A 72,089-nucleotide genomic window follows, 5' to 3' on the forward strand; every position below is an offset into this window, starting at 1 on the left:
TCCAATTTTAATGAAAAGTCGCCAAACACCTGTGGGGTTTAAAGTCTCACTGTACCCCTTGTTATGTGCCTTGAGGGGTGTAATTTCCATAGGGGCTTCCTAAATGGACATAAAGTAGAATATGTCACACAAAAAAAAACATTCCCGGAATCAGAATGAAAAGTAAAAGCATCCCAGAGTTATTAATGCTTAAAATGCTCGGGTCCTTAAGGTGAAAATGGGCTGGGTCCATAAGGGGTTAATAACTCTGGGATGCTTTTACCTTTTATTCTGATTCCGAGATCGTTTTTTCGTGACATATTCTGCTTTAACAGAATGGTCAATTTTTGTTGTTACTTGCATCCTTCCTTGGTGAAAAATACAAATAAATTATATATTGATTCACAAATACAATGTGTGTACTTTATGTTAGCATCATAAAGTTGACATGTTTTTATTTAATGAAGACATTAGAGGGCATTAAAATATAGCAGCAATTTTCAAAAAATAAGTTACCAGTTTAGTTTGAAGTGGATTTGAGGGGCCTTTCTGTGAGAAATCCCCCATAAATGACCCATTATAGAAACTGCACCACTCAAAGTATTCAAAATGACATTCAGAAAGTTTGAAAAATCAAAATCTCAATTTTTTTAAACTAACATGTTCAAGTAGCCCTATTTTTTTTTTCATTTTTACAAGGGGGTATAGAGAGAAAAAGCCCCCCAAAACTTGTAACCCAATTTCTCTCGAGAACGGAAATACCTCATATGTTGACATAAAGTGCTCTGCGGGCTCACAACATGGCTCAAGAGGGAAAGAGCAACTGTGGGATTTTGGAGGGCAAATTTTGCTGTCATGGTTTTTGTGGGGCATGTTGCATGGTGCCAGAACAACAAAAAACCTCCACATGGCATACTACTTGGGAAACTACACCCCTCAAGGAACGTAACAAGGGGTATAGTGAGCCTTAACACCTCACAGGTGTTTGACAGGTTTGCGTTGAAATTGGATGTGAAAATGAAAAATGAGATTTTTAACACTAAAAATGATGGTGTTATTCCAAATTTTTCATTTTCACATGGGGTAATAGGAGAGAATGGACCCCAAAATTTGAATCCCACATTCTCCCGAATAGGGAAATACCCCATATGTGGATGTAAAGTGCTCTGCTGATGCATTACAGGTCTCAGAGCAGAAGGAGCGCCACTGGGCTTTTGGAGAGAGAATTTTGCTGAAATGGTTTTTGGGGGGCATGTTGCATTTATGAAGTCGCCATGGTGCCAGAACAGCAATAAAAACCCCACGTCATACTATTTGGGAAACTATACACCTCAAGGAACGTAACAAGGGGGTCCAGTGAGCCTTTAACCCCTTAACGACCAAGGACATATATTTATGTCCTTGGCCGGCTCCCGCGATATAACGCGGGGTCACGCGGTGACCCCGTGTCATATCGGTCGGTCCCGGCATGTATCTGAAGCCAGGACCCGGGGCTAATAGCGCACGGCAGCGATCGAGGTGCCGATGCGCTATTAATCCTTTAGACACGACATTCAAAGTTGAACGCCGCGTCTAAAACAAAAGTGAAAGCTGCCCGGCTGCTCTGTGGGGCTGATCGGGACCACCGCAGTGAAAATGCGGTGTCCCGATCAGCTGGGACACGAGCGGAGGTCCTCTTACCTTCCTCCGGCGTGTCCCTTCGGCGATTGATTGTTCCAAGCCTGAGATGCAGGCTTGAGCAATCGACCGCCGATAACGCTGATCACTGCAAAGCTATGGCTTTGCAGTGAACAGTGCTGGCAATCAGTGTGTGCAGTGTTATAGCCCCCTATGGGAGCTATAACACTGCTAAAAAAAAGTTAATAAATGTGATTTAACCCTTTCCTTAATAAAAGTTCAAATCACCCCCCCCCTTTTGCCATTAAAAAAACACCATGTAAAAAAAAAAAAAAATATATATATATATATATATATATATATATATATAAAACATATGTGGTATCTCCGTGTGCGTAAATGTCCGAACTATAAAAAATATATCATAAATTAAACCGCATGGTCAACGGCGTACGCGCAAAAAAATTCCAAAGTCCAAAATAACGTATTTTTGGTCGCTTTTTATATCATGAAAAAAAGAATAAAAAGCGATCAAAAAGTCTGATCAATAAAAAAAATGGTACCGCTAAAAACGTCAGGTCACAGCGCAAAAAATGAGCCCTCATACCGGAAAAATAAAAAAGTTATAGGGGGTAAGAAGATGACAATTTTAAACATATAAATTTCCGTGCATGTAGTTATGATTTTTTCCAGAAGTACGACAAAATTAAACCGATATAAGTAGGGGATCATTTTATTCGTATGGACCTACAGAATAAAGCCAAGGTGTCATTTTTACTGAAAAATGTACTGTTACAAAATTGCCAAGACAGCAGTTTGCTATTCGTGCATGCTGGGAGTTGTAGTTATGCAACATCTGGAGGGTCACAGTTTAGGATCCTAAACTGTGGTGCCCCAGATCTCCAGGCCACTTACCCAAATCACCTCCGCTGCCATGACCACGCCATGTTTGCAGCCGGATGATATCATCGCCACCGCCGCCTGGATCGAGTGAGCTCCACCATTACCCCGCTCTGCCCGGACACCAATGGGTGGGCAGAGCGGGAGAACTGAACTTTAACCCCCCCCCCCTTCTGCGATTGGTCGGTCGACTCTGACCGATCAATCACAGGGATAGGAGGGGCGGCACCCCTGCCACCTCACTCCTATCCCTTCAGGGGGATCGCGGCTGTGTCGGACAGCCCTGATCTCCCTTATATTCTGGGTCACTGGATACCCGTATGACCCGAAATTGCTGGTCTGAATTGACCAGCGATTTGGTCACGCCCCCTTGGCGTTCTCACGGGATGCCTGCTGAATGATTTCAGCAGGCATCCCGGTCCGGTCCCCGCCCGGCGAGCGGCGGGGACCAAAACTCCCACAGGCGTTCAGGTACGTCCTGCGTCCTTAACCCCTTAAGCGTTTTTTGCAAATCTGACAACTGTCACTAACTCTGAGATGCTTTTACTTATGAATTTGATTCCGAGATTGTTTTTTTCGTGACATATTCTACTTTAACACAGTGGTAAATATTTGCCGATACTTGCATCATTTCTTGGTGAAAAATTCCCAAATTTGATGAAAAAATTGAAAATTTAGAATTTTTTTTACTTTTTATTCTGCTAATAAGGAAAAAGGACATTTCAAATAAATTATATATTGATTCACATATACAATATGTCTACTTTATATTTTCATCATAAAGTTGACATGTTTTTACTTTTGGAAGACACCAGAGGGCTTCAAAGTTCAGCAGCAATTTTCCAATTTTTCACAAAATTTTCAAAATCTAAATTTTTCAGAGACCAGTTCAGTTTTGAAGTGGATTTGAAGGGCCTTCATATTATAAATTCCCCATAAATTACCCCTTTAGGCTAAGTTTCCACTTATTTTTTTTCTGGCAGTTTTTGGAATATTGCCACTGCAGTTTTTGAGCCAAAGTCAGAAGTGGCTCCATAAGGGAGGAGAAGTGTAAGCCCTTCCTTTATATGTCCTATTCCTTTTGAATACACTTCTGGCTTTGGCTCAAAAACTGCAGTGGCTGATCTCCAAAAACTGCCAGAAAAAAAAAACAAGTGGAAACTTAGCCTTATAGAAACGGCACACCTCAAAGTATTCTAAATGACATTCAGAAAGTCTGTTAACCCTTTAGGTGTTTCACAGGAATAGCAGCAACGTGAAGGAGAAAATTAAAAATCTTCATTTTTTACACTCGCATGTTCTTGTAGACCCAGTTTTTGAATTTTTACAAGGGGAAAAAATAGAGAAATCTTCCTAAAATGTGTAAACCCATTTCTCTTGAGTAAGGAAATACCTCATATGTGGATGTAAAGTGTTCTGTGGATGCACTACAAGGCTCAGAAGGGAAGAAGCGACAATGAGATTTTGGAGAGTGAGTTTTTCTTAAATGGTTTATGGGGGGGAATGTCACATTTAGGAAGCCCCTATGGTGCCAGAACAGAAAAAAACAAACAAAAAAAAAACACATGGCATACTAATTTAGAAACTACACCCCTTAAGGAACGTAACAAGGGGTCCAGTGAGCCTTAACACCCCACAGGTGTTTGACGATTTTTCATTAAAGTTGGATGTGTAAATTAATATTCTTCACTAAAATGCTGGTTTTCCCCCAAATTTTACATTTTTACAAGGAGATAGGAGAAAATGCCCCCCAAAATTTGTAACCCGATCTCTTCTGAGTATGGAAATACCCCATGTGTGGACAACAAGTGCACTGTGGGCGCACTACAATGCTCAGAAGAGAAGGAGTCACATTTGGCTTTTGAAAAGCAAATTTTGCTGAAATGGTTTTTGGGGGGGCTTGTCCCATTTAGCCCCTATGGTGCCAGGACAGCAAAAAAAAAAAAACCCACATGGCATACTATTTTGGAAACTACACCCCTTAAGGAACGTAACAAGGGGTACAGTGAGCCTTAACACCTCACAGGTGTTTGACGACTTTTCGTTAAAGTTGGATGTGTAAAGGAATTATTTTTTCACAAAAATGCTGGTTTTCCCCCAAATTTTACGTTTTTATAAGGGGTAATAGGAGAAAATGCAGTGAGTCTTAACACCTCACAGGTGTTTGACGACTTTGGATATGTAAATGATTTTATTACATTTTTTTACAAAAATGCTTGTTCTTCCCCAAATTTTACATTTTTACAAGGGGTAATAGGAGAAACTGCCCCCCAAAATGTGTGACCCCATATCTTCTGAGTATGGAAATACCCCATGTGTGGACATCAAGTGACCTGCGGTCGCACTACAATTTTTCATTTTCACAAGTGGTTAAAGGAGAACATGTCACCGTAAATTTGTAATTACATTACGTACCGTAAACAGCGTGCACATCAGTCTCGGAAGAGCGCAGTCAGGGGTCTTGAACCTCTACATAGCTGCCTATGGAGCCAGAACAGCGGGACCCCCCCCTCAAGGAGCGTTACATGGGGTAAATTACTAAAATGGGGTACAGTGGGATGTAAAATGATAAAACTGTTTATGTTCCCAGAATGATGACCCAGAGCATAGCCAAAACTAAAAAATATGCCCACCCCAAACCCTATGCTCTGAATCATTATTCTGGGAATGTGATGTGTGTGGCCGTCCCTAACCTGTTGCCCCAAATGCGCAACCCGCTCAGGTGGAAAGAGAGTGCTGCGTATTTGAGGCAACATAAAAAGTCCCCGATGATAGTGACTCAGTGACCCAGAGAACAAAATACCCCCAGAGTTCTCAGATTTTTTTTTTATAAGAGATTTTTGGGCAATTTAGTGGTTTATGGGATTAAAACTTGGAATGTACTCTGGACTTGGTACTTTGGGGTCAAATTACGGAAAATTAAAGGGGTACTCCGGCGCTAAAACATCTTATCCCCTATGCAAAGGATAGGGGATAAGATGCCTGATCGCGGGGGTCCCGCCGCTGGGGACCCCCGTGATCTTTCATACAGCACCCCGTTACCATCAGCCCCTGGAGCATGTTCGCTCCGGGTCTGATGACTGCCGATCACGGGGCCGGGGAGTATTGTGATGTCACGGCTCCGCACCCGTGTGACGTCACGCTCCGCCCCCTCAATGAAAGCCTATAGGAGGTGGCGTGACAGAACCTATATTTCCAGTTCCTTGGGAACTCTGGCCTGCTCTTTCCCGGTCGCCAAAGATCAGGGGCTTTGGGACTTGTGTTGCCAGCATACTGGGACAGTACAAAAGAGTTGTGCATGGCAACCTGTACCAAGAAGACCGCAACTTTTTGGTACCATACACGTGTTTTCCGCATGGCCATGTATGGCTTGAGGACTTGATCAGAAAGATCAACTCCCCCCATATACCGATAGTAGTCCAGAATACAATCGGCTTGAGGACCGTTGTTGTGGTACCTCGCACAGGGACAGGTGAGCTGCCGTTATCATGAATAGTGGACAGCATAAGGACATCCCTCTTATCCTTAAACCTGACCAGCAACAGGTTTTCATGGGTAAGGGCACGGGACTCACCCTTGGGCATAGGTGTCTGCAGAATATTTAGGGATAAGATGCCTGATCGCGGGAGTCCCGCAGCTGGGGACACCAGTGATCATGCACGCAGCACCCCGTTTGTAATCAGTCCCCGGAGCGTGTTCGCTCCGGGTCTGATTACGGTCGACCGCAGGGCCGGCGGCGTGTGACGTCACGCCTCTGCCTCCGTGTGATGTCACGCTCCGCCCCTCAATGCAAGCCTACGGGAGGGGGCGTGACAGCTGTCACGCCCCCTCCCGTAGGCTTGCATTGAGGGGCGGAGCGGATAGGGGATAAAATGTGTAAGCACCGGAGTACCCCTTTAAGGGGTTATCCCACCTCATGTTTTCTACTTCCTGCATCGCTCCGTCCTGCTCCACTTCCTAATTTGGGCAGAGGAACATTCAAACTAGTTTCAACCCCCCAATGAGTGAAGTCAGCAGCGGAGTGGTGGTTAGTAATTCAGGCAGTGAGCTGTGAACAATAGGCACAACATAAAAAGTATGCGATTATGCTAATTATATGTATGAGCAAAATTGCTTACTTTTTCATTATATAAATAAATATATATAAAATAAACGGTGGTCCATGAGATGGGAAAACCCCCTTTAACCCCTTAACGACGCAGGACGTATATTTACGTCCTGCGCCGGCTCCCGCGATATGAAGCGGGATCGCACCGCGATCCCGCGTCATATCGCGTCGGTCCCGGCGCTCATCAACGGCCGGGACCCGCGGCTAATACCACACATCGCCGATCGCGGCGATGTGCGGTATTAACCCTTTAGAAGCGGCGGTCAAAGCTGACCGCCGCTTCTAAAGCGAAAGTGACCCGGCTGCTCAGTCGGGCTGTTCGGGACCGCCGGGGTGAAATCGCGGCGTCCCGAACAGCTGGCAGGACACCGGGAGGGCCCTTACCTGCCTCCTCGGTGTCCGATCGGCGAATGACTGCTCCGTGCCTGAGATCCAGGCAGGAGCAGTCAAGCGCCGATAACACTGATCACAGGCGTGTTAATACACGCCAGTGATCAGCATGAGAGATCAGTGTGTGCAGTGTTATAGGTCTCTATGGGACCTATAACACTGCAAAAAAAATGTAAAAAAAAAAAGTGTTAATAAAAGGTCATTTAACCCCTTCCCTAATAAAAGTTTGAATCACCCCCCTTTTCCCATAAAAAAAATAAAAGTGTAAAAAAAGAAAATAAATAAACATGTGGTATCGCCGCGTGCGTAAATGTCCAAACTATAAAAATATATCATTAATTAAACCGCACGGTCAATGGCGTACGCGCAAAAAAATTCCAAAGTCCAAAAAAGCGTATTTTGGTCACATTTTATACCATTAAAAAAAATGAATAAAAAGTGATCAAAAAGTCCGATCAAAACAAAAATCATACCGATAAAAACTTCAGATCACGGCGCAAAAAATGAGTCCTCATACCGCCCTGTACGTGGAAAAATAAAAAAGTTATAGGGGTCAGAAGATGACATTTTTAAACGTATAAATTTTCCTCCATGTAGTTATGATTTTTTCCAGAAGTGCGACAAAATCAAACCTATATAAGTAGGGTATCATTTTAACCATATGGACCTACAGAATAATGATAAGGTGTAATTTTTACCGAAATATGCACTGCGTAGAAACGGAAGCCCCCAAAAGTTACAAAATGGCATGTTTTTCTTCAATTTTGTCGCACAATTTTTTTTCCGTTTCGCTGTGCATTTTTGGGTAAAATGAATGTCACTGCAAAGTAGACTTGGCGACGCAAAAAATAAGCCATAATATGGATTTTTAGGTGGAAAATTGAAAGGGTTATGATTTTTAAAAGGTAAGGAGGAAAAAACGAATGTGCAAAAACGGAAAAACCCTGAGTCCTTAAGGGGTTAACGTGACAGCCTATGGGTGACACAAGCAACTGTAAGGTATTTAGCTGTATAAACTGGGGTTTTAGGTTTGGCGCACACATCAGATTTTACTAGTGTATGTACTGATATGAAAAACTTTATTTTTGTGTATTTGTGCCAACATTTTAGGTTTGGCTTATGTAGTTATAAGGAATGATAATGTCTATATTATATGATAATGTTAGTGTGATTTATTGTTGCTGAAATAATAATAAAAAAAAAAGGATTGAAAGAGAAAAAGAAATGAAAAACTGAGTGTGAATGGAGCCTTCAGAGGAAACCAACCTATAGTTGGTGTCCAGACATGAATGGGCTCTCGCTCCTGTCAGCTCCAGAATAAAATAGACTTTGGCGCCATTTTCATCGGAAACGTGAGGAGGAATTGTCAGGGCAGGCAGAAGGCATTACAGGGAAACCTCTCCAAAAGAGCACCCCATATCCAAACCGGATTCATTTGAGAAGACCACCCCCTAGAATTTTGGCAGGTTGTCCCAAGAAGGCTTCACTGTATTTCTTCTTCCTTTCCTAAACAATTGGCGGGACACGACACTTCAGGGAATGTTTGCTGACCTACATGAGCCTGATGCTGCTGAACATGTCCATAGTCAGCACCTCACTCCCCGCCCGCTCAGACTCTCCGCCGGAAGTTATCGTCTCCTAGCGACCGGCATTAAACAATATGGTGGCGCAGAGGGGTGACAATGAGCAGCCCGCTAGTTACGTTAGGGAGGTCCCGGAGGAGTAAGATCCTAGGCGACCACCACGATCACCTGGGGAAGCCCATGGATGTCCAGATGTCCCGGGAGACCCCAGCTGCCAGAGACCAGTAGGTGCCGCGCTGTATATCCACAGCGATCATGTCCTGTCCTGCAGACAACTCCATGCTGTTTTCTTTTCTTCTAGGAGAAGAGCTGCCCCCTTTAAAGACAATGCGGCTTATCTAGGTAAGTGACAGCAGAAGACCAGTACATGGGCAGCCATTACTACCGCAACCTGTCCAGTGTGATTACCAGCACAACTCATTGTATGGAGACATGACAGCAAGAGAGAACTGATACCTTCTGCATCTAAAGGGAGTGATAGGAAAAAGACTCCCTTACAGTGTCCATTTTAGGACATCGTCAGTCGTCAGCAGTACCTCAGTCTTCTGTCAGGCAAAACAGCGTCCCGCCTCCTACCCCGGACCAATCGACATCAGCCGCAACTCTGTCCTCCGTCAGGCAAAACGGCGTCCCGCCTCCTCCCTCACACCAATCGCTGTCATCCTTCGGCCACAACTCCCTCATCCGAAACTCCCTCATCCAAAACGCCGTCATGCCTCAGACGATTCTCCCTCAGACGCAACTTCCTGCCGCATAGCAGAGCCGACATTAAATAGCATGTACAGCAGAACCCGTATAGCAGAAAGCCGACACTGACTCGGCTCTGCTACACGGCAGGAAGGTTTTTCGTTTGAGGGATGACGGAGTTTTGGATGAGAGACTTTAGGATGACAAAGGAGGAAGGAGAGAGTTGCAACTGACGCCTGACGGAGGGTGGTACGAGGGAGGAGGCGGGATGCTGTTTTGCCTGACGGAGGTACGGCTGACGACTGAAAATGTCCTAAAATGGACACCGTACTCCCTAGATCAGTGTTTCCCAACCAGGCTGCCTTCCGCTGCTGCTAAACTACAACTCCCAGCATGCCAAAGGCTGGAGATGTAATTTTGTAACTGCTGAAGGCACACTGGTTGGGAAACAATGTCCTAGAGCAGTGGTCTTCAACCTGTGGACCTCCAGATGTTGCAAAACTACAACTCCCAGCATGCCCGGACAGCCGTTGGCTGTCCGGGCATGCTGGGAGTTGTAGTTTTACAACATCTGGAGGTCCGCAGGTTGGAGACTACTGTCCTAGAGCATTGATGAGAAAGTCTACTTTAAATAATATCATAGGATGAGGCACATCTTATCTGGCCTATTGTACCTTAAGTTGTTGTTTCTGGTTGAATTATAAAAGCCGCAGCCATTTTATGTGTCACAGACTTGTGTCCTGTGTTCCTTTCTCCCCATTTAGTCTCTATGTAGCGCTCCAGCTGTTGTAAAACTACATCTCCCATCGTCTCCTGACAAGTGAAGGCTGTCATGGCATGATGGGCGTTGTAGCTGAAAAACATCAGGGTGGGGAACACTGCTGTATGAGATCTAAGCCCATTTCTGGCAAGTATTCGCTCACTCTATCTGCTGCCACACAGTTTGCCAACTGCAGAAAAACTTCTTTGAGAAGACCACATCTTTATCCAGACCAGATTTTTTGGAGAGATTTTGTCCCCCATACACTTAGCATGCTACCCCTCAAGAAGACCGCCTTTCAGTGCCATTTTGGGTAGTCTTTTCAATGAGGTTTCACTGTATTTGTGGCTTCTGCATAGTGAGAAGAGCCGCTGCACAATACTGGAGACTTCTCAAAAGATACATTACACAGGAGTTAAATGGCTTCCCAGTGTGGAGCTAGTTCTCTTTAACCCCTTAGGCCATGTGTACACCCCAGAATTTCCGTGCCAAATTCCAAAGTGGAGTCCAGTTGAATTCAACGGGATTCTACTGCTCTGAGCACACGGCGGAATTTTTTCGTGCCAGATATTTTCGGCACAGAAATTTCATTTTCCGCCTCAGCGCAAAGAACAAACATGTTCATTCTTTGTGCAGAGTCCATACAGAATGCATAGCTGTCTATCAGGCGGCGCATTCAGGGATGTGGAATTCCTATCGCCCCAGGCCCAGGACATGCAGTTCTGGGTGCCGGGCAGGTGAATTTTTCCGTCCCTTAGCCCGGAAACCTGACCTGACAAGCACTGTGGCGCTCAGCAGTCTGTATGGAGCAGATTCCCGACTCGTGCCCGCTCTATACTCTGCAGCCCCCGGCTGATTTCAGTAGCCGGGGGCTGACGCTAATAGCCAGCATGCGGCGATCGCCGCGACTGGCTATTAACCCTTTAGATCGCCACTGTCAAAGTTGACAGCGGCGTCTAAAGGGACATGTGAATGCTCCCTGGTGGGCTGGTTGGGTGGATGCCCCCCCCACCCCTATGGATAGGGGATAAGTTGTTTTCAGCCGCAGATGGCCTTTAAGCAGGGGTGGGCTACCGCTATTAGCTAGTATGGAGCAATCTCCAATGTTGGCTATTAACCATATAGATTCCACTTTCAAAGCTGACAGCAGCATTAAAACGGCTGTGTCATTACTGGTGCGGATCAGTCCCCATAACACAAACACAGGGTACTGATCCATTTTTAACTGCAGCAAAGTTAAAAAGAAAGGGTCTTACTATATGCAGAATTGTCTGTACTAATAAAATATAATGTTTATTATCCTGCACAGTAAATGGTGTAACCAAAAGAAAATACCAAATGCCAGAAATGTTTTATTTTTTCCCCCCATCCAATACCAGGAAAAATTGAATGAAAAGTGATCAAAAAGCCCCATCTACCTAGGGGTACCTAGGGGTATTCCAGGCAAAAACATCTTATACCCTATCCAAAGGATAGGGGGTAAGATGTCTGATTGCGGGAGGCCCTCCGCTGGGACCCCTCGCGATCTCCCTGCAGCACCCCAGTATCTCCAGTTTTGGAAACCTCCGGGTTTCCGGGACTGGAGATGTGACGCCAAGCCACACCCCCTCCATTCATGTTTATGGGAGGGGGCGCAACAGCCATCACACCTCCTGAATGGAGGGGGTATAATGTGGTCTTACGTCATATCTCCAGTCCCAGTAACCCGGAAGTTTCTGAAACTGTAGACGCAGCCCCGAATAGAATGCAGGTGCTGCAGGGAGATCGCGGGGGTCCCTTTGGATAGGGGATAAGATGTTTTTGCCCGAAATACCCCTTTAAAGATGAAAACAACAGATTTCAGCACAAAACATGAGCCCTAAAACAGCTCCATAGACAGAAAACTAAAAAAGTTATACGGTTCAAAATATGGCGATTTAAAGCATTACTGTCATTTAATACAACTGTTGACTTGTGAAAAGTTGAGATTGTATCGGATCTCACTGTTGAAAGATGCTGCGAGTGCATATAAGCACGCTCCCCTTCCCAGATGCCAGAGTCGACCTTTTTACTGCATAGAATTATACAGATAAGGTCGGATTTGATTGACTGACTACTGGGGCATGAGGCGCTCGATTTAATTCCTGATCGCATTGTGTTTCAGCAGTCAGACCCGGTACAATCTCAACTTTTAACATGTCTGGGCAACATGTGGTGCATGTGCCTGGAAACAGAGAGCAAGAGATGGAGGATGCAGCAACAGGATACATATTATCTGTGCAGAGCTTTGTTTTTATATGCATTGCCTCGGCTCTGCTTCTCACAGCAGTCAGGTCACTGAGCAGAGGTAGGGGGAAGGGTGCACCTCATGGGGAGGGGACAGCACAAGGAGTGGAAACTGAGCTGTACCCCACTGCCCCCCATGATTTCTTGTCTGTGCTGACCATCTTCATCCCCCATTGCTCCATTGCTTCCAGTTATGGGATTAGGGGGTAGAGTGTGATGGACTACAGCACCTGCCTGAAAGATCAAGTCTAGAAGGGGACTTTGCACATACTGTGTGTGCACATAGAGTGTGAGCATCTGCGTAAAGTATGTGTATGAGTCTGCATATACTTCATATGTGAATGTGCATATACTCTGTACATATAGTGTAGGTCTGCATCTAGTGTATGTGACCATGTCACCCACAAAGTGTGCTGTAATGACAACATGTACATTGTTCAGATGACACTGCAGTCAGTCACTGGCCTCAGTGGTCTGTTTTTTTACATATATGGCACATGGCCAGAGATTGGCTCAGTGGGGAACACCAGAGGAGCATCCAGTTTACTGGGAGTTGTAGTTTTGCAACAGCTAGAGGCTGCTACAGGTTGGATACCACTGGACCAAATATGAATAGTATTCAGAATATTGGGCAGCCTAGATGGGCCAAATGGTACTTATCTGCCAAAACCTTCTATGTGATGCTGCCACAGAAACATGACATCTTGCCACTACTTCATGCTGCCCTGTCTGCGTTTGGGTAATGGTGTCACACAGTCCATTAGCCATGTACCAGTGTTTCATTGTAACCCTAATTTTTAATGTCATTAAAGGGGTAGTCCAGTGGTGAAAAACGTATCCCCTATCCTAAGGATAGGGGATAAGTTTGAGATCGCGGGGGGTCCGACCGCTGGGGCCCCCTGCGATCTCTCTGTACGGGGGCCAGGCTCTCCGTCCAGATAGCGGGTGTCGACCTCCGCACGAAGCGGCGGTCGACACGCCCCCTCAATACATCTCTATGGCAGAGCTGGAGATTGCCAAAGGCAGCGCTTCGGCTGTGCCATAGAGTTGTATTGAGGGGGCGTGTCAGCCGCCGCTTCGTGCGGAGGTCGACACGCCCCCTTCCCACGGGCTGTCGGGGCTCCGTACAGGAGATCGCGGGGGGCCCCAGCGGTCGGACCCCCCACGATCTGCAACTTATCCCCAATCCTTAGAATAGGGGATAAGTTGTTCACCACTGGACTACTCCTTTAATTCTATTTCTGGTTGTTTTCATAAGTAACAATTTTATTTCAGGAATAGTAAACAACTGTGTTAACTGTAAGTATCATTATATAGTTATTTAATTTCATAGCTCTCTTTACTTCCTGTCAGTTGCAAGTCTTCCATCCAGCAACAGTTTCCCTCAAGAGAAGGTACAGTTCACACTTGGGAAGGAACACGGTGAGAATGTCAAGGAAGAAATACTAATCTTACTCTGTATGATTCGTATGGGTTGGTTATGGCGTTTTTTAATATATTTTGTTGTAGGATTGAGTGACTTTGATCTGTTAAGCAGTACTGTAAAAAGAGTCAGTGAGTTGGAGACACGAGTAAAACTACAAGCACGAGAAATCCAGCTGAAGGTATGCACAGTGTTTTATGTACAGTTGTGCTTAAAAGTTTGCATATCTTTTGGAGAATTGGTAATTTATGAACCATTTTTAAAGAAAACATGAGTGAGGAGGCAAAACCCATTTAATTTTTATTTTTTACAGGATGTGTCTGTAACAAAACCCACATCACACACCATGTAGGGTAGGGTCACATGTAGCCCATCAGCAGCATATTTGATGCTGGGGATTCGCTACTCACCATCCCTAGTGTGTGCCTCCTGCTGTGCCCGTGCCAACTGCCTTGTCTGCTGGTAGCCACAATCCACTGATACGAGCAGACATTGCAGTCGCTCCCTGAGCTAGACAGAGAGCAGCTGCGATGTCTGAGTACACTGCACATGCGTGCAGCAACTCTTAGACAGTAGCGCATCCGCAGCGTCAAATACGCTGCGGATGCACTACGTGTTACCCTACACTTTAAGGGGACCTGTCACATTGGGTAGCATAATATAGTGATGAACATGGTATTTTCAGCAGTCTGTCTCTTTATTTCATAATGTATAGTAGGTTAGTAGAACTTGAAACAAAAAGCATGCAGCACCACTAGAGAAAATCACCACTAGAGAAAATTTACGGCTGCCACTATTATTCCCCCGCCACCCCCCCCCCCCCCCCCCAAATAATTCAAAGATTTTGCCCTAAGGACAGTGATAGGGGGAAGTCTGTCAAGCTGTGCTTCTTCCCTAGAAGCATCAGCTGCGTGGTACTGGAAGTAGGTTCTCTTGACCTACTGTATACTGTGGCATAAGGGACAGACATGCTGTTTTTTAGAGGTCTGTCCCTTATGCCACAAGAAGGGCGGCATAATGAAAACTACAGGTACATTTTTACATGGACACTGTCGATTTAAAAAAATTCTTTAAGTTTTATAGAAGGCAAGGATGGTCAGTTCTCAGGATTCCAAACATGGCTGTGCACTCCAATGTTTAAGTTTTATATCCTATGTGATTTCTGCCATATTTGTTTATCCCCCTATTTACCAAAAATAACTCCTTATGTCAGAAAAACAACCCTAAAGTCTTGGTTTAGATGGCTTACTTCTCTGCAATCTGCTGTTCACTGCTCGCTGTCAGTGGAAATTTCTACTAGCAGCTAGATCAGGACAAATTAGGCTGGGTTCACATACACAATCACTGTAACACTAAAACCTAACATTTATTAAGTTACCAATACAAAAAAATTATATAGTGAATACCATCAAATCGCCAATACTAGTAAACCAAACATTTTTACCAAAGTCCTCCTGATAATAAGAGACCATGACCCACGTTGGTGAGACCACCAATAATGGGTGTGTTAGTGAGTGATAAAGGGACAGACAAGAGTACAAATAAAATATAATTATTACTTACAGAATTATAGCACATGGGAACTGATCCTAGAGGAAAGAGGTTCACGTATATCAGGCGTCCGGCATAGTTTCTCTCCGGCATGCACCGGAGGGAAACTGATGCTAGAACTGATCCCATTTATTTGAATGGGACAGTTCACAATCATCCAGCAACTTAATTTTGACGCCGATGGTTGGACACGCTGGAAGGCACTGGACAGGGGAATGCAGTTTGCTGCATTTCCCTGTCTGGCGTCCAGAAACAATGGATACTGGATGCCATACAACTGATGACAACTGATTCATGTTGGCATCAGTTGCATCGACATCTAGGCTTAGTTCACCTATGCCAGATGCCGTACATATGTGAACCCAGCCTAACAGGAAGTGAGAGTGGGGTTTAGCATGTGCTGTGTGGAGGAGAGCGAGCCGAAGAGCCTGGGCTGTGTATCTGCAAGCTGACAGTCTTCCAGCTTAAGATGCTCCAAACTGGTCCTCAAATGTCAATCAAGGCCTCCTTCTAATCTCGTACCAACGACAAAGCTCAGGGCAGCTGTCACCTGTGTAAATACCAGTGTTCCCACTGCTACAGTATCTCACATAAGGAAGCACACCCATCACATTTTTGTAAATATTTTATTATAACTTTTCATGTGACAACACTGAAGAAATGACACTCTGATACAATGTAAAGTAGTGAGTGCACAACCTGTATTCTAGTGTTTAATGTTGTTTTCCCATCAAAATAACTCAATACACAGTCATTAAAGGGGTATTCCAGGATTTTTTTTCTTTGACTATGCTACAGGGGCTGTAAAGTTAGTGTAGTTAATAATATAGTGTCTGTCCCTGTGTGTGACAGTTTTCTCACAATTCTTCTGTGATTTTCACCCCAATATTTATTTTTAACAGCATACAAAATGACTGTTGTCTCAGATTTTTCCCAGCTTGCAATGCGGCCGAGACCTGACTCACTAGTCAGCTGATGACAGGGAACCTGTCTGCTTCAATGGGTGGAGCGATCGCTTGATGGGAGAGAGATCAACTGCAACTAATGCAACAGCTGTAGGCACCCTGATTGAAAACCACAGGTCTTTTGTTTCAATGGGTGGAGTGGCTGATGTGTGGGAGGGAGGAAAATGGAATTGTGGGATTTGTAGTAAAAAAAAAAAAGTCAAACAGGAAATACAAGTTCACAAAAAGATAGCCACAGTGTTATGGTAATCTCATGACACAGCCATTTAGCCCCAAGACAAGCGCAGATCGTTCCTAAGCATGTCCATTACTGTCTGCCAGGTACGTACTAAAATCACCTTATGATGGATAACCCCTTTAATTTCTAATCCTTGGCAACAAATGTGAGTACACCTCTAAGTGAAAATTTCCAAATTGGGCCCAAAGTGTCAATATTTTGTGTGACCACCATTATTTTCCAGCGCTGCTTTAAGCCTCTTGGTCATGGAGTTTACCAGAGCTTTACAGGTTGCAACTGAAGTCCTATTTCAATCCTCCATGATGACATCACAGAGCTGGTGGATGTTAAAGACCTCGTGCTCCCCCACAATAAATGCTCAATAAGGTTTAGGTCTGGAGACATGCTTGGCCAGTTCATTACCTTTTCCCTCAGCTTCTTTAGCAAGGCAGTGGTCATTTTGGAAGTGTGTTTGGAGTCACTATCATGTTGGAATATAACCCTGCGGCCTAGTCTCTTAAGGGAGGGATCATGCTCTGCTTTAGTCTGTCACAGTGCATGTTTAACTAAATAAATCTATCTTGGTGTCATGTCCTTCGTCTGCTTGTCTTCAGTAAACTGTTTCTAGATTTTCTTTTGCGTCATCTTTATTAGAGGCTACCTTCTGGGACGACAGCCATGCAGACCAATTTGATGCACTGTGTGGCATGTAGTCTGAGCACTGACAGGCTGACCCCCCCCACCACCACCACCTCTTCAACCTCTGCAGCAATGCTGGCAGCACTCACATGTCTATTTTTCAAACACAATCTCAGGATATGACGCTGATCACATGTATTAAACTTCATTGGTCACCCATGGAGGCCTGTCCTAAGTGGATTAAGCTAGCTCCCCATTAACACTTGAGACCTTTTAACAGTAATTAGTCACATGACACAAGGGAGGGAAAATGGCTAACTGGGCCCAATTTGGACAGTTCTGTTACTTGAAGGCACACAACAATACACGATTATACACCCGGTTGTGCACTCACTACTTTACATTAATGCCTGAAGAAGCGGTAACCCCGTGAAATGCGTTGCATGATGGGAAAATAAAGTTTTTTGGACCTGGTAGACTCCCAGTGCCTGATTTGATCCAGCCTACTATTGGAGGTCCGTCTATTGTTTGCTGTCTTTGCGATGCATTCACACACCAATTCCATAGTTGTACTTGGTTTTGTACAACTAACTTTGGTAGGCGCTATCTTTTTGGGATCTTTTGTCATTTGCTTACGATATCACACCATGGAGTGCTGTTTGTTCCACTTTAAGCTACTTTACATTGTAACGGAGTGTAATTTCTTTAGTGTTGTCACATGAAAGGATACAATAATGTGAAGGGTGTACTCACTTATGTGAGATACTGTATATGCCCACAGTATAGCAGTGTAATATCCCCCCTCCTTTTTAACTTCACAGCAGCAGTACCAGCTCATTGCTTCCTGGAACCCTTCCTTGCTATGATCCTGCTGCTGCTGGTTTTATCTTGTCTGATCATATAGTACCTTTTTAAATGCAGAATATCACTAATCCCCTTCTCTCCCCACATGTCATCTATAGTACTGTACAGTGTGAATCATTCTCCAGCACATTGCCAGCCTGTTCATGAGATAGTGGTGCATAGAGGAGTATGCTGTGCTGTGGTTGGCAGGGCAACTTAGGCAGGAAGTGCCTGTCTGGGAACTACTTGCAAACAGCCCTGCTCTGGTCCCATCTCTGAAATAAAGAGAATGAATAATAGCTGTGCACCATTCAGGGGACTTGTAAATTTCCAATAACAGCAGTGAAATCACTAAAATCACATTGTCAGCACTTCAAAGGGTTAGTCTACTAAACCATTTAGGTTTATAAACCTTTTTAAAATGACATGTACATTGTAACTGTAAAGAAGAGATAATGTTATTAAATATGAAACTCATTGCTTAAATGGGCACTGTAAGATACAAAAACTTTTTATATGTTGTACGTCTTGGCAAAACAGGACAGACAGGAGAGGGCACAGAGTACTAGCCCACCCTCTTTAACTGGACTTTGTCCATGCCTGCGCTTCAGCTTAGACAAAGCCATTATTTCTATGAAAAGGAAATAACATTTTCTTAATGTTATATATAACAGTTTTGTCAAGATGTACAACATCTAAAAAAAATTTTGAATCTGACTGTGCCAATTTAAGATTGTCCAAGGATATATATTTTAATGTGTTTATAGATATCTGTGAGCTGCTTAAAAACTTTTCCTACTACCATTTATGGCATATTTATTGTTTATGACACTAATGTTGTCAGTGTGAGGAATCCCTTACCTATACAGAGTTTCCTGCATGTGTGTAGTCATTTTTCACTGTACTTGAAAGATGAAAGAGAAGCAGCTTGTAGACTTCGAAGATATAGAATCACCCAGGCAGAGCACAGTTGTTTGAGGAAATGTGTTGTAATAACTACTGTTGCTATCTGAAGATATCAGCTTTTAGGTTTAGTCACCAGGCACTATAGGTAAACTGTTTTGTATAGTCACTAGATACTGTAAATCAGAGGTATTCTACTTACCATATTAATGTCACGTGTCTTATATTTTAGGATCAAGAGATTGCTGCCTTGGAACAGAAGATCAAGAAATTGCAAACACGAAGGACAGGTAAGAATTTATTTTAGTCTTGTCCATGAGGACTGACTGATAAGGACATTGACTAGTCTTTTGATTATAGACAATCCACCAGTGGACAAGCAAGTATACGAGCTTGAGAAAAAATGTCAGGAACTGCAGAAGAAAGTAAATGACATGGAGGTATGTCTTTCAGTGCTCCTGAGGTCTTCTCTTGTTTATCTAATCACCAATGTTTTTTGTACAAAATGTATGAATCCAATGGACATAAGCCAGAAAAAGCCAACTTGTCATACATAACAAACTTAATCTCTAATATTATCTCTAATATGTGAATGAGTTCCCATAATTTACATAGTGCTATCATATTCCACATCACTGTTGACATTTGTCTGAGACCCAGTGGGGCACCCAGTCACATTTCCCTTCATCCCAAGAGCTCACACATAAGACTGTGGGAGGAAACGGGAGTGCACAAGGAAAGAGAACATTTACAAACTCCCTGCCGGTATTTCTTCGAGGATGTTGAAATTAGGTCAGATTCAAAGCTAAGTAATCTAGGGCTGTTACCAACCATTATTGGTAAAATTGATTAATTAGTCGATTTAAAAATTAAAATAATATATATATTTATATATATATATATATATATATATATATATATATATATATATCAGGCATAATAAAAAATGAATAAGTCACATGATTATAAAAAAAAACTTTACAGTGTTAAAAATATAGCATATCCACATGCTCGGGTCTGAAGCTAGCTCTCCTCTTATTAGCTATGTTGCTGCAGAGAAGAGGCTTTCTGATGGTGGGGACGTACCTGATATACACAAGTAGGATCTTGCTAGTTTGCCCATAGTAGGATATTTTTCCACCACCTCAAAGTGTTGCTAACCTTTTGAGAGAGGTTTCTCAGCAAAATATGACTGGACTTCATTCCTTATTAGTGTGTTAAATTGAAACTGACAGATACTGGGGTATATAGTGTGGGTGAACCGCTTTAAAATTATGGGTCACTCACTTTAATGCGCTTCAGCGTGCATTGGAGGGGGGAAACCAGCTGATCGGTCTCCCATGCCTCAACTATATATGTATATAATTTTTTATTTTTCCTTCTTCTCAAACCTTACAAACATTTGCAGAGTATCACACCAACAGAATATACGCAAAAGGAGGAGAATAAAAAAACAGAGAAGACATAAACAATAAAGCTTTTACAGAAACATAAATATTTTCCTACCGACCTATATTGTGGCAGGCTTTCCAATAAATAAGGCCCATACATGAAAGCAAAACAACACAAAACAAAACAAAGAAAAAAAGAAAAAAAAAGGGGGGGGGGAGAAGGGGGTAGAGGGGAAAGCCAACTTTCTCTCCAATTCCCTAAATGAATATCAAAATTAACTCCTATCAATCCACTTATTCCAAATTAAATTACATTTTTCTACTTGGCCCCAGCTCACCAGTTGCATGCAATCACATGGAGAAAGGCTTCATCGCAGGGAGCACAAGAAGAAACGCTAAGCCATATTCTTATTTGGTCACAAGGCAATCCAACTGGTGGGGAAAGGGTACTCCAGCTCCACAATGGAATTAAAAATAATACTTTATTCCGCTACATATTTAAAATACTAAAAATGACAAGGGTTTTAACTCACTTGAGCACCTATGTTTTTGTTTTGTAATTTTTGGATTTGAAATATGTAGCAGAATAAAGTATTATTTTTAATTCCATTGTGGAGCTGGAGTACCCTTTCCCCACCTGTTGGATTGCCTTGTGACCAAATAAGAATATGGCTTAGCGTTTCCTCTTGTGCTCCCTGCGATGAAGCCTTTCTCCATGTGATTGCATGCAACTGGTGAGCTGGAGTCTTTTGTTTTTCCCTTTTATTTCATATTAAAAAAAAAAAAAAAAACAGTAGCATGTGGGGGGCACATCCGTCTGATCCCCTGTCTGGTATCCTGCACTGTTTGCTATTATGTTACAGTGGGGCAAAAAAGTATTTAGCTAGCCACCAATTGTGCAAGTTCTCCCACTTAAAAAAAAGAAGAGAGGCCTGTAATTTTCATTACAACTATGAGAGACATAATGCGAAAAAAAAAAAAAAACATAAAATCACTGTCTGATTTTTTAAAGATTTTATTTGCAAATGGCAAATACCGTTTGTTGGCAATGGCAAAGTCTGCTGGTATTTTGGCCCATTTCTCCATGCAGATCTCCTCTAGAGCAGTGATATTTTGGGGCTGTCGCTGGGCAACACAGACTTTCAACTCCCCTCAAAGGTTTTCTATGGGGTTGAGATCTGGAGACTGGCTACGCCACTTCAGGACCTTGAAATGCTTCTTATGAAGCCACTCCTTCTTTGACCGGGCGGTGTGTTTGGGATCATTGTCATGCTGAAAGACCCAGCCACATTTTATCTTCAATGCCCTTGCTGATGGAAGGAGGTTTTCACTCAAAATCTCACAATAAATGGCCCCATTCATTCTTTCCTTTACACAGATCAGTCGTCCTGGTCCCTTTGCAGAAAAACAGCCCCAAAGCATGATGTTTCCACCCCCATGCTTCAGTAGGTATGGTGTTCTTAGAATGCTGAGTTGCCTCCATTCTCCTCCAAACACAACCAGTTGAGTTTTTACCAAAAAGTTCTACTTCGATTTCATCTGACCATATGACATTCTCCCAATCCTCTTCTGGTTCATCCAAATGCTCTCTAGCAAACTTCAGACGGGCCCGGACATGTACTGGCTTAAGCAGGGGGACACGTCTGGCACTGCATGATTTGAGTCCCTGGCGGCATAGTGTGTTACTGATGGTAGCCTTTGTTACTTTGGTCCCAGCTCTCTGCAGGTCATTCATTAGGTCCCCCTGTGTGGTTCTAGGATTTTTGCTCACCGTTCTTGTGATCATTTTGACACCACGGGGTGAGATCTTGCGTGGAGCCCCAGATCGAGGGAGATTATCAGTGGTCTTGTATGTTTTCCATTTTCTAATAATTGCTCCCTCAGTTGATTTCTTCACACCAAGCTGCTTGACTATTGCAGATTCAGTCTTCCCAGCCTGGTGCAGGTCTACAATTTTGTTTCTGGTGTCCTTCAACAGCTCTTTGGTCTTGGCCATAGTGGAGTTTGGAGTGTGACTGTTTGAGGTTGTGGACAGGTGTCTTTTATACAGATAACAAGTTCAAACAGGTGACATTAATACAGGTAACGAGTGGAGGACAGAGGAGACTCTTAAAGAAGAAGTTACAGGTCTGTGAGAGCCAGAAATCTTGCTTGTTTGTAGGTGACCAAATACTTATTTTCCACCATAATTTGCAAATAAATTCTTTAAAAATCAGACAATGTGATTTTATGGATTTTTTTCTCATGTCATAGTTGAGGTATACCTATGATGAAAATTACAGGCCTCTCTCATCTTTTTAAGTGGGAGAACCTGCACAATTGATGGCTGACTAAATACTTTTTTGCCCCACTGTATGTGATGTTTACTATAACATTCATTGCCATATTTTTGCTCTGTAGGATAGCCAGTCCATTCTGTGTATAAAATATAAGGTAGCATTACTTTGCTTTGATGTTATACCGTGTAATTAGATTTTATACACTAGGTATTGTTTTTTCTGCCATATATATGGTTTACACATGATGTTGGGGTTTTGGACGGACTGAGCTGTATTATCTGCCTATCATTTATATACATGTGCCCCCTTGAGGGTGGTTATATCCTTCCCTCATGTTTTTGTTGGAGGTTGCTCTGGTTAGAGCAATTCTAATTGTTTTTAATCACATTGTCTTTTTATATCCGTGTATTTTTGTATATTTTTTACTAATAGAGATTAATATTTTTTATAGGTGTGCACTGCATTTTAGTATATCCGCTAACTTTCTCCCTTTGTTTTGTATATGGCTATTGGGATATACTGTTTTGCACCCTGATATGTACTCTGATATAGAGGTTGAGCCCCTGTGTTTTTCTGTATGTCTCTACAACATGTCAAAAGTTTTTTTCAAATTTTTTTTTATTGACCATGCCCTTTTAATTTTTGTTGTTACTTTACCCTCAGCATTTTCTTAGTGATTATGGACTTATTTGGGTCGGAGATGAAGGTCCATCTGAATCTACAGAGCAAATGATTCCACAAAGCAATGCAGGTGACTGACCATGTTAACTTGCAACCTACAAATTGCTAAACATAACTTATAATAAAACAGGCAATAAAAACATTTCAATATATTTTCTTCGCAACTATACAGGTCAATCTTCCTACAGTTTCCAACCAGATTTTGATCTTATCCTTGAGAATATTCAGGATTTGAATGTGCTTGGAGGAGAAGGTGTATCACATGTAGAGTATAAAGAGGGGGCAGCACGTCTGAGGTCACCTGAGTCTGTACCACTCACTTTATATAAAAATGGAATCCTTATGTTCCAGGGGCCATTTCGTTCCTACCAAGAGCCATCAACACAGGTAGGAGATTGTGCAGCAAGATGGGTAAAGCCTGAGTTGCCTCCATCCTTAAAGGGGTACTCCAGTAGAAAAAATGTTTTTTAATTAACTTTTAATCCTTCCAGTACTCATCAGCTGCTGTATTCTCCAGAGGAAGTTGTATTTCTGTCTGGAGTTCTTTTCTGTCTGACCACAGTGCTCTCTGCTGTCACCTCTGTCTGTATCAGCAACTTTCCAGAGCAGGAACAAATCCTCATAGCAAAACTCTCCTGCTCTGGAGAGTTCCTGATATGGACAGAGGTGTCAGCAGAGAGCACTGTGGTCAGACAGAAAAGAACTCCAGAAAGAAATAAAACTTCCTCTGGAGCATACAGTAGCTGATAAGTACTGGAAGGATTAAGATGTTTAAATAGAAGTAATTTACAAAATTGTAAACATTTCTGCCACCAGTTGATTTGAAAAAAATAAAAAAAAATTTCCACCAAAGTACCCCTTTAAGTGCTGATGATTTCTGTATTGCAGCAATGCCTGAGGGACATCATGGATGGATATTTTCCTTCAGAACTGCAGACACGCTTTCCTGATGGAGTACCTTTTCAGGTAATTGAATACAGTTGGGGGAATTATCACTGTCTTTTGTAATTTAAGTTCTTTTTACCCCTGGGCATATGTCATTCCCACTTCAAAATTAAACACTGAAATTGTTCAACAACGTAACTTTCCAAAAAGTGAACTTTACAATATGTGAAAAGACGCAACACTTTTGTGCAAGAAATGCTATTGGAAAAAAATTTGCACCTAATATAGACAACAAAACTGATCTACCAATAATGATATGTGTTTCGGGTATGGATAGATGCCATGCTTAGTTCTATTCAGTTAGGCCATGGATGCATTACAAGGAGTTGTGGGGTATACCATTCTGCTGTGCAAAAAGGGGCCACTGCAGTATTAAAAATGTGTTCAGAAACATAAAGGCATGTGTATTAGAAATCTTTCATAGTAGAATGTCTTGCATGTTTAAGGAGCTTTCTAAACCTGTCAGAGAGACAGTACAGACAGGGAAAAGGGAACGTGATGTTGGAAGGTAGGAATGATGCCACTTTCCCTAAGATATACACTGCTCAAAAAAATAAAGGGAACACTTAAACAACACAATGTAACCCCAAGTCCATTTCACATGCTGTTGTGCAAATGGAACAGACAACAGGTGGAAATTATAGGCAATTAGCAAGACACCCCCAATAAAGGAGTGGTTCTGCAGGTGGTGACCACAGACCACTTCTCAGATCCTATGCTTCCTGGCTGAGGTTTTGGTCACTTTTGAATGCTGGCGGTGATTTAACTCTAGTGGTAACATGAGACAAAGTCTACAACCCACACAAGTGACTCAGGTAGTGCCGCTCATCCAGGATGGCACGTCAATGCGAGCTGTGGCAAGAAGGTTTGCTGTGTCTGTCAGTGTAGTGCCCAGAGCATGGAGGCGTTACCAGGAGACAGGCCAGTACATCAGGAGATGTGGAGGAGACCATAGGAGGGCAAAAACCCAGCAGCAGGATCGCTACCTCCGCCTTTGTGCAAGGAGGAGCACTGCCAGAGCCCTGCAAAATGATCTCCAGCAGGCCACAAATGTGCATGTGTCCACTCAAACGGTCAGAAACGGACTCCATGTGGCTGGTATGATGGCCCGACGTCCACAGGTGGGGGTTGTGCTTACAGCCCAACACTGTGCAGGACGTTTGGCATATGCCAGAGGACACAAAGATTGGCAAATTTGCCACTGGCACAGATGAAAGCAGGTTCACACTGAGCACATTTGACAGTCTGGAGACGCCGTGCAGAACGTTCTGCTACCTGCAACATCCTCCAGCATGACCGGTTTGGCAGTGGGTCAGTAATGGCGTGGGGTGGAATTACTTTGGGGGGCCGCACAGCCCTCCATGTGCTTGCCAGAGGTAGCCTGACTGCCATTAGGTACCGAGACGAGATCCTCAGACCCCTTGTGAGACCAAATGCTGGTGCGGTTGGCCCTGGGTTCCTCCTAATGCAAGACAATGCTAGACCTCATGTGGCTGAAGTGTGTCAGCAGTTCCTGCAAGAGGAAGGCATTGATGCTATGGACTGGCCCGCCCATTCCCCAGACCTAAATCCGATTGAGCACATCTGGGACATCATGTCTCGCTCCATCCACCAATGCCACGTTGCACCATACTGTCTAGGAGTTGGCGGATGCTTTAGTCCAGGTCTGGGAGGACATCCCTCAGGAGACCATCCTCCACCTCATCAGGAGTATGCCCAAGCATTGTAGGGGGGGTCATTCGGGCACGTGGAGGCCACACACTCTACTAAGCCTCATTTTGACTTGTTTTCAGGACATTACATCAAAGATGGATCAGCCTGTAGTGTGGTTTTCCACTTTGATTTTTAATGTGACTCCATATCCAGATGAGATGGAGTCGGCACTCGTGTAACAGAGTGGTGCTCGCAGACCAAGAATAAATGCGGTATATAGGAAGAAGTCTCGGCACTCACCCATATCCAGACCTCCATGCGTTGATAAGTTTGATTTCCATTGATATATTTTGTGTGATTTTGTTGTCAGCACATTCAACTATGTTAAGACAAAAGTATTTCATACAATTAGTTCATTTATTCAGATCTAGGATGTGTTATCTTATTTTTTTGAGCTGTATATTACAAATTTTAAGGATTCACATGTACTACTGATGTATGCAAAATATAATAATGGGTGTGATTTAACATTTACAAATATACACAGCATATAAAAGTATCAGACACATATCAGATCATCACATAACTTATTTGTTCACTCCCATTCAATAATTGCCTAATACTGCCGACTCTCCCTACACTGAAGTGACTGTAGAATAGGTCGCTGTCAGCTATGCTGATAATATCTGCTGCTCTGTTCAGGCACGTTTTGGGTTTAGTTGAACTCTAAAATGCTTTTAGTTCAGCTACTTATTTCATTTTGTTTTATTGGATTTCATATTCAGATTTCAGAGCAATATTAGTATCGGGAATTAACTACATGTGCCCAAATTTATTTTCTAAGACTTTGGAATGGTAAATTGAGTCCCATTTATTCATCTTAGCCGAATAAAATCCTTCTATTACAACCAGGACCAGGTTGTGTTATAGAAAATCCAGGATCCTTTGGCGCTCGTGAGTTTCCAGTATGTACTTTTCGGTTTCCACTTCCCATGAATGCCACACTAGTTAGATTAGACTAATTCAGCTCTTTTATTGCAAATAAAATTCAGGCAATGCTTTTGGCCTGCTATACTGGGACCTTATCAGGCATTAACAAAATAACTGTCAATCTCCCTCGGTCGGGGCTCAATGGAAGATCTCACCTCTTGGAGTTTTAAAGGAAATCAGTCACCAGTGACACCTACACTAACCTGTCGGTACCGACAGGTAGTGCAGGTGACACTGATGACAATGGTACTCGCCTTGTCCCGGTCCATGGCAGGAGTCTCCTGTTTAATCTTCACTCCGGGCATTGGCTTGGGGCACGGGCGGAGCTTAATGACGTAACTGTTGCTGCCCGAGACACTGCAGAAAGCAGCAGCGGCTTGGGGCATGAGCAGAGCTTAGTGACATCACCACTGCTGCTCTCTGCTGGGTCCCAGGTCCTGGGAACAGCAGCAGTTACGTCATTAAGCTCCGCCCATGCCGGTGCCCGGAGCGAAGATACCGGAGAAGATTACAGGAGATCCCCGCCATGGATCGGGACAAGGCGAGTACCGTTGTCATCAGTGTCGCCTGCACTACCTGTCGGTACAGACAGTTTAGTGCAGGTGACCCTGGTGACAGATTTCCTTTAATGATCACGAGAATGGTGAGGGATCAGTCCAGAGCTACACAGAAGTATCTTGTCAATGATCTTAAGGCAGTGCAGTTGGGCAATAGTCACCAAGAAAAAAATTGGTAACACACTAATAACAGTTTAATTTTAACAGGTGCCATTGTCCTGAAATACCGTAGTTATGTTATTTACATCTACTGTCAGTTGGGCCGATAATTTTAATAGCTGTATAAAGAATTATATTGAACAAGTAGCTTACTATATATGTTCTTTACAGGTTACAGATATGCGGAATGTTGTATTCAATGAACGTCGGTCATGGGATCAATTTCCGGGTCCTGGTCAAAGTGTTGGGTGTGCAGAGAAAAATCTCGTTAAGACTAGTGAGAAACCAGGTAAAATGAATGTTGATAAAACAGTACATCTTATTGGTTGAAAGTGCTCTGAAGCTATCTTGTCAGGGCCCATTCACACTATGTCAACTCTGCCTTGAGATATTTCGGATAAGGAGATTATGTAGGCAGCAGGCGCCGGCAGGACAGGCCTGCGCAAGGACCACTCGGAAATGTGCCGTCTCCATTGACGGCAATGCATTTACGGTAGAGTATGGGATCCGGAATTTCTGCAAATTCTGTACTGTGAATGATGCTGCAAATCCCATTAAAATAATGGGAGGCTGCTGCATCACAATTTCCAAGTGGAATTCCTCTCAGAAAATACTTAATGTGAATGAGCTCTTACAATAGGAGCCAAGTAATGTCTGTTTGCTCATTGCCCATCTTAAATTTATGTAATTCAATATTTGTTTTGGAATTTTTAGGCCCTCGGCTTTCTGTACAACAATTCTTAAACAGACTCCCTAAATCTGTTATCCAAGGTGGTCGTGTCATTGATGTTCAGGGTCCCATTAGGGACAATCTGCTGGTATGTAGGTTTTCTTAAATTGCAATCTCACCATGAAAGATTGATCTCATGAGACGTGATTTCATTTTAGACATCTAGCAGTTTTCTAGTGTTAACCAGTCCATTTATTTAGTAGACTATTGTAATGCTTATATGTGTTACTCACTAGTTCATGCAGATTCTTAACATGCCTTTTTTTGTGTGTGTGTGTGTCTAGCTTCTATATTTTGATCACAAACCCCTCTGTTCTGCTGCTCACTCATCTGACATCCACTGCTCAGGAAGGGGCGTGTCCAAGGAAAGCATTGAGCCAACTTACTATGCATTCTAGGGATGTCCCAATACCTATGCTGGTATTGGGACCGATACTGGACACTTGCACAAGTACTTGTACTCGTGCAAATGTCCCTGATACCTAATCCGATACTCGCTGGCGGGACTCCCACCAGCAGGTACCATGGAGGTGCCGAACTATGCAGCATGCCCAGCGCATCATAGCCGGGACCTGTGGCTAATGCCGAACATCACCAACCGCGGTGCTGTCCGGCATTAACCTTTTAGACGCCAAGATCAAAGTTGATTGCTGCGTCTAAAAGTCCTGAAGTTAACTGCCGGTTAGCTCAGAGATGCTGATCGAGATCACCGTAGTGAAATCGCGGTGTCCGATCAGCTGTGAGGACGGCCGGAGGTCCCTTACCGTGCTCTGTCGTCCAATCGTCGATCCTTTACTGCTAGCCATGGCAGACAGTAGTAAAGGAGCGCCGATAACACTGAACAATGCTATGCAATGGCATATTATTGATCAGTGTATGCAATCTACAGATTGCATGTAATAGTCCCCTATGGGAACTAAAAAAAAGTGTAGATTTTTTTAATGAATTAACCCCTTGAATTAGTGAATTAACCCCTTCCCTAATAAAAATTTTATTCAACCCCCCCCCCCCTACTTAAATAAAATAAAATATTTTCTTAAAATATAAAAAAGCCCTTCCTAAAAAAAAAAAAACTCCCCTTTTCTCCCCATTATAAACCCCCGTCACATGGCATAGAAAAAAGTATCAGTAATTGGTATCGGCGAGTACTTTAAAAAATAAAAAAAAGTATCGGTACTCATACTTGGTCTTAAAAAAATGGTATCGGGACATCCCTAATGCATTCACTTCTGCCCTGAATCTGCTGTGCTGTGTCTCTTTATCCAGCCACTGCAGGTTGTGCTGTAACCCCCTCTTTTCAGACAGGAGTCTGATAGACAGGACAGGAGTGAGCACAGAGGAGTGCTAGTCCTGCTCCCATTTCCTGGACTTTGTTCCAGGAGGTGCTTTAGCTTGGACAAAGATGATGCTGCAGCTAGACAGGATTATTTTCTAGATGGTATGGGGACCTCTAGTGGTCCCCATACCATGATTTTTGATTAAAAAAAAAAATTTAAGAAGCATATTAGTTTCTCTTTCTTCCAACCTAAAGTATTACTAAAATACTTTAGAAAGCGTCACCGTCGCTTCCTAAACTGTGTATACAGTGCTCAATGAGACAGGAAGGCAAGGACGGAAATTGATCATCTCTGCCTTCTCTATGGGGGTTCCCCATTCCTGAAGCTTCAAACTGTGCAAAGATGACCAGAGGCATCCTTGCAGAGCCATATGCCGACTAGCTGAATGTTTTAAGTCATTTAACAGTCCAAAAGTGGTTAAAGGGGTAGTCTGGTGAAAAACTTTTGTTGTAATGTCCCCAGACTACCTATTAAAATAATTACGCTCCCTCGTAGCTCTGGAATCAGGATGCCCCGTATCTTGCCTGTCTCCGCTGACAGTCCACCTTATAGAGCCGACTGGAACGGTAGACGTAATGTCACAGCTGCTCAGCCAATCATTGCAATGTCCTGCCTTGGCCAGTGATTGGTGAGCGGCACTGTCATTTTCCTCGGCTGCAGATGCTGCACTCTGCAGCTTCAGGAGAAAACAGTGACATCGGCCACAGACAGAGCGTCTTGATACCAGAGCTACAAGGGTAAGTTAAAGCTTTTACTATTTTATTAGGCAGGCTAGGGATGTCACTGGGAACGTGTTTTCCACTGCACAACCCCTTTGAACACTTTCTTTGGATGCCCATTCTTTAGTTTATGCAACATGTGTTTATAATACATAAATCACTGGGTACCCTTTACGGTCGTTCTTCTTGTAAAAGGCTGATCTTTCCAGCTTCATGAAACCTCCTCAGACAAATGAAATCATTGTAATAATGGCAGTTGTGTCTCCAGATGAAGTGGAGGAAAAGAAAAAACTATCAATGTTTAACGCTATGGATCCCTTGTTAAAATTATTTTATACAGCGGTGAACTAGCAAAACAGTTAACAGATCTTCGTCCCAGAAGATTGGAAATTAGCAAATGTCGTGCCCATTCACAAGAAAGGTAATAGGGAGGATTCAAGCAACTATAGGCCAGTAAGTCTGACATCAATAGTGGGGAAATTAATGGAAACCCTACTAAAGGATAGGATTGGGGAACATCTAAAATCCCATGGATTGCAAGATGAAAAACAATATGGGTTTACTTCAGGGAGATCATGTCAAACAAATCTTATTGATTTTTTTGATTAGGTGACTAAAATAATAGATGGCGGAGGGGCAGTAGACATTAGTAGACAGTAGCATATCTAGATTTTAGTAAGGCTTTTGACACTGTCCCACATAGAAGATTTATCAATAAACTACAGTCTTTGAGCTTGGACTCCCATATTGTTGAGTGGATTAGGCAGTGGCTAAATGACAGACAACGGAGGGTTGTAGTCAATGGAGTATATTTAGAGCGAGGTTTTGTTACCAGTGGGGTGCCTAAGGGATCTGTACTGGGACCAATTTTGTTTAATAGCTTCATAAGTGATATTGCAAAAGGTCTCGATTGTAAGGTTTGTCTTTTTGCTGATGACACAAAGATATGTAACAGGGTTGATGTTCCTGGAGGGATACGCCAAATGGAAAAGGATTTAGGCAAACTAGAAGAATGGTCAGAACTCTGGCAACTGAAATTTAATGTGGGTAAGTGCAAAATAATGCACCTGGGGTGTAAAAACCCTCGGGCAGAGTATAAGAATATTTGACACAGTGCTGACCTAAGTATCTGAGGAAAGGGATTTAGGAGTAATTATTTCAGAAGACTTAAAGGTAAGCAGACAATGTAATAGAGCAGCAAGAAACGCTAGCAGAATGTGTTTGGATTTATAGGGAGAGGTATAAGCAGTAGAGAGAGAGAGAAGTGCTCATGCCGCTGTACAGAACACTGGTGAGACCTCACTTGGAGTATTGTATGCAGTACTGGAGACCGTATCTCCAGAAGGATCTAGATACTCTAGAGAGTTCAGAGAAGAGCTACTAAACTAGTACATGGGTTGCAGGATAAAACTTACCAGGAAAGGTTAAAGGACCTTAAAGGAAAACTGTCAGCTTGCTCCCCCCGCACTAACTAGCGGTACTGGCTGGTAGTGCGGGGGGGCGCTGATCAGTTTGATGCATACCATGCCTGGATCCGCCACGCGGTTCGCCCTTTATCTTCTTTCTTCTTCATATGTAAATTAGCTGCTACTGGCACGGGCGGGGTTACTGCCTTCATTTGGCACTGTGATGTAACCGCCGCCCGGCTTATGATTATTCATGTTCTCCCTGATCATCTCCCTCTCCTCCCCGCTAATTTCACGACTCCACTGTGCTGAAGCAGCTTCCAGGTGTAGACAGGAAGCCAGCACATGCACAGTGGAGTCCTGAAATCTGCGGGGAGGAGAGGGAAATGATCAGGGAGAACATGAATATTAATAAGCTGGGTGGTGGTTACGTCACAATGCCAGATGAAGGCAGTAACCCCACCGGTGGCAGTTAGCAGCTAATTTGCATATCAAGAAGAAAGAAGATAACAGGCGAACGGCCCGGCAGATTCGGGCATGGTATGCATCAAACTGGTCAGCGTCCCCCGCCCTACCAGCTAGTACCGCTGGTTAATGCGGGGGGGGAGCAAGCTGACAGTTTTCCTTTAACATGAATAGCTTGGAAGAAAGACGAGACAGAGGGGATATGAGAGAAACTTTTAAATACATAAAAGGGAATCAACACTGTAAAGTTGGAGAGCATATTTAAAAGAAAAACTACCACAAGAGGACATAGTTTTAAATTAGAGGGACAAAGGTTTAAAAGTACTATAAGGAAGTATCACTTTACTGAGAGAGTAGTGGATGCATGGAATAGCCTTCCTGCAGAAGTGGTAGCTGCAAATACAGTGAAGGAGTTTAACCTCTTGGGGATGCAGGGCGTATGCATACGTCCTGCATCACCGATCCTTAAGGACTCGGGGCGTACCTGTACGTGCTGGTCCGGTATAACGGGTTTAAAACGTTTTCACCGGTGATGAACGGGTTAAACCCGGTGGGTCCCGGCTGCTACGGGCTGCCATAACCCACGCTAATGCCTGGCACGGCCGATCGGGCCGATGCCCGGCATTAACCCTTTAGATGCCGCAATCAAAGTTGATCGCTGCGTCTAAAATGAAAGTAAAAGAATCCCGGCAGCTCAGCGGTGCTGATCGGAACTATCGCGACAAAATCGCGATGTCCCGATCGGCTTACCGGATGACAGGAGGGTCCTCACCTGCCTCCCCGTTGTCCGATCGGTGATCTGCTGCTCCATGCCAGCGCAACAGGCTAGAGCAGCAGATCGCCGGTTACACTGATCAGTGTTTTGCAATGGCAGAGCACTGATCAGTGTATGCAATCAGAAGATTGCATGTTTAAGCCCCTATGGGGGCTTAAAAATTTTTTTTTGTAAAAGAACAATTTTTTAAAAGTTCATTAACCCCTTTCCTATTAAAAGTTAAAATCACCCCCTTTTTCCCATGTTTTTAATAAAATAATGTAATAAAGAATAAAAATAATATGTGGTACCGTCACGTGCGTAAATGTCAGAACTTTTAAAATATTAGGTTAGCTAAACCGCACGGTCGATGGTGTAAACGTAAAAAAAAAGTCTAAAATTGTGCATTTTTGGTCACTTCATATACCATAAAAATATTAATAAAGAGATCAAAAAGTGCCATTAAAACAAAATGGTACAAAAAAAACTACAGATGATGGCGCAAAAAATGAGCCCTCATACCGACCCGTACACAGAAAATAAAAAAGTTATAGGGGTCAAAAGATTTTAAACAAATTTTGGTGCATGTAGACCTACAGAATAAAGATAAGGTGTCATTTTTAACCAAATATTGCACTCCGTAGAAACGGGAGCCCCAAAAATGTACAAAATGGCGTGTTTTTTTTAAAATTTCATCCCACAAATAATTATTTTTTGGTTTCGCCGCAGGTTATATTATAAAATAAGTGATTTCATTACAAAGTACAATTGGTGATGCAAAAAAACAAGCTTTTATATGGGTCTGTAGGTGCAAAATTGAAAGAGTTATGATTTTTAGAAGGGAAGGAGGAAAAAGCAAAAATGCTAAAAAAAAAAATTGCTGAGTCCCTAAGGGGTTAAGCATGCATGGGGTTGACATAAGGCTATCCTTCATATAAGATAGGACCAGGGACTATTGATAGGATTCAGATTATTGGGCAGGCTAAATGGGCCAAATGGTTCTTACGACACATTAGGGCTGGGCGGTATACCGGTTCATACCGAATACCGAATTTTTTGGGCTGCACGATATGAATTTTCCCCCATACCGCAATACCGGTTGGGCCCCTCCCCCTCAGGAATGAATTATCAGCCCAGCGCAGCGCTGTCCCCACATCGGGGAACTAATCATATCTTACCCGCCAGCACTGTTCTGCCCCCCCAATTAATGATCAGCCCAGCGGGGTACTACTCACATGTGTCACCTTCAAGCACTGCTCTCCTCCTCTTTGTTGGGGGCCGCCGGGCGCTGGAACTCTATACTGTACGCCAGTGGTCTCCAACCTGCAGACCTCCAGATGTTGCAAAACTACAAGCTGTCCGGGCATGCTGGGAGATGTAGTTTTGCAACAGCTGGAGGTCCGCAGGTTTGAGACCACTGCTGTACTCTGATCCCTATGCCTGGGCTGCAGAAGAAAAAGACAAACTGTAACTTACCTACGTCGGCCACACGCTGTTCCTTGGGACTGGAACGTCGGACAGCCGTCAGCATATCACCGGCCGGAGCGATGTCCCGCCCAGGCCAGTGATAGGCTGAGCCAACTGTCATGTAAGGAGCTCTGGCCAGCTTCTTACATGACAGTGTGCTCAGCCTATCACTGGCCGGGGCGGGACGTCGCTCCGGCCGGTGATAGGCTGACGGCTGTCCGACGTTCCAGTCCCAAGGAACAGCGTGTGGCCGACGTAGGTAAGTTAAAGTTTATTTTCTGTATCTTTTGCAGCCCGGGCATAGGGATACAGTGTACAGCAGTGGTCTCAAACCTGCAGACCTCCAGCTGTTGCAAAACTACAACTCCCAGCATGCCCGGACAGCCATTGGCTGTCCGGGCATGCTGGGAGTTGTAGTTTTGCAACAACTGGAGGTCCGCAGGTTGGAGACCACTGGCGTACAATGAGTTCCAGCGCCAGCGGCCCCAACAAAGAGGAGGAGGGCAGTGCTTGAAGGTGACATATGTGAGTTGTACCCCGCTGGGCTGATCATTAATTGGGGGGAGCAGAACAGTGCTGGCGGGTCACATGATTGGGGCGGGGGGGGGGGGGGGCAGAACAGCGCTGGCGGGTCACATGATTTGGGGGGGTGAAAATACCGTTATATACCATGGAACCGCCGTAAGTTAAAAAAAATACCGTGATACACATATTTGGTCATACCACCCAGCTCTACGCCAGATTCTATGTTTCAATATGTTGGTGGTTGTCTGCAGTTAAATCTACATTCCTTCATTATTCTTTAGACCATTTTATATTCAGTTTGCAGACATCTTTAAGGCTTAGGTTCTGTATGTATTGTGAAGCCAGAAGGTACAACTGCTAAACTGCTGGGGAAGCATCCGCTTAGTATGGTGACTCCATAATTTTTGACAGGGGTTGTAGTTTGTCACTTTTCATGCCTTTTTATATGTATATATTTCAGGGGTCCAACGCAGATGAGAAGACACAAGAGAGCCTTGTGGAATCTCCACTTGTGTTGTCAATGGATAATGGGTATTTAATATTACACTATATTTTTTGTATTTTAATGAAACATTACATTATTGTTTGCATGAAAAGTAGCAACCCACACTGATGTAATGCCAATTGCTACTCCTCGAAGTATAGTGAGATGTTGTACATCTTGGCAAAACAATAGTTTGTCGAATATACTTTTCACATTTTACCAAAGCAAACAGTCTTTGAGAATCCCACCACTAGGGGTCCCCATACCTCCTAGGACACTGAGTCCTATAGCAGCATGAGGGTGTCCAAGGGTCATGGACACGAGATGGCTGATAGACAAGGCTGCAGGAGTAACACAGCCTGCAACAACACTGCTGTAACAGAGTTTTACCAAACATGTGCCTCCAGCTGTTGCAAAACCACAACTCCAAACATTCTGGGATAGTGAAAGGATGTCTGGGTATGATGGGAGTTGCAAATGCTGTAAACTCACAGCTGAAGGCAATACTGCTGCGAAAAAAAAAAAAAAGTTAAAAAGTTATCCAAACACTGTACCTCCAACTATTCCAAAACTACAAGTCCCAGCATTACAGGACTGGCAAAGGAGGATACACATGAATGACACAGGAAGTTATAGAAAAATGTATACTTAAAAAAGCCAGTGTACTTTTAGCACTAAACCTTTGCACTAATTTAGGAAGATGTAAGTTATACACTCACCATATTGTCTTTGGTGGTAGAGTACAGGCAGTCTCCGATAATCATTCCTTGTGTGCGCAGCATAAAACAAGAGAGGAAAGGGTTACAGGGCAGGGCTGCCAGGCTCACTCCCTAGAGGAGTGAGTCAGCAGAGTGAGGGAGAGGGAGGAGTCATCACAGTGCATGCAAGAGAGGGACATACCCCTTCCCTCTGGGAAGATGAAAAAGACATTGAGCAGCTGTAAAATGATATTTTTTTAGTGAAATATCAGTGATAGATACATAAAAATTACATGTACATGATCAGGATGAGGTATTGAGTAAGATATAATAGTTTTGTTTTTTGTGAGATCTGACAGGTACGCTTTACCATTTTCAATGTCAACAGTGAACTGAGACTGTTCATCCGGGCATCGGAAGTTCCACTTTAAGGGTGTATTAACAAGGGAGCGCATCCGCTGCATATTTGACGCCACGGATGCACTACCGGCACACACAGTTATGACAGAGCAAGCTCCCTGCTGCCGTAGCTCTGTGTGTGTCAGTTCGTGACTGTGGATTTCCCGCCGGCAGTCAGGAGCGGACACACAGAGCTACGGCAGCAGGGAGCTCACTCTGCCATAACTCTGTGTGTGATGGCAGCGTATCCTTGGCGTCAGATATGCTGCCGATGCTCTCCCATGTGAATACACCCTAACAGGTTTCAGACCTGATATGACTATGTAATGGATACAGACAGTTCTCATTAACAACTTAAGTCTGTATTAACTGAGCAGAATAGAGAAAACAAATTGAGAACACACAGGCATCTACAGATCTTGTTTTTCTAAGGTATACCCTTTACAGCAAAGCAAACCACTGTTGTGTAAGTCCATATATTCAGATACAACTCTTGTTAAAGCTGCACTCTATCTTCAGAGTGCCGTTTTCTCTCGATTGCAAACTCATTCATTAAAGCATAGAGGTAGAGATGAGCGAAGTTACAGTGATTCGATTCGTCACAAACTTCTCGGCTCAGCAGTTGCTGACTTTAGCCTGCATAAATGAGTTCAGCTTTCAGGTGCTCCGGTGGGCTGGAAAAGGTGGATACAGTCCTAAAAGAGAGTCTCCTAGGACTGTATCCACCTTTTCCAGGCCACTGGAGCACCTGAAAGCTGAACTCATTTATGCAGGCTAAAGTCAGTAACCGCCGAGCCGAGAAGTTCGTGACAAATAGAATCACTGTAACTTCGCTCATCTCTACATAGAATATACTGCAGAATATTCTTTAAAACGCTTCACATACAAAAAGGATACAGACCTGTTTGGTGATCTTCCTTCTATTTATTTTTATTTTTTTATTCCAAGGATGCAGTTTAGCTACAAATTACATTCATTTTTTGTTTGGGCATAGAAATTTCACAGCACGAGATCTATTCTTCTGCGGCAATTACTGACTTCAGAGTTCAGAACCTGATAGGGCAACAATGTACAAATGACATCTGCTTTTAAGAACCCACTGGTATTTCTACCTGCTAAGGCTGCTTTCACACTATGAATTTCTCAGTTTAGGAACTTCCTGCATGCAGTAATTTTTCCGCCACAATGTCCCGTCACTGTATAACGCCCGTAATGAATTACGGGCATATACGGGTGCAAACGGGCAGGTTTTCCCCGATATAGTGACGGAACTTCTGACGGAAGTTCCTAAACGGAGAAATTCATATAGTGTGAAAGCAGCCTAACTTAAAAGCACTATCATGTTATTTACTTTTATCACACAACAGTACACAATAAATCCATTTAAAACTCACGTCAGTACTATATTGTGCTAAAAAAGACCCTAAACAAGATGCAGATAAAAGCTTTAAAGGGTGCACATACCAGAGCTGTTCAGCAATGAGAAGGCAAAATACCTTATGTGAAGTTTTGTATAAATGAGCCCCATATTCCTGACACATATAATAATACTGATTACTGAGTCCCCATGTGACAACCTGTTTTCATGCTCCAATAGTGAATAGGATGATAGCAGGCTGGACACCTATTAGAAACAATAGAGAGCTCCTGCTAGAAGCTGTCCATGTATTACACATATACCGACATTGCTTTGAATTCCCATACAGCTTTCCAAGCAGCAGAACCATCCTCCCCATTATCACTTAGTCCAGTGCTGGCGAACCTTTTTGAGCCCGAGTGCCCAAACCGTAATGCACGCCAACTTTTTTTCCCTCAAAGTGCCAGCACAGCAATTAAATCAAAATACTGAGGTTTAGGTTTAGAAAAAACAACGCATACAGTTGCCATAACTAATTAACATCTTTTGTTGATAAACAAAACACAACAACAGAGTTCAATGATCCAAACTTGTTTTTTTTAAATTGATAGTTTATAGTTCCCCCACATTAGGTTGGCAGTACAGTTCCCCCACATTAGGTGCAGTACAGTTCCCCCACATTAGGTTGGCAGTACAGTTCCCCCACATTAGGTTGGCAGTATAGTTTCCCCACATTAGGTGCAGTATTGTTCCCCCCCAGACATACAGCCTCCAGCCATATACAGTGTATTGCTGGAGGCTGTATGCCTGTGTACTGCCCCACTTCAGTGTTCCAACCACCGATCCGCCGGTCAGGGGTCCTGGGACCTGTAGGAGCGCTGGTCAGAACACTGAAGATGATGCGCAGGTAACTTACCATGCCCGCGCGTCCTCCGCTCGGCTGTTGCTATGGGCGCACGAACGGGACGTCAGTGCACGCAGGACATCACTACCTTCCAGCAGCCCCTGCGTTTTTAAAGTTAACGCAGGGCCGCAAAGAGGTAACCGGGGCATCCTTGTGTCCTGAAAAGATCTTTCGGGACACAGGGATGTCCCGAAAGGGCTGATGGCGAACTATGGCCGCGTGCCCACAGAGGGGGCTCGACGTGTCATCTGTGGCATGGGTGCCATAGGTTCGCCATCACTGACTTAGTGTCTAATACTTAAATGAGTACTGTAGTGAAACATAACTAATCCCCTATCCTTTGGATAGGGGATAAGTTATAGATTGTGGGGGGTCCAATCTCCTGTGATCTACTGAACGGGGACCCAGCAGTCTGCTGGAAGATGGCATTCCGCCCCCCCCCCCCCCTGCACAGTGCGGCGACCCTCCATGTATCCTATAGAGATACATGGGGGTGGCTTATCGGCTGTGGCTTCCTGTGGAGGTCGGAACGGCCACATCTGGCAGACGGCCGGGGCCCGTTCAGGAGATTGTGGGGGTCCCAGCAGTTGGACCCCCCCTGCGCGATCTAGAACTTATTCCCTATACTTTGGATAGGGGATAAGTTATGGTGTACTGCACTACTCCTTTAAAGTTGTTTTTTTTTTTTAATTTTCTGGATATTTTAAAAAGGAAGAAAGCATACCTTCCAAGATGCTGCCCATCTGCTGTTCTCACAGCTTCCAGTTACCGCTGGTCCCCGCTTTTCGATATTACAGGAAATGCATGCTCAGCTAATCACTGAGGAGGACCACCACGGGCATTTAGGGCAGGGTCGATATGTTAGAAGTGAGGAACAGTGGTGACTGGGAGCTGTACGGCATTTGTGGGGCATCTTCAAAGGTATACTTTCATTTTTTACTTTTAAAACAACCTAAAAACTGTTTAGTATTGCTAGAAAACCCTTCTAGAAACATTGGTCTCCACTGAAAAGTAATATTCCTAAATTGTGTATCTGTTTATAGTTATATTTTTCTTAATTTCAGACCCCAAGCAAATGCAGTTGTGTGTACCCTAAGAGTCAAGTCTGAGGCTGGAGACCACACTTACAAGGTGCGAATGTTGCACTCTGAGACCATTGGAGATCTACGGTTCTACCTTTCACAACATAGGTGAGTGATGCTCCTCAATACCCATAATCTTCTCTGTTGCTGCAATACCAATCCTTTTCATTATGGTCAACAGATCTTGTGACATTTCATCCTGTGATATCATCAGTCTATTTCCACACCATGTTTATGACCACAATGCTTGTACTCTGCAAGAGGCTGGCCTTGTACCCAATGCATTGCTCCTACTTCGAAAGAAGAAGCCCAAAGATCCTGAAAATCAGGAGCCACTCCGGCTGACCAAGCAGCTGCAATGTGATTTATAAGCGCTAATGTATATGTAAAACTGATGACTATTGTAATATATTTCTACATTTAAGGTAGTGTGCACTAATTTATGCAGGAAAAAAAACATGCAAAAATTGTATTGTAGCAAGTATATCTGCATATTTTTCATATCATTTTCTACAATCATTTAAAGCAAAAAAGATTAGCTAATGTCAACGACTATGGGATTACTGGAGCAAAGACTACTTACTGCTCAACCACTTTCCTACCTGTAGGCTTCCTTCACACAGTAAAAATTGCCACAAAAACTGCACTTTTCTTGTACTACACCACAAAAACTGCATCTTGGAGGACATTTATTTTTGTGATATTTTCCCCATCTGGCCTTTTTTCATTACAAGTCATATGATTTAAAGTTTTCTAGTAAAGAATATAAAAGGTGGGGAGACAAGACCCAAGAAGAATGCAAAAACATGTTTGTTAAACTTTTAGTCTATAGGAGGAAAAATGTCAGCCTACGGCACGCTGTGTTTTGGAAAGACTGCCTCTGAAAACTCCACAAAACAAACAAAAATTAGTTATAGGATTTTATACTTCCGTATTGTCTTCTATAACATGTGAATGCATTGCTTTTCTTCAAGAAAAACAAAACATGTGAAAACTCCTATCATACCATAAATTATTACTGTAGTTGCTAACAACCTGTTTCTGCTGGGATAAATAACAGTGGAGACACTCATACATGCTGATGTTACTACCCCTTTTGGAAACTCAGGTCACTTTTATTGCAGGTTTTGTGGCAGACATGCACAAATTATATATTTTTTAAACTGTAAATTTTTATTAAAGAATTTTCATAGGTACAAATCAAAAAACACTGCATAGACAGCCTACAGCCCGTTAACAATCGGAGCAAAACAAATAAGAGAACTTGCAAGTAATAGGGCCAGGGCAAGCTAGTCCAGCAACTAAAACACTCCACCAGCCCCCGGTACCAACATGTAAATCCATAACTAAAACAGCCGTCGGAATATATAGTAAAAAACAGACCATGTCCACACGGCAGCGCATATAGGAAAAAGGCCCGAGGGTCACATACAAAAAAAAATAAAAAAAATATGCAAAAATGCAAAACCAACATTGCTTAATAAAACAAAACATGCTAAGTAGACCACTAACAAGTAAAAAAAAAAAAATGCCTAAATCTAGAGTGAAGTAAGACTACCTTTTCCATAAGTCAAATCAAAATGAGAGGATCTCCCTTCTGAAAGCCAGGATGTGGGGCTGATTAGAAAGCGCATATTTCACTCTGCACGCCGCTTCATGTTTTCACCTGTCCGCTTGACTGGCTGGCCACACTTTGACAAGGGTAACAGAAGACTAACTTGCTGGTGTCAATGATCATCAGAACAGCTTCATTTGTTAAATGGATTATATTTCAGTACCAGACAGGTACAAAGACAGTGGTTCTTAACCCAGGGGTTCGGCGAGTCAGTCCCGGGGTTCGGCGGGGGAGGTCGCAACAGGACAGGCAAACCAAGCAATTGCTTGGGGCCCCGAGCAGAGCCTGTGTTTGCCCGTCCTGTAGCAACGTGGCAATTCCCCCCATCACTATTAACTCCCTGTGGCCCTGCGTTAAGTTAAAAAAACGCAGGTCCGCCGGGACATAGCGCACGCCGGGACATCACTAACGTCCCGTGCGTGCGCCCATGAAAACGAAGGCGCCGAGGACCGGAAGATAGAGGAGGAAGATGCGCGCTGGCCAGCTTGGTAAGTGACCACCGGTCCCGAGACCTACTGCTATAGCCGGAGCGGTGGTCGAGCACTGAAGTGGGCAGTACACAGGCATACAGCCTCCAGCCATACACTGTATATGTCTGGAGGCTGTATGTCTGTGGGGGGAACACTGTCTACATCAGTGGTCTTCAACCTGTGGACCTCCAGATGTTGCAAAACTACAACTCCCAGCATGCCTGGACAGGGGGGGGGGGGAACACTGCCATTGTTGCGAGAGTGGCATTTGCCAAGGTAAAGCCGCGCATTTCTGAACTAGTCTCTGGACAACAGCAGAAGTCACACTGATTTGCAGTAAATATTCTGCATTCTTTATATGAAACTGGTGGGGTTCAGTACCTACAACAAGGTTAAGAACCACTGTCCTAGGAGAAAGTAGCTATAAGTGGCGGTCACGCATAATTTTGTAAAGCCAAAATTTTTTTTCCAATATTCTATGCCAAGTTTAGATGAACGTCCAGTCAAAAACATTATTGGACTTTGGTATTTCATGAAATCTTAAATGTCTTATCTTTTCTAGTAGGAATGTTGCCCTTCACACTACTCAAGTCAAACCAGCAACTAAACTAAGGTGTAAGATTTTTCCTGGTCTACAGAAGATAACTGCACATAATAAAACCAGCCCCAACCACATGAATGAAATTAGATATGAGCGAACTTACAGTAAATTCGATTTGTCACGAACTTCTCGGCTCGGCAGTTGATGACTTATCCTGTATAAATTAGTTCAGCTTTCAGGTGCTCCGGTGGGCTAGAAAAGGTGGATACAGTTGTAGGAGACTTTCCTAGGACTGTATCCACCTTTTCCAGCCCACCGGAAAGCTGAACTAATTTAAGCAGGAAAAGTCAGCAACCACCGAGCTGAGAAGTTCATGTCGAATCGAATTTACTGTAAGTTCGCTCATCTCTAAAAGAAATACAAAGCACGAGAACACCATTTTTGTGAAACACATTTATTGATCAGCTGGAAGACTCACTTCCTCTTTGGCAGGAAACACACAATAAAATTCACAGTCATGATAGGAATGGGGTTGGAAGAAAAGCTGCCAGAAGGGTCATGGCTTCTGTAACATTAGAAGGCAAACAAATAAAATAAAGTTTACAGGCTTACTGTAAATGGTTGCAAATTCCTCAGGAATGTACTATTACTTTGTAAAACTGGAATGACCAAAAGTAAAAAAAAATTACAAAAATAATACATTGCAATACTATTAAGTTTCAGTAATAAAACTGACAAAAGTGACAAAGAAAGTAATAGGAGCCAGTATAAAGATGAGCCGAATAGATGCAGAGGCATTTCCTCTGGGACTGCGGCACGAAGCTTTAGTTTTGCACCTCCAGGAACTGGTCCAATTTGCCATCTTCCACGGCTTCCATAAGCTGCTCATAGCCCTGCAGGAAAAAGGATAAGAAAGGATGAAAGAGAAAAAATACCCTGTGCACAGTTATATCAGGCTACCTTCTATTTACATGGAGTGTCGTAGATTTCTTCATCTTTGGCACTGGCTAACACAACATAGCTATCTGAGGAGCATTCAGCTCAGAGACTCAGGCTATGTTCACACTTCGAAATGTCCACACGAAAAATCTCCAACTCATAGACGGCAATGCATTCCGTGTGGAGTCAGCAGAAAGAATGAACAGGAGACGAAATTCAGAATTTTCACGCCAGAAACATCTGGAACGGAAATTCAGACGTGTGCACAGCGCAGAAGAATCCTGTTGAATTCAAAGGGACTCTGCTGCAGCGGAATCTCCAATTCCAATGTGGAATTCCGCACAAAAAACCCCAGCTGACCATCCAATGAGTTCAGTTGTCTGCTCACTCTCTACCGGCAGCAGTTTTTTTTTAAATTTATTTATTAATTTATTTTTTAAACATGCTAAATGCTTTTTGTTCTTAAAGGAGATATCCAGTGCTGAAAAACGTATCCCCTATCCTAAGGTTCTGCCATAGAGTTGTATTGAGGGGGTGTGTCAACAAGCCCCCTTCCGGTGGGCTGCCAGGGCCCCCACGATCTGAAACTTATCCCCTATCCTTAGGATGGGGAATAAGTTTTTCAGCACTGGACTACTCCTTTAATTTAGATATTCTCCAGTCAGGTGTTGTATTCCCCTCTACCATACTGTGTTAAGGAGGACATACATTCTCAACAACTATTGAGCAACAGTTCTCCTTACTTCCCCATACACATGGATGTTCAGCACTCTGGGGGAGATTTATTGTTGCCTTCCTGACATTTTATTGGCTGAAATTTGGCACAAAATTTTTGCGCACAAAAATTGCGCAATTTAAAAATAGATAACTTTTGCAAAAGCTACTGTGAAATGCAGTGGGCAAGATGTATTAACTGCTTCTTTTTTAAAAAGGTGCAAAAATAAAGCAAAAAAAAAACGCAAATTCATACCACCTCTGCTTTGCCTTAGAAAAATGACATCCTACAGCAAGTTCTGAGGTGATTTTTCATTTGTGCAAAACTATCAAAGTTTGTTTTATAAATTTGGCACACATAAGCGGGAAAAAAAAAGGCTGTAAAGTGGCTGTACATAGACACATCGATAAATCTTCCCCACTGTCTATAGGAAGGAGCGCGCCGCAACTAGGCTGCTCTGGCACCATATTTTCAATCCCAGAACAAAAGGATTGAGCGTTAAAAAATTCTACACGCACCACACTTCTCGCCAACGATGACATAGTTGAAAGTGCCATACATTAGAGATGAGCGAAGTTACAGTGATTCCATTCCTCAAGAACCTCGGCGTTTGCCGACTTATCCTGCATAAATGAGTTCAGCTTTCAGGTGCTCCGGTGGCTGGAAAAGGTGGATACAGTCCTAGGAGAGTCTCCAGCCCACCGGAGCACCTGAAAGCAGAACTCATTGATACAGGCTAAAGTCAGCAAATGCCGAGGTTCGTGAGGAATCGAATTACTGTAACTTCTCATCTCTACCATACATGTTGAGGGTGGATGGTTTGGCCAACTTTAGTTTAAGGTGTATGGGCACCAGAAGCAGGAGTAAGAAAGATGATTAGCATTTGGCTGCCAGCTACCTAAAATATATGACCACCTCAAAAGCTGGATTTTAACTTTTGCTGCTTTTTTATTTATTTATTTATTTTTAAAGTGCCACTGCTAGAAGGGGATTCCTTTTGAATATACTTCTGGAGTAGGTTCAGTTTTCCCCCAAAAAAACAACCATATGAAGGGAACAGCTATGGGCAATACTGTGTTTGACTATTATTACAGATGTGTCAGTCGCTATTAATGAACATGATTTCGCACACTTAAAAGCGCAACTGTCACATAGAATACATACTTGTGACGCTGCACACACCGTGCACTAGGACTTCACAAGTATATTCTTGGCATACCTTTAAAATAAATTTGGCCGTTTTATACTTTATACCAAAAAACTGCTTTTATAATTCCTCTGGACCCAGGGCTCCACCTCTCTAACTGTTGGCCTGACTCACAGAAATTATAAAGCTGATTTTTGGTAACTATAGAACAGCCTAATTTATTAGTAAGAGGTATGTGACATACCAGGCCTGAGCACCAGGAAGACGACTGTGGCCTAGGCCCAATACGGAACTTTGTCGCTCAGCAATTCGCTGAGATGCACTGCGGAGTGTCGGGCACCAGAATCTGGAACAGGATCACACCGAAGGCTGGGAAGTGATACCGGGGGCACCAGGGGAGTGTGGACGGTAACTGGAGGGTCATATGAAGTGAATTGGTACTGTATTACATCACCATACAACATTATTTGAATGAGCTCTTATCTGCAGCATAAAAATACAGCGATCTGACTGCGTACACTGCATGTATGAAGAAGTATATCTACACCATAACATATTTGTATGTTAATAAAACAGGTATTAACCTGCCCTATTAAGCTTCTGATCTGGTTTATGGCAGTGAGTAACCTCTTAACTATTTCCCTTTATACAGTATTTTGCAATCACCTGCATCAAGAAACAAACATTACAACATGTTTTGCTTGACTTGCGAAATAATCTTGGACTCCAAGCTCACGACGTGCCAACGCAGCAAGTGCTCTATATGCTACAATTTGGGAAGGTCAAGCACCACTAGCTATATGACTATCAGACAGGACTGTTCCAACCTCATGGATCATCCATCATTATTTATACTGCTATTCCCAGCATTGAAATTTATAAACTAGAAAAAAATTACAGCAAATTCATTTCAATTCATTAATTCTATAGTGCACGGTTTAACTCCATATAGAGAGTACAATGGTGATGGCGTGTTGTAGAATCTCTTTATATAGTATAGATCTTTTGCATCTTATTTTACCACATACGTAAATTATACCAATTCACTGTCATTTCTCATAGACAATAGTTCAGTATTATGATGCATTTAAAGCGTAACTGTCATGAGATTTTAGCCCCCAGACTACTACAATGTTGTTACAGATGTCCATAACATGAGTGTAACTATACCTTTATGGGTTTTCCTCCTTCTTTTATAACTTATAAAATACATTTATCCAGCAGTCAGGCACAGTCGGATAGGGGTGGCTTGGGGTTCGCAAAGCCCGGCCGCCACCACGCCTATCCTCTCCTTTCAGCTCTGGGATCACTGTGTAGTTAGACACAGCGCATCCACAGCACATGAGCCCCTCCTGATGTGCGCCAACGCCCTGCATTGACAGAGCGAGCGCTCGCTCCCGCTGCCTATGTGCTCACTGCGCAGGTGCAGTACTAGAAGAAGGGAGGGGCACATGCGCTGTGCCTTACTACACAGCGATCCCAGCGCTGAAAGGAAAGGATAGGCGTGGCGTCGACGGGGCTTTGCGAACCCCAATCCGCGCCAATCGGACTGTGCCAGACCGCTGGATAAATTTATTTTATAAGTTATAAAAGAAGGAGGAAAAGCGATAAAGGTATGGTTACACTCACGTTATGGACATCTGTAACGACATTGTAGTAGTCTGGGGGGGGGGGGGGCTAAAATCATAACATTTGCGCTTTAATATGGCACTAATTTGTAGGTTGGCACTAGGTTAACATATAGCCCCTATTCACCCAATGAAAGCCAACAGAGAATGGATGTAAGTGGGGGAGGGGGTGATGCCAAGCAAGGAAGTGTGCCAGGCTGCAGCACTTAAGCAGCTTGGCTCCACCTCTGAGAAATAAAAGGGCAATTTCATAAGTTTGGCAGCCACCATCATCTCCAGAAAAGATATTACACCTTAACAGCTATTTGTCATTGCCTGCTGCTCTTAGCAGCAAATAGAGCTGACAAGATTCCCTTTAAAGCGATAGTCATTTATAAAAACTTCTGACACGTTCAGTGCAGAGATTCAATAAGCTCTAGATATATCCGGCTTCACTCCCTGGCTTGGTGCTTAGTCTGTCTGAATGCAGGAGTCCTGCAGACGTACAATGGAGCTTTAAAGGAGAAATGCAGCTCTAAACTTTTAACTTCCCCTGTGCTCCGGTATCGGTGTCCCGTTCCTCCGATGCTGCTCGGCTCCCTGCTTCTTAGACTTGGAACATCACTCTGCATATATCGGCCGCAGTGATGTCCTGCCTCGGCTGGTGATAGGCTGAGCGTACTGTTACGTAAGGAGCCGGCCCGAGCCTTAGGAAGGGGAGTAAAAGTTTGTTTTTTAAGTTTTTGCAGCCCGGGCACAGGGAGAGTTAAATGTTTAGCTCTGTATTTCTCCTTTGACTGTATAGGAAAAAGCAGAGTAGAGATGAGCAAACATACAGTAAATTCGATTCGTCACGAACTTCTCAGCTCGGCGGTTGCTGACTTTTCCTGCATAAATTAGTTCAGCTTTCTGGTGCTCCGGTGGGCTGAAAAAGGTGGATACAGTCCTAAGAAAGAGTCTCCAAGACTGTATCCACCTTTTCCAGCCCACGGGAGCACCTGAAAGCTGAACTAATTTATGCAGGAAAAGTCAGCAACCGCCGAGCCGAGAAGTTCGTGACGAATCGAATTTACTGTAAGTTCGCTCATCTCTAAAGCAGAGGACTGCTTTTTCTGTCCTAGTGTCAGACATATTATTTTGGTGCATACAATAAATCTATCCTAGGGGCATAGATTTGGGGCATACAATAAATCTATCCTATTCTAGGTGCGCCAGAAATCTGTCCACTTGTATGAACTGTTCAGACTATTTTCATTAAAATCTTCTTTGGGACAAAAACTTAAGACAGAATAGAGTTTTTACTGGATGATACATGTGTCTGAAACTTAGAAACAAGGGCCCAGATTTACCTATGCAAATGTACCAGAATTTGACACGGCCCCCTTCAACATGTTTCGCTGCCGAAGCAGCTTTATCAAGAGGCAAGCGGGCAGTGCCCACTTGCCTCTTGATGAAGCTGCTTCGGCAGCGAAACATGTCAAGGGGGGCCGTGTCAAATAGTTTTTAACCCAGGGTACCTTGTCCTATATAGCAAGGAGTATGGGTGTTTCTGCAGGCACCTTATTTTTGCATTAGAGTGAATTCAAATTATTAGACCGATCACTTATACGCAGTTAGGACTCTATGGTGCTCGGATTTTTAAACAGTTGCAAGTGCGGACCGAACTCAATAAAGATTGCACATTTAATCTTACACCTTTTTTTGTTGGTATATGGGAAGAAAAGGGTATTTTTGGTCTGCCTGTTGGTAGCCTATGAGTTAGTGGTTAATTTCCACTAGTGCCAGAGATCACTGCCGCCGCTGCCCCATTCTCCCCCATTCCCGGTTTTATAAATTACCTGTTCCCGGGGTCCTGGCTCCTGAGGCGTCCTGTGTTACGCTGTGCGCTGCGCAATGACGAGTGACGTCCTCAATGCGACGTCACTGTCAGTGCGCACAGTGACAGCTCAGGAGGACACCGCCAGAGCCAGAAGTAGCATGGACCCTGGGAACAGGTAATTATAAAACCGGGAATGGGGGAGGCAATGGTGCAACGGCAGTGGCGGTTTCTGGCCAGGGCGGTGCGTTGGGGGGTTGCAGCGCGGTCGTGGTGATAGAACTCCAGGACAGGCAGGGGGAGAAAAGCGGGTGTCAGCGGCGGTCTCTGGCACCGCAAAAGCCGCTGCAGTTCATTGATTTAAATGCGGTGTGGTGCAGTAATATCGATATAAGTTATTGGCTATCGGCCCTAACCTCCACAGAGTATCGGTATCGGCCCTAAAAAAAAAAATCAATATCAGTCGATCCCTAATTTCCACCCTCCATATATTGGTCTCACCAATCATTGACTTCTGTAAAAGGCATATGGGTTTAGTATAAAAAGGAAAGAGGCCTAAATGCACCAACAACTTGACGCACAATTCTGCCCAGAAGAAAGCTAAAAATAGTTAAACTAAACAAACTTATCAGTCTTATACACTATGATAAAGTTGATAAAGTGCACTAGACAGCTTTAGTAAATCTGGTGCAGACATTATAAAATGATCTAGAACAGTGTGTCCCAAGAAGTGACTGTTGCCAAATCACAACACCCAGCATGCCGGACAGCCGAATCTGGGAAGTGTAGTTGTGCAACAGCTGGAGCCACCCTGCTCTAGGGTGTTGTACAAAAGCATCTTTTCTGGAACAGAATATATTCATAAATATGTATTAAACCTTGTGACGAGCTAAAATGTATTGTAAATGAATTCTCCCCATGGTATGCAGAGCCTTACCTGTGCTTTATATCAAACATAGGATAAAATTGTGCAGGATTTTAAGGAGCTTTCTTTTAAGGCTCCTAGATCATAAAAAGATGATGGATCTAAGCAGCACATGAAGAAACGTTGGTTTTTGCAGGAACTTCCACAATAAGCTAGCTGGTATGACCAATATTGATCATTGGCAATACAAATCTGACACAAACACTTTTTAAGCGAGTTGTCCAGCGACTTAAACAAATTGTGCAAAATTTATAGTAAAGCAATTTACTAATATAATGTTATCATCCTAAATGAATAAATCACCCATTTCAGCTGTGCTTTCTTTCTGTAAGCTGTGACATCATGTTAAAGCCCGAGTAGAGCTCTGCCCCTCCCCCCTTTTTCAAAGGGTCAGCACTAGGACCAGGAAAGGGCTGGGTTTATTGCTCATTAGCTTCATGGCTGATTAGATAAGGCAGCCAGGAGCCCATTCTCAGTGGCACAGACCCGGTCCAGTGATGGCGTCACAGCTTGAAAAAAGAAAGCAAAGCTGAAATGAGCGATTTGTTTACTTTGTATAATAACACTATATAAGCAAGTTGCTTTATTATACATTTTGACACCATACACAGGTCATTTCTGTCACTGGACAACCCCTTTAAGACACATCAGAATTGTGAGCCTTCTGCACATGAATGACAACCAGTCTATACAAACACTGCAATGATTTTCTGATCAACAACATAATAAAACTGGAACAATCAGTCAACACTGTTTATATAACAGAAGGTCCTTCACATTCAGGAATTCTTCACCAAAGGAAATGGTAAAGGTCAGTTCTTTAAATGGACCCAAATAAGGACTGAATGCCTTGATATGGGTGTCAATGTCTGGTTACTTATGGGAGCGGAAAATCAGCCTAGTCAAATGTGAGCAGCAGATTAAATCTCGGGAAAATAATAGAACTGGTTTAGTGTTCTGCGCACCAGTCTGCTTTGGGTTTCAGAGGAAGAACTGTTTGTAAGTTTCCACAATAGAAGCTTTCAACCTGCTGCTTCTTATACACAATGAACAAGCAGGAAACGCTCATTTGCCTTTCAGTCTTTCTAGAATTACCACTGGCGATTCCTTACAATTCTTGAAATTGAAGTTTCATGCTTATAATATCTGGTGGGATCAGATCAGCCATGTCATATAGTAACTTATAGCAGATCTGTCAGAATGAGACTATACATCCTCCATTTATGATCTAGCCATACACTGTCCTATCCTGCCGCTTCACCCTAAAGTTAAGAAACAGCATAAACTTTAGATTTTGGGCATTAAAGGGGTACTCCGCCCCTAGACATCTTACCCCCTATCCAAAGGATAGGGGATAAGAGGTCTGATCGCGGGGGGTCCCGCCGCTGGGGACTTTGGCTGCAGCACCCCAGACATCCGGTGCAAGGAGCGAACTTCGGATGACTGGCGATGCAGGGAGGAGGCGCATTACGTCATGATCACGCCCCGCTCGTGACATCATGGCCACGCCCCCTTAATGCAAGTCTATGGGAGGGGCGTGACCCATAGACTTGCATTGAGGGGGCGTGGCCATGACATCACAAGTGGGGCATGACCATGATGTCACAAGCCTCCAATGCTCTAAACGAACGCCGGGTGCAGCAGGGAGATCGTGGAGGTCCCCAGCGGAGGGACCCCACGATCAGACATCTTATCCCCTATCCTTTGGATAAGGAATAAGCTGTCTAGGGGCGGAGTACACCTTTAAAGGGAACCTGTCCCATTGCCCCCTCAATGCCCAAAATGAGCAGAACTTTACATGAATAAATGACAAGTTACTATGAAACCTTCACATAAAGTTATGTATCATTCTGTTCAGCATCTCCTGCTCTATAACATGATGCCGGCCTATAGGAATGTATTACAATGTCACAGGTTCCTTTTATATTACACTTGTAAACTGGCAAGTATTATTAGGCAGCAGGACCACATACCGCTTCCTGACACACTGTTATTTCTATATTGCTCACTGGAAGCTGGTGTCTATATACTGAACTTTGGATTTTAGTTAGGTTTAGATTTAGGGTAGGGTCTCACTGAGCGCATCCACAATGCATTTCACACTGGATGTGCTGACAACGGTCACAAAATTGAGCTCCTTGCTGCGGCTGGATGGCTCTGTGTGTCTGCTCGTAGCGGCAGATTTCCCATTGTAGATACAGTGCCTACTCGTACCAGATGCGCAGCAGGAAATCTGCCGCTACGAGCAGACACACAGAGCTACCCAGCCACAAATGCCCTAAGTGATAAAAAAAAACATATATAACACACAACTCATTGACCAAAATCGCACGATGCTTCAGGTAAGTAGATCTTAAAGGAATAAAAGGGTTTCCTTACGCCAAGGTACTTATCTCCATGGAACAGCTGCGGTGGGAATGCAGTGGGATTTCCAGCCTTCTCTCTCATCTCTCCCAAAAGGGATTTGTCCACAGAAATATCCACGGTATCATACTGGACGCCATGTGTTTCCAGGATCCGGACAATGTCACCCTGCTGAGATTTTGTCTGGGCGATAAGAAGACATAACTCTAATATGTTGTAGTAATAATAATACTAAGTAAGAGGAACAGGCGTGCGAGGATAATGACAGCAAAACAAAGAGCGATCCAGAAAAGAGGAAGAGGAGAACAATGTGACAGTACAAAGCTTAAGATACTTTATAGGGCAGTGTTTCCCAACCAGGGTGCCTTCAGCTGTTGCAAAACTACAACTCCCATCATGCTGGGAGTTGTAGTTTTTCAACAGCTGGAGGCGCCCTGGTTGGGAGAAGATGAAATGAGAACAGCAAGCTAAAGTCTTGTTCATGCTGCGGCTGCTAGAAGGACATGTGTTAGTCTACAGAACGGCAAAGCTGAGTCATTTAAAGCATCCGCTATAAGCACTCAGCTCTCCGTAGAAGACAGTGGAAGACTATCATAGCTGCTAGCAGAGACCAGCATACCTGGAGGAAATCTGCTTTACTCATATACTGGCAAAAGGGAAATCTCCAACTATGGTTCTGCATCCCCCATGCATATTAAAGGGGTACTCCACTGGAATTTTTTTTTCTTTTTAATCAACTGGTGCCAGAAAGTTATACAGATTTGTAAATTGCTTCTATTTAAAAGTCTTAATCCATCCAGTACTTGTCAGCTGCTGTATGTTCCACAGAAAGTTCTTCTCTTTTTGACTTTTCTTTTGAGTCTGAGCACAGTGCTCTCTGCTGATGCCTCTATCCATATCAGGAATTGTCCAGAGCAGAAATCTGTTTAACATTCTGGCACCAGTTGATTTAAAAAAATTAAAAATTCTCCAGCAGAGTACCCCTTTAAACACTGGAGGCTGAAATGCTTTAGTACAAAGATTTTTTTCAGTCTAAGGCTATGTGTACACTTTTTTTTTTTTTTTTTTCTGTATTTTTATGGGACTTCCAGTACCTTACTGCACAAGCTCTGCTCTGCATCTCCTGGTGAATGCGTCAATCCGGCTTGCAAGCCACACCCCATCTCACAAAGACACCCCCACTGTTTAAGCCCCACTCCTTTTATTTTCTACCCTTTTTGTGCATCTGTCTGGCTTGCAAATTACGCCCAGTCCCACAAAGCCATGTCCCCTTCTATTTTCAGCTTACAATATTTTCATCACAAGTCAGTCCCACCTGAGGACAGGATATGAGGACGGGACGGGACGGGACAGGAGGTCGGGACAGGAGGACAAGATATGACAACAATATATGGAGGATGGGATATGAAGTCAAAAGCTTCCTCCTTTGTTGATTTTCCTCCCCAACAAGGATGAGGAAGTAAAAACCGGGCAACACCAGGTACTCGGCTAGTCTTTATCATATCATATCTACAGGGACATCCCTTAAGAGGACAAGGGTGTGGCAGGATGGAGAGAAGCGGCTGCCAGACGCTGCATACAACTTCTCTTCCCTCTATAAAAATTATACACATTTTGCCAAGGGAGCAAATCCCAAGTCCACAGACCCCTCCTCATATATCTTGTATGGAGAAAGGCATGCAGACAATGAATGCAATCACATGATCCTAGGAGTGCAGTCTAGAGCCCCCCACATATTATCAGGGGGTCTTCCCTACACCTATCCTGACAGCTGATGTGACTTCCTAAACATGTGTCACCAGCTTCTACTAGGGAAGTCAAATCACAGGGACTGATACATGTAGTTACACTCACTGTACACAGCTACAGGTTATGTTGGCGCTATACATGCAGCAACGTGTAGAACAGTGTATTCCTCCCATAACAGGCAGCTGGTGACAGTGACCGGACCACTCGTGTCACACAGGCCGTGCCGGTGCCATCCACATGCCCGTCCTCCTCACCTCCCGGGAGCTGGTCACCGATGTCATATACAGCTTCACAGACATCCTGATCGTTCTGATCTCTTTCCACAATGTGGACTTCCGACCTATCCCACCACGTGATCACGCCGGCTCCAATCACAGTCCATCGGGTGCCACGTGACGGCCAGCTGTGAACTACAGGTCCCAGTGTGCACCGCGATTTCTCCTGTAGCGGTCCCGCAGTCCCCAGGGGAACAAAGCTCTTATGATGGGGCCGCCAGGAGGACTAGATATGGCTTCCATCTCCCTGTACCTAAAACATGGCACATCCTACAGGACTGTATGGGAGATTTATCAATACCTGTGCAGAGGAAGAGTGGTGCAGTTGCCCATAGCAACCAATCAGATTGCTTCTTTCATTTTTTTAAAGGCCTTGCTAAAAATGAAAGAAGCAATCTGATTGGTTGCTATGGGCAACTGCACCACTCTTCCTCTACACTGGTTTTGATGAATCTCCCCCTGTGTGTTTACAGTAAGCTGTTAAAGGGCCAGTCCCTGGAAAGTAACCTTTATCCGTCCTATTCAGCCTATTTCTCTATAGCAATGTTTCCCAACCAGTGTGACTCCATCTTTTGCAAAAGTACAACTCCCAACATGCCTTTGGCTGGGAGTTGTAGTTTTGCAACAGCTGCAGACACACTGGCTGGGAAACATTGCTCTATAGCAGTGGTCTTCAAACTGTGGCCCTCCAGATGTTGCAAAACTACAATTCCCAGCATGCCCGGACAGCCGTTGGCTGTCCAGGCATGTTGGGAGTTGTAGTTTTGCAACATCTGGCGGGCCACAGTTTGAAGACCGCTGCTCTATAGGGACTAAGGACTTGCTATTTTGCAAAAGATTGGGTCAGGGAACAAGTATTGCATTTTTATATTTCATTTTTAAATGGGCACTCTTATTAAAAAAATTTTTGCTATTATAGAAAATCTTTCTAATATACTTTTTTTTCTAATAAACATGGGAGATTTATCAAAACCTTTGGAAATGCAAAGTTGCCCATAGCAACCAATGAGATCGCTTCTTTCATTCTTAACAAGGCCTGTAAAAAATAAAAGAAGCTATCTGATTGGTTGCTATGGGCAACTGGTCAACTTTGCCTCTCCACAGGTTTTGATAAATCTCCCCCATGAAGTTTTCTACATTTTATTTGTGTTTAAAAAAAAGCTGCCACTTGGTGTCTACCTACTTGTCCAGAGCACATTGAGGGGGGTGTGTGCAGCCTTATCCATTCAGAGCTCATCTGACACTGAACTGCTCTGGGCTATGTGTAGCAGAGTGAGGGAGGAAGATGTAGATGAGGTGGTGGGTTAAGGCGATTTTTTTATCTAAAGCCGAGGAACGTGCTCTCGATTCACCCAGTGCAAGAAAAAGTGCAAACGTGTTACACTAAAAAAAACATGCACAAAGGATGCGGTCTAGCGCAAGCCCTTCTCCGATAGGAGAGAGGCCCCCAACAAACCTTACCCTTCGCCTCCGGACCAAAAGGTACCTGCGAGGTTCCAGGTTCGATGTCCCTTTTCGCCGAAGCTACTAGGGGACCACAAATGCTCGCGTTAGCCAAGGTATCTGCCTGCAGAGCCGATAACGGTCGGTACCTTGCCAAAGCAGGAGTACCCGGGGTGTTTGAAGGGAGGTGCGGAACCTAATGGCCACACACACCTCCCCTAGACCGCCATGAGGGACACCCAGAAGGGCTACCGCATCCTGACAAATCCTGTGAACACACAACACATAAAAAGTGACACAGTGAGACAAAAAGAAATAAGTGAATGTGTGCAGATATACTGCCCGGACATCCGTCCGGATCTATAAAAATTTCTCTGATCCTAGCCAGAAGGCCGGGAATCAAGAGGTGGGTGCCACAAGGTGAAGAGATTATTGTGCCCGTGCTTCAACTCAGTGAGCCAGTACTCCCAGTGAGTTTTGGCACCTCGGGGTCACCACTCCCCGAGGCACAAAAGTACCTCGGCTCTAGACCCTCTCAGCCTCATGGCGAGACTCGGAGGGAACAGGTCACATCGGGGCAGCCATCGAGCTGATTCCTCAGAACCAGCCCCGGTACACCTGCATCCTCCATGCAGCACCCATCCCCACCAGCATGAAAACTGATAAGAACAGATACTACACTTGATCTTAGCCAAAAGGCCAAGAAGGCGATGGGCTGCTAAATCCATTGTGCTCTGCATGCATAGGTTTGAATCCCATCCTTGTCGGTTTCTTCTGCTTCTTAAGACTTTGCAACTTGCCCTGTAGTGAGGGAAGAAGTTCTCCCCTGTATGGCTTCAGATGATGTCACGCCTGCTGGGGAACGCCCCTTCCTAATCTGAATATGTGAGACTAAGCAGAAAATACAGAGCAATATCAAGGTAGAAAACTAAAAAGATAATAATGGGAGGGCAGGGGTTGTTTATGATGATGGGGTAGTGGAGGGGGGTATTATAAAATTTAACAAGATCATGAGAAGTACTCTAAGTTTTTATTTTTTTCTTTAACCCCTTAAAGGGGTACTACGGTGGAAAACATTTTTTTTTTTTTAATGAACTGGTGCCAGATTTGTAAATTACTTCCATTAAAAATCTCAAACCTCCCAGTATTTATCAGCAGCTGTATACTACAGAGGAAATTCTTTTTGACACTTCTTTTCTGTCTGTCCACAGTGCTCTCTGCTGACATCTCTGTCCAAGTCAGGAACTGTCCAGTGCAGCATAGGTTTGCTATGGGGATTTTCTCCTGCTCTGGACAGTTCCTGACATGGACAGAGGTGTCAGTAGAAAGCGCTGTGGACAGACAGAAAAGAAATCCAAAAAGAAGAAAATGTCCTCTGTAATATTCAGCTGCTAATAAGTACTGGAAGGATTAAGATTTTTTTTTTTATGTATGTAATTTACAATTCTGTTTAACTTTCTGGCACCAGGCCAATTTTTGTTTTTGCACTTGAATTTTTTCCTCCTCCCCTTCTAAAAATTATAACGCTTTCAATATATACAGACCCATATAAGGGCTTGTTTTTTGCATCACCAATTGTACTTTGGAATGACATCAATCATTTAAAGGAAATCTGTCACCAGTGTCACCTATACTCACCTGTCAGTACTCACAGATAGTGCAGGTGATACTGATGACAACGGCACTTACCTTGTCCTGTTCCGTGTCGGGGATCTCCTGTAATCTTGTCCGTTAGCTTCAGCTCCGGGCACCTGGCTTTGGGTATGGGCAGAGCTTAGTGACATTACCGCTGCTGCTCCCTGCTGGGTCCTGCTGCTGGAGAACAGCAGCGGTGACATTACTAAGCTCCGCCCGTGCCCCAAGCCGGGCCCGGAACTGAAGATACCGGAGATTACCGTAGATCTCCACCACAGAATGGGACAAGGTAAGTGCCGTTGTCATCAGTGTCACCTGCACTACCTGTCGGTACCGACAGCTTAGTGCAGGTGACACTGGTGACATCAATCCTTTAATAACATAATCGACTGCAAAACCCCAAAAAATGCATATTTGTAGGGTAAAATTGAAAAAAAAAAAAATACACAATTTTGTAATTTTTTAGGGCTTCCGTTTCTACACAGTTCAAATTTCAGTAAAAATGACTGTAGGTCTGTAGGTCAATATAGTCACAAGGATACCCAATTTATGTAGGTTTTATTTTACTGCTTTAAAAAAATCATAACTACATGCATTAAAATTAGTATGTTTAACATCATCTTCTAACCCCTATAACTTTTTTATTCTTCCACATACATGGCTATATGAGGGCTAATTTTTTGCGCCGTGGTCTGTAATTTTTATTGGTACCATTTTTGTTTTGATGAAGTGACCAGAAATGTACAATTTTGGACTTTGGTATTTTATTACGCGTACGCCATGGACCGTATAGTTTAGTTAAAGAAGAACTACGGGATTGAAAAATGTATCCCCTATCCTAAGGATAGGGGGTAAGTTTCAGATCGCGGAGGGTCCGACCGCTGGGGGCCCCCGCGATCTCCCGTACGGGGCCCCGGCTCTCTGGTTAGAGAGGGCGTGTTGACCACCGCACGAAGCAGCAGCCGACACGCCCCCTCCATACACTGCTATGGCAGAGCCGGAGCAGTAAATGGAGGGCGCGTGTCAGTCGCCGCCTCGTACGGGAGATCGTGGGGGGCCCCAGTGGTCGGACCCCCCGCGATCTGAAACTTATCCCCTATCTTTAGAATAGGGGATAAAATGTGAAATCCCGTAGTTCTCCTTTAACCTTATATTTTAATAGTTCAGACATTTACACACGTGGCAGTACCACATGATTATTTTTTTTATTTCATTGCTTCATTTTTTTTTAAAAATGGGAAAAGGGGGGGGTGATTTAAACTTTTAATAGGGAATAATTTGATTTTCACTTTTTTTTTTTACCATGCAATCTTCTGCTTGCATATACTGATCAATGCTATGCCATAGCATTGACCAGGGTCATCGGCGCTGCTCTAGTCTGGATAGCAGGCTTGGAGCAGCTGATTGCCGTTCGGATGACAATGTCCCGATCAGCTCCACTGAGCTACCAGCACCGTTAACCCCGCATTTTAGACACCGAGATCAACTTTGATCTATGCTAGTCTATGGGGGGAGGAGATGGCCACCACACCCCAGTCTACAGCTATCAGACAGTTGGGGCAGTTCATTAGATCGGTCAGTTATTATAGGTAAAGGCTAAGTAATGGCCTTTTAGATGCTGCAATCAACTTTGATCTATGCAAGTCTATGGGAGGAGTCGTGATGGCCACCAAACCTCGATCCACAGCTGACAGAGTTGGGGCAGTTCATTAGATCTGTCCATTGCTGTAGGTAATGATTGGAAATGGGTTCAGTCCACAGTTAGGGCAGCTCATCAGATCAGTTCATTACTGTAGGTAGGGGATGCACATTGGTTTGGTCCACAGTTAGTTGACAGACAGTTGGGAGTAAGGGTCGGAACATACTACGTTTTGGCCTGTTAATTGTATCAGTCAGCAACCTGCAGAAAACGGGATCTGACGTATACTGTTAACGGGTACAGCGGACCCCATTCAATTCTATGGCCGAAAGGAGTCACCTAGTCACTCCTTTCGGGACATGTGCGCTATTTCAAAAGCGCAACAGCCCCTGTCATGAGGGCGCTTAAAATAGCGCATGTGTCCTGAACAGTCACTACCACCTTAGCGACAAAGTCCTTGTCAAATGGATAACGTTCTTGAATTGTCTTGATTCCCGGGAAACTCTTGTCTGGATGTTTCCATGCGGATTCCAGAAAGTCGTCAAAGTCAGCGTGAGAGCTGAACCTTTGAGGTGCTGGCTTAGCACGATGAAAGGATACCCCTGGATTGACATCCGAAGATCCTGGGTCCTCCAAGTGAAAGGTGTCTCTTATGGCTGTCACCAATGAGTTCACCGTTGCAATTGAGTCTGAGCGGTCCTCTGAGTCAGATGCTGGCTCGGAAGCCTCGTCCACCAGTTCACCAGGGGAATGTGAATGAGTAGAGGCAGTCCTGGAGCGGGGCGACCCAGACCGGGTACACGGCTCTGGCGTGGCCGAGCGGCGACTCCGAGAACGTCCTCTGGTGGAGCGACGTTTGTGCCCAGAAGATAGGGGGGGACGGGACCCGCGAGGGGAACACTCACGTCTATCAGAAGACTCAATGGAAGAGTCAGACGAGCCACCCCTAGCACGCTTGTGAGAGCATGAAGTACAAGGAGACGAGGAGCGGGCCCTCTCAGAGGTCCTGTGCAGGGAAGACCCCTTCAAGGCGGACACTATTTCCCGGGAGGCCTTAGCCACCGAACGGGAGACTTGGGTCAAGTCAGCCAATAACTGGGTCAGGGAAGAAACCCAGGCTGGAGGAACGGCTGAAGCCACCAGGACCGAAGGGGCATCAGGGGTCTGGGGGAGCAGGCAGGGCAAGTGGGCTCAGCAGAGCCAGACATCTTGGTATTATAGTGCTTACAGATTTAATAAGTCACTGAATTTCCAGGTTTCTGTTTAGAGGGAGGAACAGCCCTGGATACGGACATAATGTGGGAAAAAAGAAGACAGGAACTTTCTCACCCTAGTCTGTGTCCCCTGTCAGCTGCAGTGAGGAGAACTCGCTCCGCGCAGCCAGAAACTGAACAGGCCAGCCAATAGGGAGGGAAGGGCGTGCCTGAAGCAAGGCACACAGTAACCGACCCCTTCACATAAAAAATCGCGCCCACGGCGCTGATTGGACACTGCTTCGCGTCTCTGAGAGCTCCCAGCCCAGTGGGCGGAGCTACAGACCAGCCTAAGAACTGTCATAGCGCCTGCTCCTTGTCCCAGCAGCCAAAACGCCGGCAGAGGCTGCCGGCGAAAGTGAAAGTAAGCCGGCGCTGAAGCGCCCAACTCGTAGCAGCGCCGCGGCTGTCAGCCGCATATAAGGCGCTGCAGGCATAACGAAAGTAAGCCGGCGCTGAAGCAGCGCCGCGGCTGACAGCCACATATAAGGCACTGGAGTAGTTGCACCAACACACACACACACACAGTAAAGTGCCCCATACTACATGCCCCATAAAGTAAGGTGCCGTATAATATATGCCCCCTCAGGTGCCACTGCTCCCCCAGCATAAAGTGCAGCCCCTGTTTAATCAAGCCCCATAAACTGAAGGTGGGTCAAAACAGGGGGTCTCCAGAGGTTGCGAGTCCGTACCTATGGAGAAAAAAGGGAGGAAGTACTTACCTCAGTCAGAAGAACTTACCTAATCGAGTCTTCAGTCAGCTTTTTGTCCCTGTATCACGCCTAGCTGCTATGCGCGAGCGAGGCGAGCAGAGAAAAAGGGGGACCCGGACCCATGAGGTACCAACCCAGACGCTGACCGTTGGCGAGGGGGGGGGGGGGGGGTGAACAGCGCATATATACGCAATGTCTGTGCCCCCTTACTCGCAATGGGGAAACAGGGAACCGGAGTCCCCGAGCCCCCACCTGAAAACGGAAAAAGAAAAGCAATAAAAAAAACAACATGTCCATATACTAGGAAAATAAAAAAATCAGAAGACCTGGTCTGGAAAATCCAGACCATGTCCACCTCCTTCAGACACTAAGCTTAAACGGACTAGCTCAGAGCCTGAAGGCGGGTATATCCTGCTGGGAGGAGCTGACTTTTTTTTTTAATTACCATAGTGTCACACCTCCTAGAGACAGCAGCATACACCCACGGTCTGTGTCCCCCAATGGAGCAGATAGAGAAATTAGAGTGTAAAAGCGAAAATTGGCCCGGACAAGTGGATCGTCATGAGGGACAAGTAGATTTTGCTCCATTTTAGTCCCGTGGACAAGTAGTTTTTTTTATAAAATTTCCCCACCCCTGCACTCTAATCACTGCCCAAGATTCCAGCTGTAGTGGGCCCTGGCAAAAACAAGCCTGCGCTAGGACCGCACAGAAATGTGACATCTCAGACAGCAATGCATTTCAGAGCAGATTTTGCTGACGGAACGAATATTATCACTCTTTTGGCAGAGTCCGGGATCCGCCAGCACTTGGACTGCTCGGAAATGCGCAGTTTCATAGACGGCAATGCATTTCCGTGCGGACTCCACAGGAAGAATTGACATGTCTATTCTTTCTGCGCACTCTGTAATCAGGATTTCCGCAACAGAAACATCTGCCATGGAAATTCTGCAGCAGAATCCTAGTGAAAATCAATGGAACTCTGCTGCTGCGGAATTCTGCACAAAATGTCCAGCATGTGAACGTAGCCCAAGTAAGATACGCATTCGCAGACAGGACAGCTCCCCTGGTTTTACAGATCTAACATTGATCTCTGTGACTGAACCCTGCTGAACAGCTGTGCATGAATGTGACGCAGGACAGCAGAGGAAAACTACAGAAGCCTATTAGGGTACATTCACACTATGAAATTTCCAAGCAAGAAATAGTCTTCGAATTTTTTTTTTGAGAGGGACAAATAGCAGTAAGCAGTTCTGCTGTAGAACATAACCCTACCAACTCTCTAAATTTCTTCATAGGTGGTAAATATTGGCATGCGTTTCTTTAGATTTAGTGGTACTCTCCTAGTTGCCCATAAAAGAAATATTAAGAACGGAGAAACTAATCCCTTGGTGATGCTGCCTGGTGTAGAGACACTTCAGGTGATAGTGGTTTAGTCCATTCATGATCCAGTGTAATGCAAGGAGCTGCACCAGGTGTATATCCAAGAAACAGAATGACAAGCAGGGCATATCGCTGTGATACTAAGCTTGTGTGGTGGGGCTAAGTAGTAAAAACATTTAAAAAAAAATAGCATATTGCTGAGTTACATCATTTTACTCTAGTTTAACTAGGCAGCATTTGTCTCTATTCAGAGTGTTCATTTGAAACAGTGCAATACATTTGTTTTTGATTATTTTCCCTTTGTAACTAGGGTTTAATATACCTGCCCGTAGATAAGAGTGAATACAGCCCCTGACCACCCCTGCAAAGGCAGCTACCCCACACCAGAACATACAGCAAGCTGTATGGCTCCTGCTTGCTGTATACATAGTGCTCATGGAGCACTGGGTTTACAGCGATCAGGAAGGCAGGTATGGTAAACAACTCTCTGGAAACTCTGGCTATTGCAGACAGCTAATTTCCTCTTCTGCAGAGGCATGGTCTCTGTGCCACTGCAGACTTTGCATGGACATTTGGGAACAGACTTTAAATGTCTGAATGGTCTGTCGTTTTCTCACCCAGGATACTAGCTGAGTACCTGGCGTTGCCCGGTTTTTCCTTCCTAATCCATGTTGGGGAGGAAAATCAACAAAGTTTTTGACTTCATATCCCACCTTCATATATTGTTGTCATATCCCAACCCCATATCCCATCCTCCTATGCTGTCCTCATATCTCAACCCCATATCCCGTCCTCAGGTGGGACTTATTTCTGATGAAGATATTTTAAGCTGAAAATAGAACGGGACGTGGCTTTCTGGGACTGGGCGTGATTTGCAAGCCAGACCGATGCCCAAAATGGGTAGAGAATAAAAAAGGAATGGGGCTTAAACAGTGGGCGTGTCTTTGTGAGATGGGGTGTGGCTTGCAAGCTGGATTGACACATTCACCAGGAGATGCAGAGCGGAGCTTGTGGAGTAAGGTACTGGAAAGTCCCATTTACTTGTACAGGACTTCACACAAAAACCCATCTATTATATAAGGGTGTATGGTAAGGGTTAATTTACATATCATATATTTTTGACATAAGTAATATGTGTACCTGGTATTATTGAAATATCTCCAGCCGTACAAAAGTTATGTGGGAACATACATTTCCCATTGATTTGCATGGGACTTTAAACAAAAACCCTGACCCTCACAACTGGGGGTAGTTAAGGGTTAAATTAACTATCCTATATTTTAAGTGGACATATAAGTAACATGTGACCAAGTATTATGTTAATATATTTAGCCTTTTGGATGTGATGCTGGAACATACACACACCCCGAGTTTTATATATAGATAGGAGGTCCACAAGTAAGTTTTTTGGGGAACAAAAAAAACAAGAAATTTATAATCATTTATTGCAATTGAAAAACACAAAAACAGTAAGTCTTACATCTAGAATAAATATGAACATTCTACATAGAACAGTCATGTCAGTTTAGGTCTGTCAGTCCACCACAACATGCCAGACTATTAGGTTGTTTGATAACCTGGTTTGGCTCTCTCTTTGATACATGCAGGTAATCTGCTATTTGGAGGTACATTGCTGGTCTTGTGCAACATTAAAAAGCCAGTGTATAATGCTGCCATAGTTCTCTTTAGAGCAGAGATACAATTTTTAGCTGTTCCTGGCCATCTCTTTTAGAGCACACATGCAGTCACTGTGCAATACAGTTATCTCCCATATCTTGTGCGTAACAATCACTGATGGTAGTACGCAGCTCCTCAATGTCTCTCTTCAGTTTCTCCACTCCACTTAAGTATCTTTCAACAGAAAAGAAATCTAAATCCTCTTCCGGATCATCCAAATCCGCAGCAGCTAGAGGGGAAGAGTGCAAAGGTAAGCTGAAAGTTCTTCATTCCATAAGCATTACACAACCATTTGCAAAATGATTAATGATTGAAATGAACAGAAGATAGAGAACAGGCGCTGGGGTTGTATCTCAGGAATCTGCCCACACAATACTGTAGCGTATAAGCCTAATTCTCATCTAATAACAATCGGATCATCAGATGGGATGTTCTCTTACATTCAGCCCAAAGGAACAGGATGCACTGCTGCAACCCACCAATGAATCTCAGTTGGAGAGACGTGGATCAGAATTGCGGGTCCTCAGAATAAGTGAGAGTCTTGGTGGTGCTGGGATAAATGTCGGAGAAACAATTTAAGACAATAGACTGTGTAGCATACAAAAAAAAGTCTCCCGCACTCACTGCATCAGCAGATCTCTCACGGCTCGATCTTGAAACCTTCCATGGACGGGGCGACAGGACTGGCGTGGGGCGCTCAGAGGAGACTGCTGGTGGTTTCGTGCAGAATAATGCGCTTCTTCCGGCCTCGTTCAAGTCATTGCGTATAAAACAGAACAATCATGTGATCAGAGTGATCATGTGACGTGGACCGCAGATCCAGATATCTAATAATTAAATAGTGACTCAAAACACCAGTAAAAACTCATAATAGTAAAGCAGAATAAGGAAAACATATTTCAGGTAGGTTATTTCACAAAAAAGGGGATAAATCAAATCATTAAGACTTAACAGGCCCTGAGCATCTAGCTTCAATATCCAATGAGCTTCCGTTTGCAGTAATTTACGTCTCCTATCACCTTCTCCTGATTGTTTTTTTTTTACTATTCCTAATCCTCCGAATCTTAACTCACTATAGTCACTATTGTATATCTGTTGCATATGTTGTACAAATCATGGAGACCCTCCTCCTACTCACAGAATATAGATGCTCCCTGATTCTAACACGTAACTGTCTTTCAGTTTTACCTATGTAGAATCTAGAGCATCTACATAATACACTACAAAAGGGCTCCAACATGTAATGAGCTCCTTCACAAATAATCATTTCCTCCCAAAGTACCTCCTGTGGCATTACTGTTATATTTAAGGTAAGCCAACTCTCCTGTACATTAGAACTGTTATTACTTTTTTTCTTTAAGATCACTTCTATAGTGACATTTTTTTCTAAATGTAACTGGGCCTGTTCCTTGCTGATTTTTCAAGATCTGGATCTGATAGCAATAAATTGCAGTTACTTAAGATGGTGGTTTTTATTAGAGATGAGCGAACTTACAGTAAATTCGATTCGTCACAAACTTCTCGGCTCGGCAGTTGATGACTTTTCCTGCATAAATTAGTTCAGCTTTCAGGTGCTCCCGTGGGCTGGAAAAGGTGGATACAGTCCTAGGAGACTCTTTCCTAGGACTGTATCCACCTTTTCCAGCCCACCGGAGCACCTGAAAGCTGAACTAATTTATGTAGGAAAAGTCAGCAACCGCCGAGCCGAGAAGTTCGCGACGAATCGAATTTACTGTAAGTTCGCTCATCTCTAGTTTTTATCATCGCATTAAGAGGACTGTTTTTAAAAAGCAAATATGAATCTCTTCTCGTTTTCACCACTTGAGGTATTCAATATAGGTTTATGAAATCATTAATTTCTATCCATAGAACCATCTCTTATAAGCTTGATTGATAACTGATCTAGGAAAGCCTCTTTTTATTCAACTCTTGCTGACTGTTCAACTTCTCTCTATGTCTCTCATAATCATGTAAGTCACTGTTATTCCTCTTGAGCCTTAAAAATTGACTGTATGGAATCCCATTTTTAACATGGGTAGGATGGGAGCTGTGATAGTGAAGTAAAGAATTCTTTGCCACCTCCTTTCGATAGCCCTCTGTTTTCTAACAGTCACCTTCAGCCACAAGACACAAATCCAGAAATTCAAAACGGTTACCACCATACACGCTAGTGAAGATCATGTTCATATGATTGGATGTATTGAATTGAATCATATAAACATGATCTTCACTAGTGTGTATGGTGTTTGGAATTTCTGGATTTGCGTCTTGTGGCTGAAGGGGACCGTAAGAAAACAGGGTTATCGAAAGGAGGTGGTAAATAATTATTTACTTCACTATCACAGCTCCCATCCTACCCATGTTAAAAATGGGATTCCATATAGTCAATTTTTAAGGCTCAAGAGGAATAACCGTGACTTTCATGATTATGACAGACATCGAGATCAATTGAACAGTCAGCAAGATTTGAAAAAAAAAGAGGCTATCTTAGATCAGTTATCAATCAAGCTTTTAAGAGCTAGTTCTATGGATAGAAAGAAATGACTTCATAAACCTATCTTGAATACCTCGAGTGGTGAAAGCGAGAAGAGATTCGTATTTTCTTTTTAAAAACAGTCCTCTTAATGCGATGATAAAAACCACCATCTCTTGAAAAATCAGCAAGGAACAGGCCCAGTTACATTTAGAAAATATGTCACTATAGGAGAGATCTTAAAGAAAAAGAGTAATAACAGTTCTAATGTACAGGAGAGTTGGCTTACCTCCAATGTGGCTCTTTTCCTCAATGTAAATATAACAGTAATGCCACAGGAGGTACTTTGGGAGGAAATTATTATTTGTGAAAGAGCTCATTACATGTTGGAGCCCTTTTGTAGTGTATTGTGTAGTTGCTCTAGATCAGGGGTGTCAAACTCAAATTCATCGGGGGCCGCATCAGCAGTTTGGTCACCCTCAAAGGGCCTGTTGTATCTGTAGGACCCCCCCCCACACACATACTGTATATGCCGGCGTATAAGACAACTGGGTGTATAAGACGACCCCCAACTTTTAGTGTTAAATTGTAGAGTTTGGGATATACTCGCCATATAAGACTACCCCTTCTACCGCAATGTACAGCACCTTGTAGTTCCCCCCACATTAGGTAGGCAGTATAGTTCCCCCCCACATTAGGTAGGCAGTATAGTTCCCCCCCACATTAGGTAGGCAGTATAGTTCCCCCCCCCACATTAGGTAGGCAGTATAGTTCCCCCCCACATTAGGTAGGCAGTATAGTTCCCCCCCACATTAGGTAGGCAGTATAGTTCCCCCCCACATTAGGTAGGCAGTATAGTTCCCCCCACATTAGGTAGGCAGTATAGTTCCCCCCACATTAGGTAGGCAGTATAGTTCCCCCCACATTAGGTAGGCAGTATAGTTCCCCCCACATTAGGTAGGCAGTATAGTTCCCCCCACATTAGGTAGGCAGTATAGTTCCCCCCACATTAGGTAGGCAGCATGTTCCCCCCACATTAGTTGGCAGCATGTTAACCCACATTAGTTGGCAGTATAGTTCCCCCCCACATTAGGTTGGCAGCACCCCCCCCCTCCCTCCCCACAGACATACAGCCTCCAGCCATATACAGTGTATGGCTGGAGGCTGTATGTCTGTGTGCTGCCCCACTGTGATCCGGTCACCGCTCCTCCGGCCCGGGGTCACATCTACTGCTATGGCGTATGGACCATTGCAGTAGGTGCCAGGACCGGTCGAGCGGTGACCGGAACGCTGAAGATGATAACACGCTGCCGGTCACTTACCAGGGCCTGCGCGCGTCCTCCTGGGATGATCCTGCCGTCCTCCTGTTCCTCCCGCGTCTCTATGGTTATACGCACGGGACATCACTGACGAACAACCATAGAGGCGGAGGACCAGGAGGACTGAAGGAGGATCGCCGCGCATGCGCTGAAGAGGCGGCTTTCTTTATATATAAAAAAAAAAAAAAAAGATTAAAAAGGTGAAGGCTGGCGGCCGGCAGCGGGCCACATGACGAGGTCTGGCGGGCCTGCGGGCTGGGTGTTTGACACCCCTGCTCTAGATTCTACATAGGTAAAACTGAAAGACAGTTACGTGTTAGAATCAGGGAGCATCTATATTCTGTGAGAGGAGGAGAAAATTCTCCACAATTTGTACAACATATGCAACAGATACACAATAATGACTAGTGAGTTAAGATTCGGAGGATTAGAAAGTCAAGAAACAATCAGGAGAAGGTGATAGGAGACGTAAGTTACTGCAAACGGAAGCTCGTTGGATATTGAAGCTAGATGCTCAGGGACTGTTAGGTCTTAATGATAGGAGATAAATCAAATTATTTTTGTGAAATAACCTACCTGAAATAGGTTTTCCTTATTCTGCTTTACTATTCTGAGTTTTTACTGGTGTTTTGAGTCACTATTTAGGCATTAGATATCTGGATCTGCGGTCCACGTCACATGATTGTTCTGTTTTATACGCACAGCACAATTACGTTAACGAGGCCAGAAGAAGTGCATTATTCTGTGCGAAACCGCCGGCAGTCGCCTCTGAGCGCCCCACGCCAGTCCTGTCCATGAAAGGTTTCGAGTTAGAGCCGTGAGAGCTGGAGACTTTTTGTATGCTACACAGTCTATTGTATTAAATTGTTTATCCTACATTGATTTCTGAAATATGGGAATGTTCTCCTGGGGCATTCAATTTCCCCCCTGCTGACATGGAAACCCATTAGCACCTGTGATTTCGAGTCAATAAGTAGATATCTGATCACTATTGGCCATGAAATGTAATGAGTTAAATAGCTACAATGTCAGCTGTACATTACTTAATTCAATGCTGATGCGGTGGGCAGTTCTAGTGCACAAACCAACCCAGTGCTGTACATATAAATGTACATATACATGTACAGTGCATGGAATAAAAGGGGTAAAAATAGCTAAACAATATAAAAATATACATTTTGGCTGACTCACAGTGTACTCCTAGTAACATGGACAGGTTAGGGTCTACACCCTGAACTCTTTGGCTTAGTAAACAGCATATTGATCGCAAATTCTTCTGGCAGCGATTCATTTCTTTATATAGTGTGAAGAGTTGACTGGCTTGTCCATCTGCTGGCTGAGCCCTTACTGAAGCAAGCCGCAGATGTTCCTGTACTGTGACATTGCGCTCCATTAGATCCTGGTTTTGCGTGGCCAACTGAAAAAAAAATAAATAAATAAAAGAATTCAAGCTTTATAGAAGGCTTTTATATTTTATTGTTGTAAATGCTTCTTTACACTTTACATATGTAACATAAATACACTGCTCAAAAAAAATTAAGGGAACACTTAAACAACACATTGTAACGCCAAGTCAATCACACTTCTGTAATCACACTGTCCACTCAGGAAGCAACACTGATCGACAATTTAACATGCTGTTGTGCAAATGGAACAGACAACAGGTGGAAATTATAGGCAATTAGCAAGACACCCCCAATAAAGGAGTGGTTCTGCAAGTGGTGACCACAGACCACTTCTCAGTTCCTTTGCTTGTTGTCTGATGTTTTGGTCACTTTTGAATGCTGGCGGTGCCTTCACTCAAGTGGTAGCATGAGACGGAGTCTACAACCCACACATGTTGCTTAGGTAGTGCAGCTCATCCAGGATGACACATGAATGCAAGCTGTGGCAAGAAGGTTTGCTGTGTCTGTCTGCGTAGTGTCCCGAGCATGGAGGCGCTACCAGTAGACAGGACAGTACATCAGGAGACGTGGAGGAGGCTGTAGGAGGGCAACAGTCCAGCAGTAGGACTGCTACCTCTGCCTTTGTGCAAGGAGGAGCACTGCCAGAGCCCTGCAAAATGACCTCCAGCAGGCCACAAATGTGCACGTGTCCACTCAAACGGTCAGAAACAGACACCATGAGGGTGGTATGAGGGCCCGACGTCCACAGGCGGGGGTTGTGCTTACAGCCCAACACCGTGCAGGACGTTTGGCATTTGCCAGAGAACACCAAGATTGGCAAATTCGCCCCTGGCGCGCTGTGCTCTCACAGATAAAAGCAGGTTCACACTGAGCACATGTGACAGAAGTCTGGTTCTGTTGCCTGCAACATCCTCCAGCATGACCGGTTTGGCAGTGGGTCAGTAATGGTGTGGGGTGGCATTTCTTTGGGGGGCCGCACAGCCCTCCATGTGCTTGCCAGAGGTAGCCTGACTGCCATTAGGTACTGAGATGAGATCCTCAGACCCCTTGTGAGACCATATGCTGGTGCAGTTGGCTCTGGGTTCCTCCTAATACAAGACAATGCTAGACCTCATGGCTGGAGTGTGTCAGCAGTTCCTGCAAGAGGAAGGCATTGATGCTATGGACTGGCCCGCCCATTCCCCAGACTTGAATCCGATTGAGCACATCTGGGACATCATGTCTCGCTCCATCCACCAACACCACGTTGAAACACAGACTGTCCAGGAGTTGGCAGATGCTTTAGTCCAGGTCTGGGAGGACATCCCTCAGGAGACCATACTCATCAGGTGCATGCCCAGGCATTGAAGGGAGGTCATACGGGCACGTGGAGGCCACACACACTACTGAGCCTTATTTTGACTTGTTTTAAGGACATTACATCAAAGTTGGATCAGCCTGTAGTGTGGTTTTCCACATTGATTTTGAGTGCGACTCCATATCCAGACCTCCATGGGTTGATAAATTTGATTTCCATTGATAATTTTTGTGGGATTTTGTTGTCAGCCCATTCAACTATGTAAAGACGAAAGTATTTCATACGATTAGTTCATTCAGATCTAGGATGTGTTATCTTAGCGTTCCCTTTATTTTTTATTTTTTTTGAGAAGTGTATAAATAGGTGACTTACATCACGTACAGCTGCTTTCAGCTGCTGAAGTGCAGCTTCTTTTTGCTCAGATTCTGCCTTTAGAGCTTGTCCTGTTGCTTCTTCTTGACAGACCTGTTCTTCTAAATCCTAAATGGATTAACAAAAGCCACATTACAAGAACATGTGAGGAAAATCAATACATATCTATTTACAAGCAAAGCACAAATTCATGCATATGTATTTTGAGCACTTTCAAAGAGTTATCCTGGATTAGAAAAATGTAGCCGCTTTCTTACAGAAATAGTACCACACTGGTCCTTAGGTTGGATGTGGTATTACAGCTCAGTTCCATTGAAGTGAACAGAGCCAAGTTTTAATAAAACACAACCTATAGAAAGGACAGGTTGGCACTGATATTGGAAAAAAGCTGATATTTTTTTTATAATTCTTGGATAACCCCTTTAAAGGGAACCTGTCACTAGCTTCATGCTGCCCGAACCACAGGTCTATGATACACTGAACAGCTGCACAGAGGAGTCATACTTCTGGGAATGAGAACTAGAATCCACCTGTCCTGGCAGATCAATTCCTATACACAAATAGGCAGATACCTGTCAATCAGGGCCAGATGACAGCCAGATGACTCAAAGCCCCACTCCCAGCCAAAGTCCAAAGTCACTATCAAAACTAAAAAAAATAAATCAAAAAAATATTTTTTTTTTTATAAAAAATAAAAAAAAACACAACACGCAACAGAACTCAGAGGGTGTGGACATAAACAATGTCAGGAAAGGGAGAGATAGATATATATATATATATATATATATATATATATATATATATATTTAGTAATCTTAGTTAAATAAACTGTTATTGAACTGTTATTGAATCCCGCCCCCCCCCCCCCCCCCCCCCCCAATATGGCAAAGTAAGTAACTGCTAATGGTTCTATATTTTATTGAGTGCTGGTTTCATTCTATTTTTGTTGTGGGTATGTTGGTCGGGACCTGAATTGATTGGATCTAAGTTTTTACCCAGGAATCTATTTTAACGCAGATATCTGGAAGAATATGGTCTATTGAGTGTGGATCATACAATAAATCATTGTGAGGGAAGTCTAGCAGTGTTTTATGCTGTTTATGGTTCAGGCGGCATTAAATAGGTTGTCCTGCCAAAAATATTTCCCCTTTTATGAATTTGCCCAGGCTGGCCGCGTATCACTTTGCCTCAGGCAAGCTGTAGAAGCAGAGCAGTGATCTAACTGAACAATGCTATGCAGTAGCATTGATCAGTATAAGCAATCTATTGATTACTTATAAAAGTCCCCTAGAGGGACTTGGGGTATGTTCACATTAGGGAATTTCAGCGGCAGAGAATTCCACTACTGAAATTCATCGGCCAAAAGAATAACCCTGTTTATTCTTTTGTCAGAATTAAGCATGCACTGCATTGCCATCAATGGTGACCAGGCAGGTCCGTGTGGGTCCTACTACCGGAGGATTTGGGCGACAGCTGCCAGATGAAATCTCAGAGCAGAACATACCC

At 43.8% G+C, this 72,089-nt stretch overlaps 3 protein-coding genes and 1 pseudogene across 9 annotated transcripts in view; 1 reads left to right on the plus strand and 3 right to left on the minus strand.

Annotated features, from left to right (window-relative positions):
- Positions 1–8,550: 8,550 nt before the first annotated feature.
- Positions 8,551–46,371, plus strand: UBXN11 (UBX domain protein 11). 2 transcript variants are annotated; one of them, XM_056557432.1, is made up of 14 exons: positions 8,551–8,801; positions 8,879–8,919; positions 13,643–13,711; positions 13,799–13,893; positions 19,063–19,120; positions 19,191–19,270; positions 23,164–23,251; positions 23,354–23,568; positions 24,070–24,147; positions 27,657–27,774; positions 28,200–28,303; positions 35,349–35,419; positions 39,795–39,920; positions 45,892–46,371. In XM_056557432.1, the coding sequence occupies exons 1-14, from the start codon at positions 8,677–8,679 to the stop codon at positions 46,124–46,126; spliced, it is 1,503 nt and encodes a 500-aa protein (XP_056413407.1). In that variant the 5' UTR covers positions 8,551–8,676; the 3' UTR covers positions 46,127–46,371. The 2 variants fall into 2 exon arrangements, with proteins under 2 accessions (XP_056413407.1, XP_056413408.1); XM_056557433.1 differs by lacking the exon at positions 45,892–46,371 and adding an exon at positions 39,994–41,615.
- SH3BGRL3 (SH3 domain binding glutamate rich protein like 3) lies at positions 42,877–54,113 on the minus strand. The gene is made up of 3 exons (XM_056557434.1): positions 53,955–54,113; positions 51,967–52,134; positions 42,877–43,331 (listed from the first exon to the last, which is right to left on the minus strand). Exons 1-3 carry the CDS (start codon positions 53,997–53,999, stop codon positions 43,263–43,265), a joined length of 282 nt encoding a protein of 93 aa, XP_056413409.1. The 5' UTR covers positions 54,000–54,113; the 3' UTR covers positions 42,877–43,262.
- Positions 54,114–55,979: 1,866 nt separating this feature from the next.
- LOC130359820 (U2 spliceosomal RNA) lies at positions 55,980–56,130 on the minus strand (annotated as a pseudogene).
- Positions 56,131–63,457: 7,327 nt separating this feature from the next.
- CEP85 (centrosomal protein 85) overlaps positions 63,458–72,089 on the minus strand; it is a 79,780-nt gene continuing 71,148 nt past the window's right edge. For 4 of the 6 annotated variants that reach the window (XM_056557436.1, XM_056557438.1, XM_056557440.1 and 1 more), the window contains exons 12-14: positions 70,584–70,691; positions 68,700–68,925; positions 63,460–63,945 (exon numbers count right to left, since the gene is read on the minus strand). In XM_056557436.1, coding sequence (XP_056413411.1) covers positions 63,785–63,945; positions 68,700–68,925; positions 70,584–70,691 — 495 coding nt within the window. In that variant the 3' untranslated portion in view covers positions 63,460–63,784. Of the gene's footprint in view, positions 63,946–68,699; positions 68,926–70,583; positions 70,692–72,089 lie in introns of all 6 variants that reach the window. The other 2 variants (XM_056557442.1, XM_056557441.1) reach the window with 2 other exon arrangements.

The sequence above is a fragment of the Hyla sarda genome, chromosome 2 (genome assembly GCF_029499605.1).
Source record: "Hyla sarda isolate aHylSar1 chromosome 2, aHylSar1.hap1, whole genome shotgun sequence".
In the NCBI taxonomy this organism is placed as follows: domain Eukaryota; kingdom Metazoa; phylum Chordata; class Amphibia; order Anura; family Hylidae; genus Hyla; species Hyla sarda.

Coding starts and splice junctions, on each gene's coding strand:
- SH3BGRL3 (XM_056557434.1), bottom strand. CDS start 53,999: ATGTCTGTGAAGCTGTATATGACATCGGTGACCAGCTCCCGGGAG. Junction 52,135..53,954: donor CGGTGACCAGCTCCCGGGAG/GTGAGGAGGACG, acceptor CTTATCGCCCAG/ACAAAATCTCAGCAGGGTGA. Junction 43,332..51,966: donor ATGGAGATAAGTACCTTGGC/GTAAGGAAACCC, acceptor TTTTTCCTGCAG/GGCTATGAGCAGCTTATGGA.
- UBXN11 (XM_056557432.1), top strand. CDS start 8,677: ATGAGCAGCCCGCTAGTTACGTTAGGGAGGTCCCGGAGGAGTAAGATC. Junction 23,252..23,353: donor GATTCCACAAAGCAATGCAG/GTGACTGACCAT, acceptor GCAACTATACAG/GTCAATCTTCCTACAGTTTC. Junction 39,921..45,891: donor TTCTACCTTTCACAACATAG/GTGAGTGATGCT, acceptor CCCTTTATACAG/TATTTTGCAATCACCTGCAT.